Below are 72089 nucleotides of genomic sequence, written 5' to 3'. Positions count from 1 at the left end.
TACAGACAACCTGAGGCCCAATACAAAACTAATCATCCTAATTAACATTACATGGTGTAAATATGTAATTAGGGAGATAGAGCAAGGGGGGTGGAGAAAGAAATGGGAGGAGAGAGAGAGAGAGATAGGGGGTGGGGGTGCAGAGGAAGTCAGAGGGGTAGAGAGAGATAACATTATGTACAGTTTTGTTGAAAGGTATGATTTCGATTGGCTAAATAATTTGAGTGCATTAATATTGAGTACAGTAATTTTGTGAATTATTGGACAGGTCTGATCATATCGTGCTGTTGCTGCTGCCGTGCTGCTTCTCTCTCAGGTGACTCTCCAGCTCCTTCACTGGCGCAGGTTCCTGGCTACTGGTGTCTGGTGGCCATGATGCCCCTCCAGCACTGTGATGTGCCGACTCTGTGTGGAGGCTGTGAGCTCTGGACGGGTCACAGCACCTCAACAACAACACGGTTGGTGACTCAGAAAATTGGGGAGGACAGGAGGAAAACCAACCCACTGCATCATGTTATTTTACTCTATACTTTCTTATGTTCAAGTTATGTTATGTTCTTATGTTCAAATGTAGCAATAATCCAACCAGCAACCTAATGAAAACTTACTATACAACTAAGGTAACCCAAAGTTTATCCCCATCTTCCATAAGGAACTAATATCATATTATCATATATCATATTACAACACAAAGGATGAATATAAAAAAGGGGCCAGGTGAACGAGAGGGAAAGACAGTGCGGCTCTGGATGGGAATGAGCCTCGTGTGTGTAATGCGTCACTAGAAGCCTGTCAGTCCAATAGGGGTGACGCAACATCCAGTACGTCATAGTGGGAATTTTACACAACACGCTCTGATTTAAAATTGAAAAACAAAAACCATGAATATCTAGAATTATTAAAAAAGGGAAATATTAATGTGAAAAATCAATAAGTAGTTCGCAATTTGCAATTCTAATTTCTCTTTTCTAATATGGTACTGTATCTATCGCTATAGCGCCAGTCACACTCGCGTACATACAGTGGTAGAGAGTCTCTCTTAAGACTGTGAGATCGCTGCTCCCTTGTGGAATTGAATGAAAGTGCAACCGAATTATATAGTCAGGCAAATTCATAATTTTCAACAATACTGGACCTCCCTCTCTCCATCACCCTCTCAAATTTAAATGGTGGTTTGTAATTTAAATTTCTTTGCCCCAATGTTCCAGAGAGGAGATGTTGATGTGTACTGCAGTTTGCTAACCAGCCTCCACTGTGCAGTGAGCTTCAGGGCCAGCTGGCTGAGGGGACTCTTTTCTGGGCTGAGCTCTTGGGTTGGCAGGACCTTGTGCTGGAGCAGGTCTGGGTCACTGTTCTTCAGATGTGTCCAGAGTGCTCTTTTCTGTATGTTGATGGGCCGTGGATCGTGGTGTAATTCTGACCTGCATGCCTGGTTTGGGCTTTTGTATAGTTTAGCTTGCAGGGTTTCCATTGAGTGTTTATCCCATTTCCTGTAGTCCTGTTGACTGACTGAGCCCCATACCTCAGTCCCATACAGCTCGATGGGCTGGAAAATGCAGTATGTTATTTTTAACCTGATTTATGTTGTGTAAAAATCAATCAATTTTTATTTGTATAGCACCCTTCGCAGGGTAGCCACAGAGCACTTTACAGACTGGAAAACATACAAAGTACAGCAAAATAAAATACATGAATTCAATAAAGTAAAATAAATCTAAACCTGTAAACAGTTTACATGATTTAAAATAAAGTAAGTGAACATTTAAGTAAATAAACCATTTAGGCACGGAGGAGAGAAAAACAAAAAAACTCCTATGGATGGCATGTAGGAGAAAATGAATCTCTGGGGGTCCACGGCTTAGGGCCTAGGCCTAATGGTTGCCTCCCCTCCAGGCAGTGTAGTTATTACAGCAGCAAGGAGATCAGAACGCTCTTGCTCGGTGCTGCTGGCTGTGCTCTTCCCTCTGGAGGATGCCTCTCGCCGGCCATCGGGGGTGGGGGGGTTGGACCATCAACAGCCTTTGGGTGGCGATGGCTCGTCAGACCTTGGGTGTGGATGCCTCGTTGGCCCTCCATGGTGAGGTGCCTTGGAGGAGGGTTGTGCCTCATCAGACTTCCATGGTGGGGGACGAGGTGCCTCATTGGACCCTCAGAGGAGGCTGTTGCTAGAAGACAAGAAGGCAGTCGTGCTCAGATACTGGTCATGCAGTGCAGGACATTTCCAAAGACAGCTGTGCAATTGCATGTCCATGGCACACCGGCGGCACTATGGGCTAGAAAAACAGAGACTAAACAGACTAAAGGCTAAGACAGAGGGGGCATCTCTTACTTTGACTGGAAGATCATTCATCAGCTTCGGGGCCCTATAACTGAATGCTCTACCACCTGTGGTTTTCTTGTGTATTTTAGGGACCACTAAGTAACTGGCTTCTTGTGATCTCAATGGCTGACCTGGAGTGTTTTGAATAAGGAGATATTTTAAGTAGGGAGGTGCCAATCCCTTTAGTGCTTTAAATGTTAGTAAGAGAACTTTAAAGTCTATCCTGTAGTGCACGGGCAGCCAGTGAAGAGAAGCCAATACTGGAGTGATGTGATCATGTTTTTTTGTTTTAGTAAGAATTCCTGCAGCAGCATTTTGGACTGAAGTGCAGAAATAGCTGTTTGTGCTGCCTGACAGAATGGCATTACAGTAATCCAATCCAGATGTGACAAATGCGTGTATCAATTTCTCAGTGTCCTGTAACGAGAGGAATTGTCTCAGTCTAGTGATGTTTCTAAGCTGGAGAAATGAAGATCGACACATTCTGGATATGTGGTTCAAAGGATTTAGATCACAGATGACACCCAGGTTTTGTGCTATTTCCTTTGGGGAGAAATTAAAGTTATCAGTACTTAGATTTGTCAGTGCATGATGAACAGTTCGATTTTTGTCCCCTAAAATGAGGACTTCTATTATGTCAGAATTAAGCATAAGAACTTTTTTTGTCATCCATGTTTTAATCTCGGACAGACAGCAGATTAGTGTTTCTAGGTCTATGGTGTTGTTAGGATTTACTGACAGATATAATTTTGTGTCATCTGCGTAACTGTGAAAGTTACGATTATGTCGTTGAATTATATCACCAAAAGGGAGTACATGTACAATGAAAAAAGTATAGGTCCAAGGACTGAACCTTGTGGCACTCCATACTTAACCTCAGTTAAATCTGAGTGGTTCTCATTAATCTGTACATATTGGAGTCCATTTGACAGATATGATTTAAACCATGACAGCACATTGTGAGACAAAGCGGTTTGTGTTTATTCTTTTAATGGTTAAATCTCCCTGCTCATGATCCGTCTTTCAAAATGTCACACTTCTTCTGAGGGTTCCTCTCTCAACCAAAACATCTGCATTACTGTCACCGCCTACGGGGTGCTTATGACATGTCATGACCACAACACCTCTTATTTGACGAGAGAGGACCTGGTTCACCCCCTCAAGTCTCTCCCCGGGCGGCTCGACTGGACCCCAGAATACCACCACACACAAGGCAAGTTTACAAAAAGTAAACTGATTTTATTTAGCTAGAACAGGGCATGAAGACTGTACTAGCATACATTAATTGCAATATTTACATCTAAAACCTATAATAAAATTGCCTTTAATAAAACCGCACACTAAAACTACTAACAACCCTACCCAAAACAAAGAAAATTAGAAAGAGCTAATTAAAATAGATAAAACCCAGTTTCCTCGTCTAAAATAGAAATAGCCACAACCAAGTTTTACAGTGTCATCTACAGGAAAGAAATCTCCCTTCTGCTCAGAGGACATAACCAAGTCTGTTCAGTAGTGCTGGGACCAGTCAGCCAACTGGGACCCCAGTGACTGCAGGGAAGAGCAAATCTCAAGTCTCAAATCGCACAGACTCCACTGCAGTGGTTCAATGATCCTCCTAGTCCAGCAGCACAGCAGGCAACAGCCTCTAGCACCCCGCAGAGGGACCCTTTCCACCAGGTGAACAGACAGATGAAACCCTGACAAAGTCTCAATAAACAATGTCCTGCTTCTCTTAACTATTCCCTTCCCACGGAAGAAAGCAGAGGACTTGTCGCTCCGTGGGGATTTGTGTTAAAAACAGACAGAAACACTGCGAGCGACTCACCTGTCTGTTTTATTATTTGTGCTTTACAGGACTGGAAACAGCGAATAAATACACGTTTCTGTTAGAGATACTAGAAGAGCTGGACGTGTAGAGACAACATTATATTCACACAAGCATGTTCCCATAAGAATACGTTTCATGTGCAACAATAATACTACATAGCGAATATGTATTGATATTATTATCGTCATCATTTGTGCTGGTATATATGTATTTTAAACGCACAGTGACTCCCTTCACTTATTACTCTTACTACAGATCTGTAACTGCAAACGATACTATTTGCCGTATTATTTATAATGTACTTATCAGATCCTTAACCAGGGCAAGTTACACTTGAAACACAATACACACGTTTCACATTAATCATCCAGAGACAATATAGCAGCTTTAATTGAACTAAAGTGCGCGTCTCAGTCATGGCGTTTATGGACGCATTTATTAAACCAGTCCTTATGTTTTAGAGGAAACCCAGATCTGCTGTATGTATTTATTCATTAATTTAATTGTAAATGGACACGTTAATGACTCGTGTTCTTCACACTGACTGTGTCTGGATTGTCCTGCACACATTCACACACACAGCCTGAACACCGGCCAGCTGTCATACAGTTTAATACATTATTATCCTTCAGTTTATTGTCACTAGTCTGTGAATCACAGTGTTTAATGCACTGATATGAACTGTATCAGTCATTGTCTCTGTACTGGATTTCACTCCATGCTGCTAATACAACTGTAATTTCTTCGTGATCGCTCGGCTCTTGAGATTATATTTCCGACACAATGTGTCTGCTGTCCTCCTGTGTCTCAGTCAGACTCACTCCTCTGATAGAGACTCGTGTCCTCAGTGGACGGACGTGTCCAGCAGCGGCCCGTTAACCGGCTCTGACCAGCGGAACCGGGGCATCGGCTCGGACCCTGTCCTGCTCCGTGGGAGGTTGCAGGCCGGCTGAGCGTCTCTCTGGGTTTAAATAATAGCAGGACAGGTTGTACAGGTGAAGACAATCACTGGGATGACGTGCAGGTAAGTCCAGGGGAATGCGCTTAACAACCAAAGCAATCAATCTACCAATTAACCCAACACTATACACAATAAGAAAGTAAAGGAGCATACTTTATAAATAAACAATCGTGAAAACCAAATCAGTGCACGGCAACAGTAATGAAGTGAAAATAAATCATAATAAATAAGTAAAAAAAGTGATAAATTAACTGCTAATGGCTTGTCAGGCCCCACCCGTGACACCAGCAAAGCAGGCGTGTTAACCGTGTGAACAACCTTCCCCGGAGAAGGTAGTGAACCAACTGTAGCGACAAGAACAGGACCACACTGTCGCTGGCTTGAAACTGAGACGTTTTAATAAAAACTAAAGTGCAAATGATTAAAGTCGCTGTGGGGGAATCTTTGACTGCAAGTGTTTTTTTTCCCCCATATGATTGTAACAAGGAAACATAAGGGATCGTGACAAACTATTTAAAAGCTCAGGTTTCCCCTTTTTCAAGGCTTCTTCTGCTCTTTCTGCGACTCGGATTGGAGAAAAATGATTGGAAACCAGCTGAACTCTTCAATAGTTGGTCTCGATGCCTTATGGTTTTTTTGGCAGTGTATTTGGCTTCTGGGACTAGTGGAGCTCAAGTTCTGAGGTGCCAATGATTGTGTAAATATACCAAAGCAGGGTGTGACGCTCCACGGGCCACAGGAACAGGGGACCCAGTTGGGGTGCGTGGCAGAGTTGGTCAGGACAGGGCAATCAAGGGCAAGGCAAAGACGTGGTCGTGGTCACTAGCAAGGGTCTGTCGATCAGGCAAACAGAGAATCAAGGGAAGTCCAAGGTCGTGGTCAAGGATATAACGGTTTTTGTCGGGCACAAGGAGACTGCTTGGAAATGTAGTAAGTACTGACAAAACTTTGCAAAGACTGAGGATTAGTGAGGGGTTTATATGTGGAACAGAAATCCAAGTTGGGAGGTGCAGGGCGAATGGGAGCAGAGGGTGATTGAACAAGTGCACAAGGGTTCAGGAATGTTGATTGATTGATTGCTGGACTGTAGCCGTGACACAGAGGACTTGTGACTGTGTAAATATGAGACAACATTGCGTTAATACAAGATAACTTTGACCAGAGATGTATATTAGAAATCCCATGTGTTTGTGCACTGGGCCGAGTATTAGTGATCATAACCTCACACCTGAACACGAACCCCCTGCTTTTTGTCCTACTCATAGATTAGGATATAGCTTTTGGGGAGCCAAATGTCAAGGGTTTGCAAGCTTTTATACAATAGTTAGGACTCAAAATGTCGACTATTTTCCCGAGCGTGAACTGAATATCTAGTGCCCCGCCAGGCCCTGTGTGATATACAGTCCTCTGTTACACAATACTCTCCCACAACACCAGCTGCTCTGCAAAATACTTTATTTTATATATTTTATACTTTCTGTGATGGAGGACAGAGACAGCGGGGGGGTGTCAGAGTGAGAGACGCAGCTCTCAGGAGACTGACACACCCAGCGCGTCACACAGCAGAGAGACAGTGTAAAGGCAGAGATACAGATACAGTTTTAAAATCATAAGATCTCACAGGAAATCATCGATCATTATTGCTGGTTATTGTGGGGAAACAGAAAACTAAATCACAATAATACACGTGTGATGTTAGAATCACTGGCAGCGTCCGTTCGCCCCATTGGGCCGGTGGTTGGTGGTCTGGAAGTGGTCGGGCCGGCAGAGGTTGTCGATGTTGTCACAGGCCAGCGTGATGAAGCTCTGGGCACGAATGACACTAGTGACACACTAGTGCTCACACACAGGTTCCTCTGATTGTTCTGCGAGTATCTCCTGCCTCCTGCCCTGCAAACGTTGACGACATTCACCCGAGACGAGTCAATGAAGGTATGGGAAACAGAAAGCCATACAGAGAGAGAAAGAGACAGAATGACAGACAGAGAGAAATACATGCTCTTACAGATATATCATACATGTTCTAATGGAGACACTTCACCTGGACAGAAACGCAGAGAGAGTTCGCTGGTCTGGTCTGAAGCGGTTGAGTGTGAGTGCCGCACTGAGGGTCTGTGTGCTTATATACTGCCCCTCTGAGCTCAGAGTAAGGACTGAGTGTGAACACAACACATACATTGTCTCTCTCACACACACACACACACTCTCAGACTCACACTAACACCCAAGTACCCACAGCTGAATGACTTCACTTCACTTTAGGCCGCATTGGTAAATGTGTTGCTCCCTGCCAGCTCTGCAGAACTGTCGCCCACACAAACAGAAACCGACACAAAGACGCGCTGACATGGAAGGGAGATGCTCATGTGTATTTATTGACCCCCTGCAACAGAAGCGATGTCGGAGGGCTGTGCTCCTCTGCTGTGTGATCACAGATGACGCGGGTGTGCATCTGTCAGTCAAGCAGGAGTCATATAAGAAACACAAAATGCACACTGTACTTCAAGCAGGTGCTGTGTGAGTAGTATCGAGCTGACCTCGTTAGTCTGAGCCTCTCTCATCTGCACACACAGCAAGTCCCAGAGCTCAGCCATGCGTTTGCAGATGAAAATAAGGGCAGCGGATATTCCAGGGAACTGATGTTTAGTCTCCCTGGAAAGCAATCATATTTGACATGGTACACTGTACTTTGCCATATGATTACATTTTTTACCACGCTTTTACCATCACGTTACCATGAATTTACCATTATTCTCTCACATTTTGACCATGTTTTTACTATGCTACACCATAATTGTATGTTGATCACAGGGTTGTTTAATGCCCTCCCCTTACCATGCACACATACTACTACATTTTACAACAGTCAATGTTACATGTACATGTATGTATGGATTTATTGCGCTGGAGCCCCCAGTCAGGGACAGTGCAGTGTGCGACCGGTAGGAACTGCTGTGTCATCGTCTCCTTTCTCTTCATCTCAGTGGCTTGTCTACAGACTTTCCATGTCTGCTGTTGCTTAATCATTGAGGGTTAATAGGATGTTGAACATGGCAGTATGTAAGGTTGTATAAAGGGCTTTGAGCTTCCTGTGGTGCTCAGAGACACGCCGGTTCATCCCAGTGATGTTTTGGAGGGAGAGGGAGAGGTGGCACCCAGTTCCCTCCGTGCGCAGTCTCAGATCAGGACCCCAGGACACCACATCAGACAGGTAAGTGTAACATTTATTTTTACACCAATACTCTGACCAAAGGCTGCACCCAGGCGCACGATTTGAAAGGGGGTTAGAAAAATACAACCTAAGTAAAAGCTTGGGCAATAAAAAACCCTAAACTTCCTAATAAGGAGAGCATCAGAAAAGATCCTACGTAAAGCTAGTAAAATTGACTATAAGAATTCCCCCCCTATACATCATGAAACAGCTGCACAATGAAGACTCTTTTCCCCTCTTTTTGAGCAGCGCATCACCACCACACTCATCACCGTTCACTGTTTGAACAGCAATAGCCAGTCTATACAGTCCACTGGCTCTCAATGCTGGTCCTGGGGACCCCGTGCCCTGGTGGTTTTCGTCCCACCGAGCTCTCAATGACTTAATTGAACCCTCAATTGAACCAATTTGCAATTTGCAATTTAACTTTTTAAATTGTGTGTCTTATAAAAAGTTGGAGATTTCAATTTCCGCAGTTTCATACTTAACATGAACTCTAAAACTGTTTAAAATAATTGAAGATCTCCTATTAGGCAAATGATTAGTTAAATTAGGTTCAGTTAACTACCCTACTAGTAATGAAGTAATTGAGGGCTCAGCTAGAACAAGAAGCAGCAGAGCAGGGGTCCCCAGGGCCAGCATTGAGGACCACTGAGAGTCTGTCTCTCAGGTCAGGGGCGCAGCTGAAGGCAATCAGTCTAGCAATGTGGTTTAGTCCAGCTGGGAATGTACATTCTGGGACTTCACTCAGCAAAGCAAGTAAGTGAAACACACGTACTAACAATAAAGCATAATTAAACAATCAATATCACTTCCACAGGAACACACACAAGGGTATAGAACAGTCAGGATGGCAAGTCCACATACAATAGTCCGTCATACAAGTGTTTTCAGGCGGCACTGACCGCTGCCTTCGACACACAGACCACCCATGAGCCCCTGCGCTGCACTGCTGCTGGGCTCCAGCCCTCACTGCTTGTTCACAACAGCAGAGGGCGATACAGTATTAAATGCTGGACTACTGGCACCGTCCATGACGTGTACATGTGTGTGTGTGCATGCCTGATGAGACAGATCTTGATAAAAACATATCATGTATTACAAAATGTCACACTTCTTATATATACAGATTAACAAATGAAAGGATAAACCTGAATAAATGAGTGGAGGAACATTAGGAATGCAGATGCCTCCAAACAGGTGTACTGCATGATACAATTAAGCAATTTACATCCTATCATGCTCTGTGGCAGGTATACAAATGCTGAGCAGGGCCAGCTGACCTCGATTTTGGATCAAGATGGCAAGAGGAAACGATCTAAGTGACTTTGAAAGAGGGGTCATTATTGGGGAATGAATGGCAGGAGCTTCAGTCACGAAGACGCTCAACTGGCTCGTGTTCTGGACAAGTGGGCGAGTGCATGTGAGGCGACACCAAGAGAACAGTACAGGCCTGACTGCTGGACCCCTACAGTGAGGGGGTCCGGAGGCTCTGTTATGCTGTGGGGGGCATTTTCCTGGCATGGTTTGGGTCCACTTGTCCCCTTAGAGGGAAGGGTCACTGCAAATCATTGCAGAGTTATTCTGAGTGATCACCTTTTTCCTATGGTGACACATTTCTATCCTGATGGGAGTGGACTCTTCCAGGATGACAATGCCCATCCACAGGGCACGAGGGTCACTGAATGGTGTGATGAGTATGAAAATGATGTGAATCATATGCTATGGCCTTCACAGTCACCAGATCTCAACCCAACTGAACACCTATGAACGTGTTAGACAGCGCTCTCCACCACCATCATCAAAACACAAATGAGGGAATATCTTTTGGGAGAATGGTGTTCATCCCTCCAGTAGAGTCCAGACACTCGTACAATCTGTGCCAAGAGCATTGAAGCTGTTCTGGCGGCTTGTGGAGACCAACACCTCACTGAGACACTTTATGTTGGGTTTTCTGTTAATTTGTCACCCATCTATATATATTTTCTGGTAGAAAAAATAATTTTAAATGGTTTTATCAGTTGAAATTCTGCTGGGGTTATCTATATGTGTCCTTGTGGATTAGTCTATGTGGGACAGACTAAAAGACCACTTAAGATTCGGATTGCTGAACACAAAGCAGCGATTAGAAATCAAATTGCCGAGTACTCTATAGCCAAACACTACATGAAGGCTGGATCTTCACCACACTCACTTCATTTTGTGGGTCTGGAGAAGATTAGACCTGAAAGAGGAGGGAATCTCGTAAATTTGCTACTGAGGAGAGAGGCATATAGGATATTGGCATTAAAGACATGAGAACCACTCTTAGAAGTAATGTGTTCAAATTCTACACAAAAACTGTTATTTTCTACACAATATGTGCAGGGTACAGTCTTTCTGCTAACACAATCGAAGTGTGTTATTTATTTCTAACCATAATACTCTGTGAAATGTATCTCAACCAACCGCTTCCACATGCCCTTCGCTGGAGGACAGCGCTGAGCGTTTGAACTTTCTACAAAACTTGTTCTGTGGCCTCAAAATTATGAGAGTTGAGTATCATTATTGTAATCCTTAGTTTGAGTTCTGTTTGAGTTAATTTTACAATTTACGTCACCACCTATGGGGTGGTTAGGGGTGACACGCTTCACGACCATGCCACCTCCTTCATTAATGAGAGAGGACCTCGTTCACCTCCGTCAATTCTCTCCCCGGGCAATTTCAATCTAAAATACAGATAGCAGCAACCAGAGAATGTACAGTATTTAATTCACAGGAAAGTCCAATAACACAGGAAAAAAAACCTTCCCCTCAGAGGATATAAACAAGTCTCTTGTCTGCCGCGCTGCTGTTAAGATGAATTCAGTGACCGCTAGGATTCATGTGAAGTTACCCAGCTGTATAAATGTGTACAAATGTATTTTACTGGAGCAATGTAACCCTTGCTCAAGGGTACAACAGCATTGCATTGCACTGGTTATGAGTCCAGAGCCCTAACCACTACTCCACAGTTATGCCTACTTCCCTCCCCAGCCTACTTCCCTCCCCAGCCTACTTCCCTCTCCAGCCCTGCGCCTTGGTTTGGCTGTGGGTCATGTGGGCTGTGAGTGTCCTGCTCCGTGTGCTCAGTAGTAGGTTGCGCTGCTGACTGACCGTGTCTCTGGGTTTAACCAATTAGTAAGTGAAAATAAGTCATAATACATAAATAAATAAAAGTGATCAATCAACTGTTAATTGCCCGTCACGCCCCGCCCCTGACATTAACTGAAGTAATTCATTATCGTATTAGTACGGAAGAGCCCTGGGGGCATTGAAACAAAACCCCTCCGAAATTCAACTCAAAATTTTAACTTGAAATCTCTAAAGTCTGGGTTTAACATGAATTCTTGTTTAGATTTTTCTTTCACATGGCCCCAGGGCTCTTCCGTACATTAGATATGAAGACGACTATTATTAGTATTTTTTAATGTTTTTATTAAGGACACCTTATAGTAGTAGTATATAATAGTTATATACCCACCATTACAAAATAATATTAAAGTGCAATATGCCGGTAATGTAATGTTGTGGGGATTGTGAAGCCAGTCCTCAGTGACGCGGCGGGTCGCTCAGTGTTTATTTATGTATTATTTATGTATTCATTCGTGTTATTTAAACCTAAAATATCCAGATTTAGATGCTTAACAGATGTTAACTTCATTTATAAAGTGGATTATTCCACAGATGTTTAATGCATAATATGTTGTATATAAAAAAATTGTATATATATGTATATATATATTATTTGACATTACTCATTTTCAGAAAAGTTAAAAAGTACAATTAATTCAGATTATTGCATTTTTTTCTACTGTACTATGTCTTACAGTCTTACATAAATCGTCTGTGATTGTAATTTAGTTTTGTACTGAATAAAGAAGGTTTCTCTGTTTACATTAAACAACTACCACATAGTTTCCTTTGTTAAATTAATATTTTGTTTAGCTTAAATAAGCCAACGTGTTGAGTAAAACTAACATATTACAGTGTTCATGAAATAACACATTATTTGTGCTAATATTCCTACACAAAACCAACACATCTTCTGAGTAAAACTAACCCATAACTGTGTTCATAAAATAACACATTATTTGTGCTAATATTCCTACACACAACCTGTGTTAACTTTAACACAACATGTGTTGTCCGTAATCACACTCAGTAATGTGTTAAAAAACAGCACATCATGTGTTGTTTTTAACACATTTGTTCTAAGAGTGCACCGGGACTTAATGAGGATCTTCATTTTTGTCCTTTTATTTGAAAATGTATGTCTAACATGCTGGAATTAATTGCCAATTGTCTAATAATTGATTGAAAGAGTTACAAATTAATTTTAATGATTGTACTATATATATATTTTTTAAATGTAATTGCATGTAGAATTTGTCTTGCTTATAATGAAATGTTCACACTTTGTTGAAATAATTGTGAGTTTGCATGATTGTTAATTGAATATAGAATGATGGTGCTAATGATTCATTTATATCAGATGTATTGAAGAGATTCAGGAAGATAAGTCGAAACAAATAAGCATCATGATAAATTAAGTATTTTTTTGTGACATCGGTGAATGTGGCCTGTTTTTAGCCGGGAGCTGCTGTCCATCCTTCCTTGAATGGTTTTCCATTAGAGGACAATCTGTTTCATATATATACAGCTCTGGAAAAAATTAAGAGACCACTCCCAGTTCAGGACTCAGTGTTAAGTGGTCTCTGTATATGGTTGGTGCACTGGAAGTGGTCGGGCAGGCAGAGGTTGTTGATGTTTGCAACAGCGTGCTACTGTACTGTGTGTACACTGTGTTAGAGAGTGTGCTCAAGTGTACACACAACACACACAAAACTGAATTCGATAGCAGGCAAAAAAAGTTGTGGAAACAAAAGTAGCCCAAGTAAAAATACTTGAACTAAAGTAAGAGAATATAAACTCATTGTAGGTAATGAAAGAAAACACAATAGTTCATTCGGCCTCAGCATCCTATCTTTCTCATGCATGTTTTCCCTGCGCAGACAATGGGGTAAAAACCCCTGATGTGTCTTATCTACCCCTGGCAGGACTCCATAGCTCTGTCCCCACAAGCCTGGAGACGGTTTTCCCGTTCATAGGGATTTCTGTCATAGACCTTCCACTGCCATGCTGAGAAAAACTCCTCTATGTGGTACATGTTCTAATGGACACATAATGAGATTATAGTCTCTTACTTTAGTGTAAGTATTTTTACTTGGGCTACATTTGTTTCCCCAACTTTTCTTGTCTGCTGTCAAATTCTGAAAATAAAATAAAATGTAGGAAAATCAGTTTTGTGTGTGTTGTGTGTTCACTCGAGCCCACTGTCTAACACAATTGACACACAGTACAGTAACACACTGTTGCAAAGTGCAAGATTTATTCTGGAAATACAGAGGAAGCATGTTTTATGATCTCAGCTGTGTGAAATGGGTATTCGGTAGGGTCTGTTTATTTGAAGGCTTTTGAGTGACATTTAAAGGCGCATTTAGATGGAACAGAATATGTTTTTGAATAGAGTCTCATTTTGTCTGAGGTTTGGCCAGTATGGTCTGGGGTTTTTGTTTTGCGTTTATAGTTTTGAGAAAATAATTTCAGGAAATGTATGTAAAGGGTTGTGAAAAACTGTAATAGTGTTGAGTCTTAGTGACTGGAGTTTGGTATATTGAATGGCAGTGGTTTCTACCTGCACTGAAAAAAATGAATTGTAGGTCAAGCAAATTACACATAAGAACATTAAGAACATAAGAAAGTGTACAAACGAGAGGAGGCCATTCGCCCCATCGTGCTCGTTTGGTGTCCATTAATATCTAAGTGATCCAAGGATCCTATCCTGTCTATTTTTAAATGTTCACAAAGTTTCAGCTTCAGCCACATCGCTGGGGAGTTTGTTCAGATTGTGACGACTCTCTGTGTGAAGAAGCGTCTCCTGTTTTCTGTCTTGAATGCCTTGAAGTCCAATTTCCATTTGTGTCCCGGGTGCGTGTGTCCCTGCTGATCTGGAAAAGCTCCTCTAGTTTGATGTAGTTGATGCCTTTCATGATTTTGAAGACTTGGATCAAGTCCCCACGTAGTCTCCTCTGTTCCAGGGTGAAAAGGTTCAGTTCCTCAGTCTCTCAGTAGGACTTTCCCTTCAGACCTGGAATAAGTCTGGTTGCTCTCCTCTGAACTGCCTCTAGAGCAGCGATATCTTTCTTGAAGTGTGGAGCCCAGAACTGTACACAGTATCCAGATGAGGTCTAACTAGCGCATTGTACAGTCTGAACATCACTGCCCTTGTTCTCAATTCTACACTTTTGACAATATACCCTAACATCCTGTTTGCCTTTTTTATTGCTTCCCCACATTGTTTGGATGGAGAAAGTGAGGAGTCCACATAGACTCCTAGGTCTTTCTCATGCGTTACTTCATCTAGTTCTGTTCCTCCCATACTGTAATTATAGTGGACATTTTTGTTACCTGCGTGTATTACCTTGCACTTGTCCACATTGAATTTCATCTGCCAGGTGTCGGCCCACAACTGAATATTATCTAAGTCCCTCTGAATAGCCTGTGCTGCCGAGATTGTATCTGCTGAGCCACCTATTTTAGTATCATCTACATATTTAATATTCTTAAATATTACTTTAAACATAGTTTTTTCTGCTTTTACTAAAATCACTTAAGTAAGACAAACTTAAATTGTGACAGATCAGAATTACTTAAAATATTTGAACAAAACAAGAAAAGTAAGTAAAATGAATAATAATTATAAACAAGTAATGTTTAATTCATTTATTTTAGTTTACCCAACTAAGTTAATGTTATTTGAGCCACGTAAATTGCTTGGTTTGATATCCACTATGTTCATGAATGTTGAATACATGAGGATTTGTTGAAATGTAAGAGTAGGGTGGGAGAAACAGATTAAACACTGTTGGTTGTCGTTGTATCAGTTACAGACCAGAGCAGACAAGGTAACTCAGGGGACTCAGGGGACTTTCCAGCCCCTTCACTGGCGCAGTTTCATGGCAATTCTGGTTTCATCCCAGTGCCAGACGCGGGCAGGAGAGAGGCTCTGAGTCTCCAGGACCTCTTTATACAGGTTTACTAGCAGGGGTCAGGGCTGTCCCTTGTGCTTCTGTAATGCATTGATAATGGGAAGAGACGCCAGAGAGCCGGCCTTTGTCCAGCAATCTGACAGCAGCATTGACTCTTCAATGGTGGCTTTAGCTCCAACACAGCCCAGCAGCCCTGTGGACGTCTGGACATGCATGTACAAGAACTGTACACTTGTAAAACTATTTAATTTTGTTCTTTCATTTTATTAATGTATTTATTTACTTTGGTTTGGCAACACTTGTGTAAACTTGTCATGTCAATAATGATTGTTTTGAATTTGAGTGTGTCTGTATGTATATGTGTGTGTGTGTGTGTGTGTGAGCGAGTGTTAGAGAGAGAGAGGGTCAGTATGTGTGATAGAGATTGTGTTGAGTTGTGAAATTTGCGGTCAGTCCTTACTGGCTGAGCTCAGAGGGGCAGTATATAAGCACACAGACCCTCAGTGCTGCACTCACACTCGACCGCTTCAGACCAGACCCACCGCCAGCGAACTCTCTCTGCGTTTCTCTCCAGGTGAAGTGTCTCCATCTGAGCTTGTATCTTATCTCTGTTAAAACATGGATTGCTTGCTCTCTGTCTGTCATTCTGTCTCTTTCTCTCTCTGTGTGACTTTCTGTTTCCCTCTCTTCCTCTCTGAGTTTGTTAAAGCACACTTCACATGCACAGTAACCCTCTCTCTCCATCTCTCCTTCCCTCTGTCTCTCTCTCTCTCAATTTTCAATTCAAGGGTGCTTTATTGGCATGGCAAACAGTTTCGTAGTGTTGCCAAAGCAGTTGATATTATATACATACATTGAAAAATAATAAAAGGTAAGAAAAAATAAATAAAAAATGAAACAGTAACATTATAATTTATAAATAAAATCTTAATAGACATGTACATTTACTTTATTTATAGTTATCAGGTTACAGCTGGTGCTCATGTATGTTTTCACAGTGAGCCCCTCAGGCTGTGGCAGGCAGCTACATATTGGGCAGCCAGGGGGGCTGTGTGTCCCTCCCCCATGAGGATAGCTATTTTTTTTTCATTTATCAATTCAGAGAATGATTTTGTAATATTTATGAATTTATTAAAGAATGTGTCCCTTAATTTGGCATATTTATTGCAGTGGAGGAGGAAGTGCATCTCTGTCTCGACCTCTCCTGTCTCGCAGTGACCACAGCGCCGCTCCTCTCTGGGCAGCCAGCTCTGCCTGTGTCGGCCCGTCTCTATGGCCAGGCTGTGGTCACTGAGCCTGTACTTGGTCAGGATCCGTCTCTGCTTCGTATCTCTGACAGTGAAGAGAGACTCTGCCAGGGTGTATTCTCTGTTTAGGGCCCGATAGCAATCCAGTTGACTTTGGGATTTGGTTTCATTGTTCCTATGTTCCAGATAGGAGGTTTTGGTTATCTTTATGATTTGGTTGACTCTAATTGGGGGCAGGTAAGCAGTGCTGACCTGAAGCTGGTCTCTGTTCGCAGTATTAGCGGGGGTCAGTGCCGTGAGCTTCAGGGCCAGCTGACTCAGGGGACTCTTTTCAGGGCTGAGCTCTTGGCTCTCTTGTACTGGAGTGAGTCTGACTCACTTTTCTTCAGGTGCATCCAGAATTTCAGTGCTCTTTTCTTTATATTAATGAGGGTTGGGAAGCGGCCTAATTCTGCCCTGCATGCGTGGTTTGGTGTGTTCCTGTGCACCTGCAGTATGTTTTTATAGAGTTCAGCATGCAGGGTCTCTATTGGATGTTTGTCCCACCTAGTGTAGTCCTGTTGACTGAGTGGACCCCATACTTCACTACCATACAGCGCAATGGGCTGGATCACACTGTCAATTAGTTTGAGCCAGATTTTGACTGGAATAGTAATTTTATAGAATCTTCTTCTGATTGCATAGAATGCTCTTCTTGCTTTGTCTTTGAGCGTCTTCACTGCCAGGTTAAAGCCCCCTGACGCACTAATAGTCAGGCCCAGGTAGGTGTAGTGTGAGGTGTGTTCTAGGGTAGTGTTATCTAGCGTGAAGTGGTATTTGTTTCCCTGAGGTCTGGCCTTTTTTTTGGAAAATCATGATCTTTGTCTTCTTCATGTTTACTGCCAGGGCCCAGGACTGACAGTACTGCTCTAGTAGTGCCAGGTTTTGCTGAAGCCCTTGCTCTGTGGGCGACAGCAAGACTAGGTCATCTGCATAGAGCAGGAATTTGACTTCTGTGTCATTTAGGGTGAGGCCAGGGGCATCAGACTGCTTGATGTAGATGATGAACAGTGTTGGGCTCAGACTGCAGCCCTGCCTCACTCCCCACCCCTGAGTGAAGAATTCTGTTCTTTTGTTGCCAATTTTTACTGCACATTTGTTTTCGGTGTACATTGATTTTATAATATCATAGACTTTACCCCCTACACCGCTTTGAAGAATTCTGTAATAAAGTCCCTCGTGCCAAATGGAGTCGAATGCCTTTTTGAAATCAATGAAACAGGCAAAGATTTTGCCTTTACTTTTTTGGTGGACGTGTTTGTCTATGAGGGTGTGCAGGGTGTAAATATGATCTGTAGTGCGGTGATTTGGGAGGAAGCCAATCTGACTCTTACTCAGGACACTGTGCTCGGTAAGGAAGGCCAGTATCCGGGCGTTGATGATACTGCAGAACACCTTCCCCAGGTGACTGCTCACACAGATGCCCCGGTAGTTGTTAGGGTCGAATTTGTCTCCACTCTTATAGATTGGGGTGATCAGCCCCTGCTTCCAGATGTCAGGGAAGTAACCAGTACTGAGGACCATGTTGAACAATTTAAGCACAGCCTCCTGCAGTTGTGCGCTGCTGTGTTTGAGCATCTCAGTGCTGATGCTGTCCGGGCCGCAGGCTTTTCTGAGTGGAAGTGCCTGTAGCTTTTTAGATAGTTCCTGTAGGGTGATTGGAGGGTCAATTGGGTTTTGATTATCTTTAATTGATTGTTCGAGTAATTTCAGTTTTTCCCTGGTTTCAATTTGTTTGTGTGTCAGATCATTTTGTTGGATATCTTTATAAAGGTTTTCAAAGTATTTTTTCCAAATGGTTCTGTTTTGTATTGCCAATTCTTGTTGGTTTGTTGAATTTAAATTGTTCCACATTTCCCAGAACTGGTTTTGGTCAACAGATTTCTATATGTCTGTCAGTGTTTTGTTTGTGTGTTTCTGTTTTTTATTTTTAAGGGTGTGTTTGTAGTGTTTTAGGGTCTCACAGTACTGCTGGCATAGTTCTGTGTCTTGTGGTTGATGATGTTTTTGATTGGATAGGTGCCTTAAATTTGTTCGTATTGATTTACACTCATCATCAAACCATGTCTGTGTGTGTGTGTGATTCTGGTTGGTCTTTTTCTTTGTCTTTTTAAGATTTGCCATTGTGGCTGCAATTTGATATATTTGATTGATATCATTTATGGCCAGCTTTAGTCCTGTCACGTCAGGCTGGTACTGTGAGCTGAGGAAAGTGTTGATGATGTCTGTTATTTCTGTAGAACTGATTGCTTTGTTAAATTCCTCTGTGCTGTTTGGAGCCCATCTGTATGTTTGATTAAGGTTGTACAGCTTACTGGGCTGTGTCTGTGTGTTGCTGGCCTGACTTCTTCTTTTCAGGAACACTGTGATTTGGTTGTGGTCTGACGGGGGGTTTGCTGCCTGACAGTGAATGCACTGATGAAGGAGGGGTTCATGTCAGTGAGGGCGTAGTCGACTACACTAGTCCCAAGAGCTGAGCAATACGTGAACCTCCCTAAAGAGTCCCCTCTGATCCTGCCATTAAGGATGTACAGGCCCATGGGTTGGCAGAGATGCACTAACTCTCTCCCGTTCTTGTTCACCGCCCCGTCGGGGTTGTTCCTCTGGGTTGTGGTGGGGGTGAGGTACAGAGGGGCCTGGCCGAACACGTGGCTGTTTCCCTGTGTGTCGATGCAGTCGGGCTCGGTGCCTGTCCGGGCATTGAAGTCCCCACAGAGCAGCACATTCCCCTGGGCCTGGAAATGGCTGATCTCTGTGTGGAGGGTGTTAAAAAATTACTCATTGTAATAGGGGGATTCAGAGGGGGGGGTATACGCTGCACACAGGTATATATAGTTCTCACACTGGGCTATTCCCTTCTTAATTTGAAGCCATATGTGCGTTGGGCCCTGTTTGACTGGGCTGATGTGGTTGGCCAGCTCCTCTTTGTACCACACTATGATCCCCCCAGAGTCCCTGCCACGCCGCACTGTGCTCAGTTTAATTGAGGGCACAATAACCTCCCTGTAGCCCAGGGGGCAGTGTGTGGGCACCTCTGCACGGCACCATGTCTCCAACAGAACTATGATATCTAATTTCTTAATGCTTTTAATGAATTCAGGGTCTGTGCTCTTTAGCCCGAAAGCCGAGGAGTTCAGACCCTGAATGTTCCAGCAGCTGACTGTAAATGAGCTCATTTTAGCTAACATATAATAATTATTAGTTTTATGTAAAGTATGGTTACATTGTATGTACACAGGTATTTATTTTTAATTATTTACAAGTGGGGTTGTCCGTCCCTACCCGAGTGCTCTGGCTCAGCTCAGCAGTCTGGAGCAGATGAGGCTGAGCAGCTGCTTGATCTCCCCCAGCTCGGTGGGGCTCATACTTTCAGTGACACTCTCTCTCTCTCTCTCTCTCTCTCTCTCTCTCTCTGTCTTGTCTCCCCAGGTGAAGATGTTGATGTCAGTGCTGTGTGTGTTGGCTGTGCTGGCGATCGGCCCCGGCCAGAGCCAGCCCTGCGTCAACCGAGTATCTATAGGTCGATACAATACATTCCTCACCAGGCACGTTCCGTCAGGCATGCCCAAGACCAACAACATACAGCGATGGAGACGCTTCTTAATTTCCAGGGGACTCTGTGGCCGAGTCCCAACCCAGACCTTCATTGACTCGTCTCGGGCGAACGTCGACAACGTTTGCAGGGCAGGAGGCAGGAGATTCTCGCAGAACAACCAGGGGAACCTGTGTGTGAGCGCTAACATGTTCACAGTGTACAGCGTGCGGAGCAGCAACATACGCAGGAGGTGTAGTGTCACTAGAGTCAGTCGTACCCAGAGCTTCATCACGCTGGCCTGCGACAACATCAACAACCTCTGCCGGCCCGACCACTTCCAGACCACCAACAACCGGCCCAATGCAGCGAATGGACGCTGCCAGTGATTCTAACATCATGCATGTGTATTATTGTGATTTAGTTTTCTGTTTCCCCACAATAACCAGCAATAATGATCGATGATTTCCTGTGAGATCTTATGCTTTTAAAACTGTTTCTGTGATTTTAACTATCTCTGCCTTTACACGGTCTCTCTGCTGTGTGACGCGCTGGGTGTGTCAGTCTCCTGAGAGCTGCGTCTCTCACTCTGACACCCCCCGCTGTCTCTGTACTGCATCACAAAAAGTATAAAAAAAATATAAAATAAAGTATTTTGCAGAGCAGCTGGAGTTGTGGAGAGTGTTGTGTAACAGAGGACTGGGCTGTATAGCACACAGGGCCTGGGGGGGGCACTAGAGTGGACACAGAGGTCAGCAATAATACAGTCAGTGCTACTCACAAGATCACTGGAAAATTATGTATGAATACAAATATTTAATTCATTGTCGGGAAAAGATTCAACATTTTGATTCCTAACTATATAAGCTTGCAAAGCCTTGAAATTTGCTTCAGTAAAAGTCTGTACCTGAATCTTTGAGTTGGACAGATAGCAGGGGGGTCAAGTTCAGGTGTGAGGTTATAAATTCACACAGACGTGGGATATACAGCTCTGGAAAAAAAACATTCCAGAGCTGTATACACTCACCTAAAGGATTATTAGGAACACCATACTAATACTGTGTTTGACCCCCTTTCGCCTTCAGAACTGCCTTAATTCTACGTGGCATTGATTCAACAAGGTGCTGAAAGCATTCTTTACAAATGTTGGCCCATATTGATAGGATGGCATCTTGCAGTTGATGGAGATTTGTGGGATGCACATCCAGGGCACGAAGCTCCCGTTCCACCACATCCCAAAGATGCTCTATTGGGTTGAGATCTGGTGACTGTGGGGGCCAGTTTAGTACAGTGAACTCATTGTCATGTTCAAGAAACCAATTTGAAATGATTCGACCTTTGTGACATGGTGCATTATCCTGCTGGAAGTAGCCATCAGAGGATGGGTACATGGTGGTCATAAAGGGATGGACATGGTCAGAAACAATGCTCAGGTAGGCCGTGGCATTTAAACGATGCCCAATTGGCACTAAGGGGCCTAAAGTGTGCCAAGAAAACATCCCCCACACCATTACACCACCACCACCAGCCTGCACAGTGGTAACAAGGCATGATGGATCCATGTTCTCATTCTGTTTACGCCAAATTCTGACTCTACCATCTGAATGTCTCAACAGAAATCGAGACTCATCAGACCAGGCAACATTTTTCCAGTCTTCAACTGTCCAATTTTGCTGAGCTTGTGCAAATTGTAGCCTCTTTTTCCTATTTGTAGTGGAGATGAGTGGTACCTGGGGTCTTCTGCTGTTGTAGCCCATCCGCCTCAAGGTTGAACGTGTTGTGGCTTCACAAATGCTTTGCTGCATACCTCGAGTGGTTATTTCAGTCAAAGTTGCTCTTCTATCAGCTTGAATCAGTCGGCCCATTCTCCTCTGACCTCTAGCATAAACAAGGCATTTTCGCCCACAGGACTGCCGCATACTGGATGTTTTTCCCTTTTCACACCATTCTTTGTAAACCCTAGAAATGGTTGTGCGTGAAAATCCCAGTAACTGAGCAGATTGTGAAATACTCAGACCGGCCCGTCTGGCACCAACAACCATGCCACGCTCAAACTTGCTTAAATCACCTTTCTTTCCCATTCAGACATTCAGTTTGGAGTTCAGGAGATTGTCTTGACCAGGACCACAACCCTAAATGCATTGAAGCAACTGCCATGTGATTGGTTGGTTAGATAATTGCATTAATGAGAAATTGAACAGGTGTTCCTAATAATGCTTTAGGTGAGTGTATATATGAAACAGATTGTCCTCTAATGGAAAACCATTCAAGGAAGCATGGACAGCAGCTCCCGGCTAAAAACAGGCCACATTCACCGATGTCACAAAAAAATACTTAATTTATCATGATGCTTATTTGTTTCGACTTATCTTCCTGAATCTCTTCAATACATCTGATATAAATGAATCATTAGCACCATCATTCTATATTCAATGAACATGCAAACTCACAATTATTTCGACAAAGTGTGAACATTTCATTATAAGCAAGACAAATTCTACATACAATTACATTTTATAAAAGTATATGGTACAATCCTTAATATTAATTTGTAACTCTTTCAATCAATTATTAGACAATTGGCAATTAATTCCAGCATGTTAGACATACATTTTCAAATATAAGGACAAAAATGAAGATCCTCATTAAGTCCCAGTGCACTCTTAGAACAAATGTGTTAAAAACAACACATGATGTGCTGTTTTTTAACACATTACTGAGTGTGATTACGGACAACACATGTTGTGTTAAAGTTAACACAGGTTGTGTGTAGGAATATTAGCACAAATAATGTGTTATTTCATGAACACTGTAATATGTTAGTTTTACTCAACACGTTGGCTTATTTAAGCTAAACAAAATATTAATTTAACAAAGGAAACTATGTGGTAGTTGTTTAATGTAAACAGAGAAACCTTCTTTATTCAGTACAAAACAAAATTACAATCACAAACAATTTATGTAAGACTGTAAGACATAGTACAGTAGAAAAAAATGCAATCATTTGAATTAATTGTACTTTTTAACCTTAAAGATGCTATTCTGAAAATGAGTAATGTCAAATAATATATATATACATATATATACAATTTTTTGTATATACAGCATATTATGCATTAAACATCTGTGGAATAATCCACTTTATAAATGAAGCTAACATCTGTTAAGCATCTAAATCTGGATATTTTAGGTTTAAATAACACGAATGAATACATAAATAATACATAAATAAACACTGAGCGACCCGCCGCGTCACTGAGGACTGGCTTCACAATCCCCACAACATTACATTACCGGCATATTGCACTTTAATATTATTTTGTAATGGTGGGTATATAAGTATTACATACTACTACTATAAGGGGTCCTTAATAAAAACATTAAAAAATACTAATAATAGTCGTCTTCATATCTAATGTACGGAAGAGCCCTGGGGCCATGTGAAAGAAAAATCTAAACAAGAATTCATGTTAAACCCAGACTTTAGAGATTTCAAGTTAAAATTTTGAGTTGAATTTCGGAGGGGTTTTGTTTCAATGCCCCCAGGGCTCTTCCGTACTAATACGATAATGAATTACTTCAGTTAATGTCAGGGGCGGGGCGTGACGGGCAATTAACAGTTGATTGATCACTTTTATTTATTTATGTATTATGACTTATTTTCACTTACTAATTGGTTAAACCCAGAGACACGGTCAGTCAGCAGCGCAACCTACTACTGAGCACACGGAGCAGGACACTCACAGCCCACATGACCCACAGCCAAACCAAGGCGCAGGGCTGGAGAGGGAAGTAGGCTGGGGAGGGAAGTAGGCTGGGGAGGGAAGTAGGCATAACTGTGGAGTAGTGGTTAGGGCTCTGGACTCATAACCAGTGCAATGCAATGCTGTTGTACCCTTGAGCAAGGGTTACATTGCTCCAGTAAAATACATTTGTACACATTTATACAGCTGGGTAACTTCACATGAATCCGAGCGGTCACTGAATTCGTCTTAACAGCAGCGCGGCAGACAAGAGACTTGTTTATATCCTCTGAGGGGACGGGGGGTTTCTGGTTGCTGCTATCTGTACTTTAGATGAGGAAATTGGGTTTTATTGATTCTTAGTTGGCTCTTTTTTCCTACTATTTGGTGTCATTGTTGAGTAGGGTTTTTAGTAGTTTTAGTGCCTGGTTTTATTAAAGGCAATGTTATGGTAGGTTATATTTCAAATCCCAATTCCTTATTGTATTCGTGCTGGTACAGTCTTCATGCCCTGTCTTTGTTACTTTCCTTTGTGTGGTGGTGCTGTAGGGTCCAGTCAGGGGTGAACGAGGTCCTCTCTCATTAATGAAGGAGGTGGCATGGTCGTGAAGCGTGTCACCCCTAACCACCCCATAGGCGGTGACGTAAATTGTAAAATTAACTCAAACAGAACTCAAACTAAAGATTACAATAATGATACTCAACTCTCACAATTTTGTGGCCACAGAACAAGTTTTGTAGAAAGTTCAAACGCTCAGCGCTGTCCTCCAGCGAAGGGCATGTGGAAGTGGTTGGTTGAGATACATTTCACAGAGTATTATGGTTAGAAATAAATAACACACTTCGATTGTGTTAGCAGAAAGACTGTACCCTGCACATATTGTGTAGAAAATAACAGTTTTTGTGTAGAATTTGAACACATTACTTCTAAGAGTGGTTCTCATGTCTTTAAAGCCAATATCCTATATGCCTCTCTCCTCAGTAGCAAATTTACCAGATTCCCTCCTCTTTCAGGTCTAATCTTCTCCAGACCCACAAAATGAGTGTGGTGAAGATCCATGCCCAGCCTTCTGCTATAGAGTACTCTGCATTTTGATTTCTAATTGCTGCATTGTGTTCAGCAATCCGAATCTAAAGTGCTGTTTTAGTCTGTCCCACAAGGACATGTCAACATATAGATAATCCCAGCAGAATTTCAATTGACAAAGTAACGGAAAACCCAACATAAAGTGTCTCAGTGAGGTGTTGGTCTCCACAAGCCACCAGAACAGCTTCAATGCTCTTGGCACAGATTGTACAAGTGTCTGGACTCTACTGGAGGGATGAACACCATTCTCCCAAAAGATATTCCCTCATTTGGTGTTTTGGTGATGGTGGTGGAGAGCGCTGTCTAACACGTTCATAGGTGTTCAATTGGGTTGAGATCTGTTGATTGCGAAGGCCATAGCATATGAGTCACATCATTTTCATACTCATCACACCATTCAGTGAGCCCTCGTGCCCTGTGGATGTGCATTGTCATCCTGGAAGAGACCACTCCCATCAGGATAGAAATGTGTCACCATAGGATAAAGGTGATCACTCAGAATAACTCTGCAATGATTTGCAACGACCCTTCCCTCTGAGGGGACAAGTGGACCCAAACCATGCCAGGAAAATGCCCCCACAGCATAACAGAGCCTCCGGACCCCCTCACTGTAGGGGTCCAGCAGTCAGGCCTGTACTGTTCTCTTGGTGTTGCCTCACATGCACTCGCCCACTTGTCCAGAACACGAGCCAGTTGAGCGTCTTTGTGACTGAAGCTCCTGCCATTCGTTCCCCAATAATGACCCCTCTTTCAAAGTCACTTAGATCCTTTCGTCTTGCCATTTTGATCCAAAATCGAGGTCAACTGGGTATGCTCAGCATTTGTATACCTGCCACAGAGCATGATAGGATGTAAATTGCTTAATTGTATCATGCAGTACACCTGTTTGTTATGTTCCTCCACTCATTTATTCAGGTTTATCCTTTAATTTGTTAATCTGTATATATACATATGACATTTTGTAAGACAGCTTTTGATAAGTTCAAGATTTGTCTTATCACGCACACACACACACGCACATGTACACGTCACGGATGGTGCCAGTTGTCCAGCATTTAATACTGTATCGCCTCTGCTGTTGTGAACAAGCAGTGAGGGCTGCAGCCCAGCAGCAGTGCAGCGCAGGGGCTCATGGGTGGCCTGTGTGTCGAAGACAGCGGCCAGCGCCGCCTGAAAACAATTGTATTACGGACTATTGTATGTGGACTTGCCATCCTGACTGTTAAGACATTTCAATCCAGCGACAGTCGGTCACTGCTCCCGTGTGTTCCTGTTCTTGTCGCTACAGTTGGTTCACTACCTTATTTGGGGGAAGGTTTTTCACACTGTGTGAAGAAGCCTGCTTTGCTATTACACTGACTACTTCTTTTCAGATGTTTTGGTTGAGAGAGGAACTCTCAAAAGAAGTGTGACATTTTGAAAGACAGATCATGAGAAGGACACACACACACACTCAGAGTGTTCGTCAGTGAGCGTTAACGTGGCAGTGAATGTATGAAAAGGAGAAGCAAAAAGAGCTTTTAACACAATATAACGGAAGCTACACAGAATAGTATACCTGTCAAAATCAGGTTGAAAATAATAGACTGTGTTATCCAGCCCATCGAGCTGTATGTGAGTGAGGTATGGGGCCCAGTCAGTCAACAGGACTACAGGAAATTGGATCAACACCCAATGGAAACCCTGCAAGCTAAACTGTACAAAAGAAGATCACAAGTACAACAGAAAAGCCCAAAGCAGGCATGCAGGTCAGAATCTGGACACATCTGAAGAACAGTGACCCAGACCTGCTCCAGCACAAGGTCCTGCCAACCCAAGAGCTCAGCCCAGAAAAGAGTCCCCTCAGCCAGCTGGCCCTGAAGCTCACTGCACTCACCCCACTAACACTAAGCAGCTTCAGCTCAGCAGTGCTAACCAGCCTCCAATCAGAGTCAGACAAACTGCAGAACACATCAAGAACTCCTCTCTGGAACATTGGGGCAAAGAAATTAAATTACAAAACAACCTTGCAAAGAGAGAATACACCCAGCAGAGTATCTCTCCACTGTCAGAGATATGAAGCAGAGACACATCTGGTGGACAGGAGAGGTGGACACAGAGAGGACCGGCGCTGCGGTCACTGTGAGACAGGAGAGGTGGACACAGAGAGGACCGGCGCTGCGGTCACTGTGAGACAGGAGAGGTGGACACAGAGAGGACCGGCGCTGCGGTCACTGTGAGACAGGAGAGGTGGACACAGAGAGGACCGGCGCTGCGGTCACTGTGAGACAGGAGAGGTGGACACAGAGAGGACCGGCGCTGCGGTCACTGTGAGACAGGAGAGGTGGACACAGAGAGGACCGGCGCTGCGGTCACTGTGAGACAGGAGAGGTGGACACAGAGAGGACCGGCGCTGCGGTCACTGTGAGACAGGAGAGGTGGACACACAATTTCCCTCCCACAATTCTCACACATGACAGACCCAGAGAAAATGTCAGTCCTGTTAGAGCCTCTCACAGCCTGAGAGACACACAGGGGCGCTGCTGGGACAGAGGAGGAGAGTTCAGCATTGCTCTGCACTTACTTGCTGTCATGCTGTCGGCCTGATCTTTCTGACCCTTTGCCTGTATACTGTATGTATAGTTGAGCATGGGCACATTTCAATCAAACAATCCATTTTTATTTGTATAGCGCCCTTCGCAGGGTAGCCACAGAGTGCTTTACAGACTGGTAAACATACAACAAACATACAGCAAAATAAAATACATAAATACAATACAATAAAATATAGACCTGTATACATTTGACATGATCTATAATAAAGTGAGTGAACATTTAAGTAAATAAACCATTTAGGTGCCTCGTTGGACCCTTGGAGGGGGCTGTTGCTAGAAGACAAGAAGGCAGTCGTGCTCAGATACTGGTCATGCAGTGCAGGACATTTCCAAAGACAGCTGTGCAATTGCATGTCCATGGCACACCGGCGGCACTATGGGCTAGAAAAACAGAGACTAAACAGACTAAAGGCTAAGACAGAGGGGGCATCTCTTACTTTGTCTGGAAGATCATTCCACAGCTTCGGGCCCTATAACTGAATGCTCACCTTGGAGACCCCCCCCCCCCAATAATACTGTACAATCAGCTGATATTTCTGACTGTATTATGGCCAATAATATGGACGAGCTGCGCGCACGGACGAGTGCTTTCTGCATCACACGTCCATGCACGCAGCACGGCACAATTGTTTTCAAAGAATCTTGAGAATTGAGAATCTTTTAAACTAGTGACCAGGGGGGCAGGGAGCTCTGACAATGGGAGATGTTCCACTAAGGAAAGACACCAAGGGAAACTGCTAGTAGGAAAGTCCTGAAGTGTTTGTACCTCAATGCCAGGAGTATAAGGAACAAGATGTTAGACCTAGAAGCCACAGTGCTGGCGTGTGACTATGATGTTGTAGGAGTGACAGAAACATGGCTTAATGATGGGGATAAATACAAGTTGGAAGGATACACACAGTTTAGGAGAAACAGGCAAAATCGAAGAGGGGGTGGGGTAGCATTATATGTGAAAAATGACATTGAGGCAGAAGAACTCAAATTAGTTCCCAGTAACGGAACAGAATCTTAGTGGGTGAAACTTTTGAGCAAGAGATCTGGAGGATTAGTGGTAGGAATGTGTTACAGGCCACCAAACTCAGATATTCAGAAAGATGCTGCATTGTACAGTGTAATCAGGACTGCATGTAGCAAGGATGTGGCTGTTATAATGGGGGATTTCAATTTCCCAAACTTAGACTGGGAAAGCCCAGCTGGGACTACAGAAGCAGAAATAGAAATGGCTGAGATGGTAAATGACTGCTTTCTAACTCAATCTGTCAGGGAACCAACCAGAGAGAGCGCAAGTATTGACTTGATTTTTGTAAATGACCAAGATAGAGTCAGAGGGACACTAGTTAGAGAACCAATGGCAAACTGTTTTTTTTTTCTTCCTCATTTTGTTTGAAGCACTTTTCTTGTGTTATTGGTTTATTGGGTTTTATTTGGTTGTTTAGTTTTACCGAGGGCACGCCACCAGCCGCTCTCACCTGGACTTACCTGCACATTCTCTCTTAATCACCATCACCTGCACCGCTGGACATTCGGGAGAGACAGACGGGAGAAAGAGAGACAGGAACTGAATGCCCGTGTTGGAGGGAAGGAGGAAGAGCCAGTGCTGGAGAGGTGGAAGAAGGAGATCTTTGGAGCTACATTGTTCATTGTCTTCTAGCGGATTACAAATAATAACGCGGAGCTGCAACCTGGGGGCGGCGACGATATCCACAGAAGACTTGGCAGCTAAATGGGTTTGGTGTCTGGGGTTGAGTAGCGAGGGTGCAGTAGCGGTTATGCATTAAAAGGAACTGGAAGAGACGTTAAACCGGCAATCAAGAGATCTAGACAGTGGTATTTTTGAGAACGGCTTTTATCGAATTTGGCACCTCGATCTCCTGGTCTCCACCTTCTCTTTTGGGGATTGTTCGGTGCGAAACTGTCTGTGGAGAAAGAAAGCACAAGACATTTAGTATGGCAGGATGTTGACATTGAGTTACTTTATCTTCATGACTGCCGTTGTGGCAGGTTGATTCGGGAGTTTAACTATTTGCTCACCTTAACTTTCCTTTGCTTCCAGTCTGTCGGTGCCTGTTTGGCCAACGAAGCGCCGGCTGGGTTCCTGGGGGAAAAAGGACTTATGGGAAGAACTGTGTACTTACTGTACCTGGGAGGGTTGAGTGATGCCGGTATCTGTGGGGGTAAAGAGAGAAGTAGGATTAGTATTTTTAGTATATTGTAATTAGTATTTCTATCAAATGAATCATTTTATTCTGTTTTAGTAGTCTTTTTGCTTTTTCCTTTTTTGTTAGTAGTTTGGGTGGGGGGGGGTTCTATTTTAGCGCCGGGGATTAAAGGTGATTTTAGTTGTGTTATTTGTAATTCAAATTGTACTCTTTTGTGAATCTCCAGAACAGTCTTCGTGCCCTGACTGGACTTGTATTAATAAATATAGTAGCCACCCCCGTCCTGAATGCTCTTTCCGAGTCACCTGTTCGGCGGGAGGAGAGCGGACGGGCGGGGTCAGTCAGAGTTCAAGATTGATTTCCCCACATTGATGCAAGAAGGAGGGGTGTTCCAGAAGGAGGGGGGCTGTTGATTGGACCTGCCGGGTCAGATGGGTCGGACCGGCAGTCTATTTAGTCGTCGGGGTTTGGCTGCTCGGCGGACTTTTACAACTGCAGCGGGAGCCCTTGTCCCCCCTCTATACGGACTCCAGTAGAAAGCCGTGTTTTCCTTTTATTTCTTGGGCTGTGTTCACTGGCCGGAATAGGTGAACTGTGTTTAAATAAACCGGTTATTCGTAACTTTATTATTGGTACAGACAATTTTCTTTATTGTTTCTAACTTATTTCTCATTAACGAGTGTCGTTACAATATTGTTATTGTTACCAGTTTGTGTGGAATTTGTCTTGGGATTCTGTCGAGCCTGCTCGGGGAGAAAGCGCGGGTAACACGAGCTCCTCCCTCGTTAATCAAAGGAGGTGGCGTGGTCTTGCGTAGACGCCCCCTAATTACCCACTAGGCGGTGACATATTTTAAGAATATACTATTGTTACTGTTGATATACACCGATCAGCCATATCATTATGACCACTGACAGGTGAAGAGAATAACACTGATAATCTCGTTATCATGGCACCTGTCAGTGGGTGGGATATATTAGGCAGCAAGTGAAGATTTTGTCCTCAAAGTTGATGTGTTAGAAGCAGGAAAAATGGGCAAGTGTAAGGATCTGAGCGACTCTGACAAGGGCCACATTGTGATGGCTAGACGACTGGGTCAGAGCATCTCCAAAACTGCAGCTCTTGTGGGGTGTTCCCGGTCTGCAGTGGTCAGTACCTATCAGAAGTGGTCAAAGCGGTGAACCGCTGAAAGCGCCTACAATGGGCACGCGAGCATCAGAACTGGACCTTGGAGCAATGGAAGAAGGTGGCCTGGTCTGATGAATCACGAGTTCAAGGTGTTGACTTGGCCTCCAAATTCCCCAGATCTCAATCCAATCGAGCATCTGTGGGATGTGCTGAACAAACAAGTCCGATCCATGGAGGCCCCACCTTGCAACTCATAGGACATCTGCTGTTAATGTCTTGGTGCCAGATACCACAGCACACCTTCAGAGGTCTAGTGGAGTCCATGCCTCGACGGGTCAGGGCTGTTTTGGCAGCTAAAGAGTACGGGCAGCTACACAATATTATGCAGGTGGTCATAATGTTATGGCTGATCGGTGTATGTATGTACTTGCTTCGGCAAAGCTTCAAGTGGTTGTGATGAGAAACCACCATTTGAATTTGAGAGGGAGATGGAGAGAGGGTGAGAAATAGGAAGACAGAGGGAGGTAGCATTATGTAAAGTCCAGTACTGATGAAAGTTATGGTATTCCAAGACTACATTTTCCGTTGCAATTTCATTCAATTCCAAGGGGGCAGCGATCTCATAATCTTACTCTTTGTCTATTGCTTGAGCACATTTCTCCAAACATTTCAAAACAATGAGCACCGGCTCCAAACTGAAACACGTTTGGCCAAAATGACACAAATCCTTTACAAAATGCACGCAGACTCTCAAAACAGCAAATACACGTCACAAAATCAAATCAGTCCATCAAAACAGTATAATTTGTCATCTAATGAGAAATTATTTCCATCAGCCACTTCACAATGGCACAATACACACCAACCATGAGCATCAATATGACATGGTCAGCCCTGTACTGCTCTCTTTGTCGTCCTCTGCTTGCTTGTAAAATAAGCGTTAATGGTCCGTAAACATTTCACCCCAACATGAGCTGCACTCATGTTCTCTGAGTGACTCATGAAGATCATGAAGACCAAAGCAGAAAGAATTTCACTCAACAGCAAAACATGTAATCGCTTCATCCACGTGTATGAATTCATGTGGCAACACGTGTGCCTCAAGAGAAACACAACATGAACATGGGTAGCCATTGTAACTGTCTGCATCTAAACAGTGTATGGAAATGCATTACTGTGACGAGCCCTGACCTGCACAGACTGGAACCCGATCTCCTTCACTCTGCCACTGCTCCTGTCACAGGTACCTGTACAGCCGTTTCATCCTTAACTGGTGTCGATTCAAGACCTGGTCAGCAGCTGCCAGACTGACACTCTGTACATTGTGAGATATTTGATGTTCTTGTATATTTGTAGTCTGGATCTCCCTCAAACAGACTGAGTTGTTTGAAGACACTGTATCTATGGCCGCCTCCTGTTCAGTGTTTGACTCTTCCTTGGCCACCATGGGGTTGTGATTATGGGCTGATGGCTGATTGAACAATTGAGCAATGAGGATTTGCACATGTGCAGTAGAGATTCACACTTGTGGGAGTGTGAGTTACGGACTCTGAACACATGTTCTAATTTTGTTTGACAAGACTTACCTAATTGATGTTTGTGTCTTGTGTAGAGAGTTGTGTTTAGCTGTTTTGCAGAAATGTATCCTTTTCTGCTCATTTCGGTTATGGTGTTGGTCATGTGGACCACAGTTTCATTCACATTGACTTGAAAAACTGTAACCTGCATACTGCCATAAAAATTATATATCCAATATTATATCATGCCAAAAGTAGTGTCGCATGCAGACAAAGTATCTTGTTAGTTTTAAATTCATCATTACATACAGAAAAATAGAGGTAGCGAGGGAGAGAGAGACTGAGAGAGGTATTGAACATTTGATCAATACGACAAACGACAAGAACAGGAACTCACGGGAGCAGTGGCCAACAACTGCCACTGGATTGAAACTAAATCGGCCCTCTAGTGCCCCCCCAGGCCCTGTGTGCTATACAGCCCAGTCCTCTGTTACACAACTCTCTCCACAACTCCAGCTGCTCTGCAAAATACTTTATTTTATATATTTTATACTTTCTGCGATGCAGGACAGAGACAGCGGGGGGTGTCAGAGTGAGAGACGCAGCTCTCAGGAGACTGACACACCCAGCGCGTCACACAGCAGAGAGACAGTGTAAAGGCAGAGATAGTTAAAATCACAGATACAGTTTTAAAAGCATAAGATCTCACAGGAAATCATCGATCATTATTGCTGGTTATTGTGGGGAAACAGAAAACTAAATCACAATAATACACGTGTGATGTTAGAATCACTGGCAGCGTCCGTTCGCTGCATTGGGCCGGTTGTTGGTGGTCTGGAAGTGGTCGGGCCGGCAGAGGTTGTCGATGTTGTCGCAGGCCAGCGTGATGAAGCTCTGGGTACGACTGACTCTAGTGACACTACACCTCCTGCGTATGTTGCTGCTCTGCACGCTGTACACTGTGAACATGTTAGCGCTCACACACAGGTTCCCCTGGTTGTTCTGCGAGAATCTCCTGCCTCCTGCCCTGCAAACGTTGTCGACGTTCGCCCGAGACGAGTCAATGAAGGTCTGGGTTGGGACTCGGCCGCAGAGTCCCCTGGAAATTAAGAAGCTTCTCCATCGCTGTATGTTGTTGGTCTTGGGGAAGCCTGATGGTACGTGCCTCCTGATGAATGTATTGTATCGACCTATAGGTACTCGGTTGATGCAGGGCTGGCTCTGGCCAGGGCCGATCGCCAGCACAGCCAACACACACAGCACTGACATCAACATCTTCACCTGGGGAGACAAGACAGAGAGAGTGAGACAGGGAGGGATGGACAGGGATGGAGAGAAAGAGACAGACAGGGAGAAGGAGAGATGGTGAGAGAGAGGGTTACTGTGCCTGTGAAGTGTACTTTAACACACTCAGAGAGCCATACAGAGAGAGAGAGACAGAATGACAGACAGAGAGAGAGAAATCCATGTTCTAACAGAGATTAAATACATGTTCTAATGGAGACACTTGACCTGGACAGAAACGCAGAGAGAGTTCGCTGGCGGTGGGTCTGGTCTGAAGCGGTCGAGTGTGAGTGCAGCACTGAGGGTCTGAGTGCTTATATACTGCCCCTCTGAGCTCACACTGCCAGTAAGGACTCAGTGTGAATTTCACAACTCAACACAATCTCTATCACACATACTGACCCTCTCTCTCTCTAACACTCACTCACACACACTCTCACTCACACACACACACACATACATACAGACACACTCAAATTCAAAACAAGCGTTATTGACATGACAAGTTTACACAAGTGTTGCCAAAGCATTTACAGATACAGCAAAGAGAAAATAAATACGTTAATGAAATAACAAAATGAAATAGCTTTACTGCTTTTACAAGTGTACAGTTCTTGTACATGCATGTCCAGAATAAATGTATTATGAATAAAATGTATGAATACAAATATACAGTTCCTGGTCAGATAAAGATTCAACATTTTGATTCCTCACTACATATATATATATATATATATATATATATATATATATATATATATATATATATAAGCTTGCAAGGCCTTGAAATTTGCGTCAGTAAAAGTCTGTACCCGAATCTTTGAGTGGGACAGATAGCAGGGGGGTCAAGTTCAGGTGTGATGTTATGAATAATTTTATTTTAAAGTTAACACAGACGTGGGATATACAGCTCTGGAAAAAAAAAAAAGAGAGACCACTTAACACTGAGTCCTGAACTGGGAGTGGTCTCTTAATTTTTTCCAGAGCTGTATATATATGAAACAGATTGTCCTCTAATGGAAAACCATTCAAGGAAGGATGGACAGCAGCTCCCGGCTAAAAACAGGCCACATTCACCGATGTCACAAAAAAATACTTAATTTATCATGATGCTTATTTGTTTCGACTTATCTTCCTGAATCTCTTCAATACATCTGATATAAATGAATCATTAGCACCATCATTCTATATTCAATTAACAATCATGCAAACTCACTATTATTTCAACAAAGTGTGAACATTTCATTATAAGCAAGACAAATTCTACATGCAATTACATTTAAAAATATATATATAGTACAATCATTAAAATTAATTTGTAACTCTTTCAATCAATTATTAGACAATTGGCAATTAATTCCAGCAGGTTAGACATACATTTTCAAATAAAAGGACAAAAATGAAGATCCTCATTAAGTCCCGGTGCACTCTTAGAACAAATGTGTTAAAAACAACACATGATGTGCTGTTTTTTAACACATTACTGAGTGTGATTACGGACAACACATGTTGTGTTAAAGTTAACACAGGTTTTGTGTAGGAATATTAGCACAAATAATGTGTTATTTCATGAACACTGTAATATGTTAGTTTTACTCAACACGTTGGCTTATTTAAGCTAAACAAAATATTAATTTAACAAAGGAAACTATGTGGTAGTTGTTTAATGTAAACAGAGAAACCTTCTTTATTCAGTACAAAACTAAATTACAATCACAGACAATGTATGTAAGACTGTAAGACATAGTACAGTAGAAAAAATGCAATAATTTGAATTAATTGTACTTTTTAACTTTTCTGAAAATGAGTAATGTCAAATAATATATATATACATATATATACAATTTTTTTATATACAGCATATTATGCATTAAACATCTGTGGAATAATCCACTTTATAAATGAAGTTAACATCTGTTAAGCATCTAAATCTGGATATTTTAGGTTTAAATAACACGAATGAATACATAAATAATACATAAATAAACACTGAGCGACCCGCCGCGTCACTGAGGACTGGCTTCACAATCCCCACAACATTACATTACCGGCATATTGCACTTTAATATTATTTTGTAATGGTGGGTATATAACTATTATATACTACTACTATAAGGTGTCCTTAATAAAAACATTAAAAAATACTAATAATAGTCGTCTTCATATCTAATGTACGGAAGAGCCCTGGGGCCATGTGAAAGAAAAATCTAAACAAGAATTCATGTTAAACCCAGACTTTAGAGATTTCAAGTTAAAATTTTGAGTTGAATTTCGGAGGGGTTTTGTTTCAATGCCCCCAGGGCTCTTCCGTACTAATACGATAATGAATTACTTCAGTTAATGTCAGGGGCGGGGCGTGACGGGCAATTAACAGTTGATTGATCACTTTTATTTATTTATGTATTATGACTTATTTTCACTTACTAATTGGTTAAACCCAGAGACACGGTCAGTCAGCAGCGCAACCTACTACTGAGCACACGGAGCAGGACACTCACAGCCCACATGACCCACAGCCAAACCAAGGCGCAGGGCTGGAGAGGGAAGTAGGCATAACTGTGGAGTAGTGGTTAGGGCTCTGGACTCATAACCAGTGCAATGCAATGCTGTTGTACCCTTGAGCAAGGGTTACATTGCTCCAGTAAAATACATTTGTACACATTTATACAGCTGGGTAACTTCACATGAATCCGAGCGGTCACTGAATTCGTCTTAACAGCAGCGCGGCAGACAAGAGACTTGTTTATATCCCCTGAGGGGACGGGGGGTTTCTGGTTGCTGCTATCTGTACTTTAGATGAGGAAATTGGGTTTTATTGATTCTTAGTTGGCTCTTTTTTCCTACTATTTGGTGTCATTGTTGAGTAGGGTTTTTAGTAGTTTTAGTGCCTGGTTTTATTAAAGGCAATGTTATGGTAGGTTATATTTCAAATCCCAATTCCTTATTGTATTCGTGCTGGTACAGTCTTCATGCCCTGTCTTTGTTACTTTCATTTGTGTGGTGGTGCTGTGGGGTCCAGTCAGGGCTAACCAGGTCCTCTCTCATTAATGAAGGAGGTGGCATGGTCGTGAAGCGTGTCACCCCTAACCACCCCATAGGTGGTGGCGTAAATTGTAAAATTAACCCAAACAGAACTCAAACTAAGGATTACAATAATGATACTCAACTCTCATAATTTTGAGGCCACAGAACAAGTTTTGTAGAAAGTTCAAACGCTCAGCGCTGTCCTCCAGCGAAGGGCATGTGGAAGTGGTTGGTTGAGATACATTTTACAGAGTATTATGGTTAGAAATAAATAACACACTTCGATTGTGTTAGCAGAAAGACTGTACCCTGCACATATTGTGTAGAAAATAACAGTTTTTGTGTAGAATTTGAACACATTACTTCTAAGAGTGGTTCTCATGTCTTTAATGCCAATATCCTATATGCCTCTCTCCTCAGTAGGAAATTTACGAGATTCCCTCCTCTTTCAGGTCTAATCTTCTCCAGACCCACAAAATGAGTGTGGTGAAGATCCATGCCCAGCCTTCTGCTATAGAGTACTCTGCATTTTGATTTCTAATTGCTGCATTGTGTTCAGCAATCCGAATCTAAAGTGCTGTTTTAGTCTGTCCCACAAGGACATGTCAACATATAGATAATCCCAGCAGAATTTCAATTGACAAAGTAACGGAAAACCCAACATAAAGTGTCTCAGTGAGGTGTTGGTCTCCACAAGCCACCAGAACAGCTTCAATGCTCTTGGCACAGATTGTACAAGTGTCTGGACTCTACTGGAGGGATGAACACCATTCTCCCAAAAGATATTCCCTCATTTGGTGTTTTGATGATGGTGGTGGAGAGCGCTGTCTAACACGTTCATAGGTGTTCAATTGGGTTGAGATCTGTTGATTGCGAAGGCCATAGCATATGAGTCACATCATTTTCATACTCATCACACCATTCAGTGAGCCCTCGTGCCCTGTGGATGGGCATTGTCATCCTGGAAGAGTCCACTCCCATCAGGATAGAAATGTGTCACCATAGGATAAAGGTGATCACTCAGAATAACTCTGCAATGATTTGCAACGACCCTTCCCTCTGAGGGGACAAGTGGACCCAAACCATGCCAGGAAAATGCCCCCCACAGCATAACAGATCCTCCGGACCCCCTCACTGTAGGGGTCCAGCAGTCAGGCCTGTACTGTTCTCTTGGTGTTGCCTCACATGCACTCGCCCACTTGTCCAGAACACGAGCCAGTTGAGCGTCTTTGTGACTGAAGCTCCTGCCATTCGTTCCCCAATAATGACCCCTCTTTCAAAGTCACTTAGATCCTTTCGTCTTGCCATTTTGATCCAAAATCGAGGTCAACTGGGTATGCTCAGCATTTGTATACCTGCCACAGAGCATGATAGGATGTAAATTGCTTAATTGTATCATGCAGTACACCTGTTTGTTATGTTCCTCCATTCATTTATTCAGGTTTATCCTTTAATTTGTTAATCTGTATATACACGCATGACATTTTGTAAGACAGCTTTTGATAAATTCAAGATTTGTCTTATCACGCACGCACACACACGCACATGTACACGTCACGGATGGTGCCAGTTGTCCAGCATTTAATACTGTATCGCCTTTGCTGATGTGAACAAGCAGTGAGGGCTGCAGGCCAGCAGCAGTGCAGCGCAGGGGCTCATGGGTGGTCTGTGTGTCGAAGACAGCTGCCAGCGCCGCCTGAAAACAATTGTATTACGGACTATTGTATGTGGACTTGCCATCCTGACTGTTAAGACATTTCAATCCAGCGACAGTCGGTCACTGCTCCCGTGTGTTCCTGTTCTTGTCGCTACAGTTGGTTCACTACCTTATTTGGGGGAAGGTTTTTCACACTGTGTGAAGATGCCTGCTTTGCTATTACACTGACTACTTCTTTTCAGATGTTTTGGTTGAGAGAGGAACTCTCAAAAGAAGTGTGACATTTTGAAAGACAGATCATGAGAAGGACACACACACACACTCAGCGTGTTCGTCAGTGAGCGTTAACGTGGCAGTGAATGTTGATTGGACCTGCCGGGTCAGATGGGTCGGACCGGCAGTCTATTTAGTCGTCGGGGTTTGGCTGCTCGGCGGACTTTTACAACTGCAGCGGGAGCCCTTTATACGGACTCCAGTAGAAAGCCATGTTTTCCTTTTATTTCTTGGGCTGTGTTCACTGGCCGGAATAGGTGAACTGTGTTTAAATAAACCGGTTATTCGTAACTTTATTATTGGTACAGACAATTTTCTTTATTGTTTCTAACTTATTTCTCATTAACGAGTGTCGTTACAATATTGTTATTGTTACCAGTTTGTGTGGAATTTGTCTTGGGATTCTGTCGAGCCTGCTCGGGGAGAAAGCGCGGGTAACACGAGCTCCTCCCTCGTTAATCAAAGGAGGTGGCGTGGTCTTGCGTAGACGCCCCCTAATTACCCACTAGGCGGTGACATATTTTAAGAATATACTATTGTTACTGTTGATATACACCGATCAGCCATATCATTATGACCACTGACAGGTGAAGTGAATGACACTAATATTCTCGTTATCATGGCACCTGTCAGTGGGTGGGATATATTAGGCAGCAAGTGAAGATTTTGTCCTCAAAGTTGATGTGTTAGAAGCAGGAAAAATGGGCAAGAGTAAGGATCTGAGCGACTCTGACAAGGGCCACATTGTGATGGCTAGACGACTGGGTCAGGGCATCTCCAAAACTGCAGCTCTTGTGGGGTGTTCCCGGTCTGCAGTGGTCAGTACCTATCAGAAGTGGTCAAAGCGGTGAACCGCTGAAAGCGCCTACAATGGGCACGCGAGCATCAGAACTGGACCTTGGAGCAATGGAAGAAGGTGGCCTGGTCTGATGAATCACGAGTTCAAGGTGTTGACTTGGCCTCCAAATTCCCCAGATCTCAATCCAATCGAGCATCTGTGGGATGTGCTGAACAAACAAGTCCGATCCATGGAGGCCCCACCTTGCAACTCATAGGACATCTGCTGTTAATGTCTTGGTGCCAGATACCACAGCACACCTTCAGAGGTCTAGTGGAGTCCATGCCTCGACGGGTCAGGGCTGTTTTGGCAGCTAAAGAGTACGGGCAGCTACACAATATTATGCAGGTGGTCATAATGTTATGGCTGATCGGTGTATGTATGTACTTGCTTCGGCAAAGCTTCAAGTGGTTGTGATGAGAAACCACCATTTGAATTTGAGAGGGAGATGGAGAGAGGGTGAGAAATAGGAAGACAGAGGGAGGTAGCATTATGTAAAGTCCAGTACTGATGAAAGTTATGGTATTCCAAGACTACATTTTCCGTTGCAATTTCATTCAATTCCAAGGGGGCAGCGATCTCATAATCTTACTCTTTGTCTATTGCTTGAGCACATTTCTCCAAACATTTCAAAACAATGAGCACCGGCTCCAAACTGAAACACGTTTGGCCAAAATGACACAAATCCTTTACAAAATGCACGCAGACTCTCAAAACAGCAAATACACGTCACAAAATCAAATCAGTCCATCAAAACAGTATAATTTGTCATCTAATGAGAAATTATTTCCATCAGCCACTTCACAATGGCACAATACACACCAACCATGAGCATCAATATGACATGGTCAGCCCTGTACTGCTCTCTTTGTCGTCCTCTGCTTGCTTGTAAAATAAGCGTTAATGGTCCGTAAACATTTCACCCCAACATGAGCTGCACTCATGTTCTCTGAGTGACTCATGAAGATCATGAAGACCAAAGCAGAAAGAATTTCACTCAACAGCAAAACATGTAATCGCTTCATCCACGTGTATGAATTCATGTGGCAACACGTGTGCCTCAAGAGAAACACAACATGAACATGGGTAGCCATTGTAACTGTCTGCATCTAAACAGTGTATGGAAATGCATTACTGTGACGAGCCCTGACCTGCACAGACTGGAACCCGATCTCCTTCACTCTGCCACTGCTCCTGTCACAGGTACCTGTACAGCCGTTTCATCCTTAACTGGTGTCGATTCAAGACCTGGTCAGCAGCTGCCAGACTGACACTCTGTACATTGTGAGATATTTGATGTTCTTGTATATTTGTAGTCTGGATCTCCCTCAAACAGACTGAGTTGTTTGAAGACACTGTATCTATGGCCGCCTCCTGTTCAGTGTTTGACTCTTCCTTGGCCACCATGGGGTTGTGATTATGGGCTGATGGCTGATTGAACAATTGAGCAATGAGGATTTGCACATGTGCAGTAGAGATTCACACTTGTGGGAGTGTGAGTTACGGACTCTGAACACATGTTCTAATTTTGTTTGACAAGACTTACCTAATTGATGTTTGTGTCTTGTGTAGAGAGTTGTGTTTAGCTGTTTTGCAGAAATGTATCCTTTTCTGCTCATTTCGGTTATGGTGTTGGTCATGTGGACCACAGTTTCATTCACATTGACTTGAAAAACTGTAACCTGCATACTGCCATAAAAATTATATATCCAATATTATATCATGCCAAAAGTAGTGTCGCATGCAGACAAAGTATCTTGTTAGTTTTAAATTCATCATTACATACAGAAAAATAGAGGTAGCGAGGGAGAGAGAGACTGAGAGAGGTATTGAACATTTGATCAATACGACAAACGACAAGAACAGGAACTCACGGGAGCAGTGGCCAACAACTGCCACTGGATTGAAACTAAATCGGCCCTCTAGTGCCCCCCCAGGCCCTGTGTGCTATACAGCCCAGTCCTCTGTTACACAACTCTCTCCACAACTCCAGCTGCTCTGCAAAATACTTTATTTTATATATTTTATACTTTCTGCGATGCAGTACAGAGACAGCGGGGGGGTGTCAGAGTGAGAGACGCAGCTCTCAGGAGACTGACACACCCAGCGCGTCACACAGCAGAGAGACAGTGTAAAGGCAGAGATAGTTAAAATCACAGATACAGTTTTAAAAGCATAAGATCTCACAGGAAATCATCGATCATTATTGCTGGTTATTGTGGGGAAACAGAAAACTAAATCACAATAATACACGTGTGATGTTAGAATCACTGGCAGCGTCCGTTCGCTGCATTGGGCCGGTTGTTGGTGGTCTGGAAGTGGTCGGGCCGGCAGAGGTTGTCGATGTTGTCGCAGGCCAGCGTGATGAAGCTCTGGGTACGACTGACTCTAGTGACACTACACCTCCTGCGTATGTTGCTGCTCTGCACGCTGTACACTGTGAACATGTTAGCGCTCACACACAGGTTCCCCTGGTTGTTCTGCGAGAATCTCCTGCCTCCTGCCCTGCAAACGTTGTCGACGTTCGCCCGAGACGAGTCAATGAAGGTCTGGGTTGGGACTCGGCCGCAGAGTCCCCTGGAAATTAAGAAGCTTCTCCATCGCTGTATGTTGTTGGTCTTGGGGAAGCCTGATGGTACGTGCCTCCTGATGAATGTATTGTATCGACCTATAGGTACTCGGTTGATGCAGGGCTGGCTCTGGCCAGGGCCGATCGCCAGCACAGCCAACACACACAGCACTGACATCAACATCTTCACCTGGGGAGACAAGACAGAGAGAGTGAGACAGGGAGGGATGGACAGGGATGGAGAGAAAGAGACAGACAGGGAGAAGGAGAGATGGTGAGAGAGAGGGTTACTGTGCCTGTGAAGTGTACTTTAACACACTCAGAGAGCCATACAGAGAGAGAGAGACAGAATGACAGACAGAGAGAGAGAAATCCATGTTCTAACAGAGATTAAATACATGTTCTAATGGAGACACTTGACCTGGACAGAAACGCAGAGAGAGTTCGCTGGCGGTGGGTCTGGTCTGAAGCGGTCGAGTGTGAGTGCAGCACTGAGGGTCTGTGTGCTTATATACTGCCCCTCTGAGCTCACACTGCCAGTAAGGACTCAGTGTGAATTTCACAACTCAACACAATCTCTATCACACATACTGACCCTCTCTCTCTCTAACACTCACTCACACACACTCTCACTCACACACACACACACATACATACAGACACACTCAAATTCAAAACAAGCGTTATTGACATGACAAGTTTACACAAGTGTTGCCAAAGCATTTACAGATACAGCAAAGAGAAAATAAATACGTTAATGAAATAACAAAATGAAATAGCTTTACTGCTTTTACAAGTGTACAGTTCTTGTACATGCATGTCCAGAATAAATGTATTATGAATAAAATGTATGAATACAAATATACAGTTCCTGGTCAGATAAAGATTCAACATTTTGATTCCTCACTACATATATATATATATATATATATATATATATATATATATAAGCTTGCAAGGCCTTGAAATTTGCGTCAGTAAAAGTCTGTACCCGAATCTTTGAGTGGGACAGATAGCAGGGGGGTCAAGTTCAGGTGTGATGTTATGAATAATTTTATTTTAAAGTTAACACAGACGTGGGATATACAGCTCTGGAAAAAAAAAAAAGAGACCACTTAACACTGAGTCCTGAACTGGGAGTGGTCTCTTAATTTTTTCCAGAGCTGTATATATATGAAACAGATTGTCCTCTAATGGAAAACCATTCAAGGAAGGATGGACAGCAGCTCCCGGCTAAAAACAGGCCACATTCACCGATGTCACAAAAAAATACTTAATTTATCATGATGCTTATTTGTTTCGACTTATCTTCCTGAATCTCTTCAATACATCTGATATAAATGAATCATTAGCACCATCATTCTATATTCAATTAACAATCATGCAAACTCACTATTATTTCAACAAAGTGTGAACATTTCATTATAAGCAAGACAAATTCTACATGCAATTACATTTAAAAATATATATATAGTACAATCATTAAAATTAATTTGTAACTCTTTCAATCAATTATTAGACAATTGGCAATTAATTCCAGCAGGTTAGACATACATTTTCAAATAAAAGGACAAAAATGAAGATCCTCATTAAGTCCCGGTGCACTCTTAGAACAAATGTGTTAAAAACAACACATGATGTGCTGTTTTTTAACACATTACTGAGTGTGATTACGGACAACACATGTTGTGTTAAAGTTAACACAGGTTTTGTGTAGGAATATTAGCACAAATAATGTGTTATTTCATGAACACTGTAATATGTTAGTTTTACTCAACACGTTGGCTTATTTAAGCTAAACAAAATATTAATTTAACAAAGGAAACTATGTGGTAGTTGTTTAATGTAAACAGAGAAACCTTCTTTATTCAGTACAAAACTAAATTACAATCACAGACAATGTATGTAAGACTGTAAGACATAGTACAGTAGAAAAAATGCAATAATTTGAATTAATTGTACTTTTTAACTTTTCTGAAAATGAGTAATGTCAAATAATATATATATACATATATATACAATTTTTTTATATACAGCATATTATGCATTAAACATCTGTGGAATAATCCACTTTATAAATGAAGTTAACATCTGTTAAGCATCTAAATCTGGATATTTTAGGTTTAAATAACACGAATGAATACATAAATAATACATAAATAAACACTGAGCGACCCGCCGCGTCACTGAGGACTGGCTTCACAATCCCCACAACATTACATTACCGGCATATTGCACTTTAATATTATTTTGTAATGGTGGGTATATAACTATTATATACTACTACTATAAGGTGTCCTTAATAAAAACATTAAAAAATACTAATAATAGTCGTCTTCATATCTAATGTACGGAAGAGCCCTGGGGCCATGTGAAAGAAAAATCTAAACAAGAATTCATGTTAAACCCAGACTTTAGAGATTTCAAGTTAAAATTTTGAGTTGAATTTCGGAGGGGTTTTGTTTCAATGCCCCCAGGGCTCTTCCGTACTAATACGATAATGAATTACTTCAGTTAATGTCAGGGGCGGGGCGTGACGGGCAATTAACAGTTGATTGATCACTTTTATTTATTTATGTATTATGACTTATTTTCACTTACTAATTGGTTAAACCCAGAGACACGGTCAGTCAGCAGCGCAACCTACTACTGAGCACACGGAGCAGGACACTCACAGCCCACATGACCCACAGCCAAACCAAGGCGCAGGGCTGGAGAGGGAAGTAGGCATAACTGTGGAGTAGTGGTTAGGGCTCTGGACTCATAACCAGTGCAATGCAATGCTGTTGTACCCTTGAGCAAGGGTTACATTGCTCCAGTAAAATACATTTGTACACATTTATACAGCTGGGTAACTTCACATGAATCCGAGCGGTCACTGAATTCGTCTTAACAGCAGCGCGGCAGACAAGAGACTTGTTTATATCCCCTGAGGGGACGGGGGGTTTCTGGTTGCTGCTATCTGTACTTTAGATGAGGAAATTGGGTTTTATTGATTCTTAGTTGGCTCTTTTTTCCTACTATTTGGTGTCATTGTTGAGTAGGGTTTTTAGTAGTTTTAGTGCCTGGTTTTATTAAAGGCAATGTTATGGTAGGTTATATTTCAAATCCCAATTCCTTATTGTATTCGTGCTGGTACAGTCTTCATGCCCTGTCTTTGTTACTTTCATTTGTGTGGTGGTGCTGTGGGGTCCAGTCAGGGCTAACCAGGTCCTCTCTCATTAATGAAGGAGGTGGCATGGTCGTGAAGCGTGTCACCCCTAACCACCCCATAGGTGGTGGCGTAAATTGTAAAATTAACCCAAACAGAACTCAAACTAAGGATTACAATAATGATACTCAACTCTCATAATTTTGAGGCCACAGAACAAGTTTTGTAGAAAGTTCAAACGCTCAGCGCTGTCCTCCAGCGAAGGGCATGTGGAAGTGGTTGGTTGAGATACATTTTACAGAGTATTATGGTTAGAAATAAATAACACACTTCGATTGTGTTAGCAGAAAGACTGTACCCTGCACATATTGTGTAGAAAATAACAGTTTTTGTGTAGAATTTGAACACATTACTTCTAAGAGTGGTTCTCATGTCTTTAATGCCAATATCCTATATGCCTCTCTCCTCAGTAGGAAATTTACGAGATTCCCTCCTCTTTCAGGTCTAATCTTCTCCAGACCCACAAAATGAGTGTGGTGAAGATCCATGCCCAGCCTTCTGCTATAGAGTACTCTGCATTTTGATTTCTAATTGCTGCATTGTGTTCAGCAATCCGAATCTAAAGTGCTGTTTTAGTCTGTCCCACAAGGACATGTCAACATATAGATAATCCCAGCAGAATTTCAATTGACAAAGTAACGGAAAACCCAACATAAAGTGTCTCAGTGAGGTGTTGGTCTCCACAAGCCACCAGAACAGCTTCAATGCTCTTGGCACAGATTGTACAAGTGTCTGGACTCTACTGGAGGGATGAACACCATTCTCCCAAAAGATATTCCCTCATTTGGTGTTTTGATGATGGTGGTGGAGAGCGCTGTCTAACACGTTCATAGGTGTTCAATTGGGTTGAGATCTGTTGATTGCGAAGGCCATAGCATATGAGTCACATCATTTTCATACTCATCACACCATTCAGTGAGCCCTCGTGCCCTGTGGATGGGCATTGTCATCCTGGAAGAGTCCACTCCCATCAGGATAGAAATGTGTCACCATAGGATAAAGGTGATCACTCAGAATAACTCTGCAATGATTTGCAACGACCCTTCCCTCTGAGGGGACAAGTGGACCCAAACCATGCCAGGAAAATGCCCCCCACAGCATAACAGATCCTCCGGACCCCCTCACTGTAGGGGTCCAGCAGTCAGGCCTGTACTGTTCTCTTGGTGTTGCCTCACATGCACTCGCCCACTTGTCCAGAACACGAGCCAGTTGAGCGTCTTTGTGACTGAAGCTCCTGCCATTCGTTCCCCAATAATGACCCCTCTTTCAAAGTCACTTAGATCCTTTCGTCTTGCCATTTTGATCCAAAATCGAGGTCAACTGGGTATGCTCAGCATTTGTATACCTGCCACAGAGCATGATAGGATGTAAATTGCTTAATTGTATCATGCAGTACACCTGTTTGTTATGTTCCTCCATTCATTTATTCAGGTTTATCCTTTAATTTGTTAATCTGTATATACACGCATGACATTTTGTAAGACAGCTTTTGATAAATTCAAGATTTGTCTTATCACGCACGCACACACACGCACATGTACACGTCACGGATGGTGCCAGTTGTCCAGCATTTAATACTGTATCGCCTTTGCTGATGTGAACAAGCAGTGAGGGCTGCAGCCCAGCAGCAGTGCAGCGCAGGGGCTCATGGGTGGTCTGTGTGTCGAAGACAGCTGCCAGCGCCGCCTGAAAACAATTGTATTACGGACTATTGTATGTGGACTTGCCATCCTGACTGTTAAGACATTTCAATCCAGCGACAGTCGGTCACTGCTCCCGTGTGTTCCTGTTCTTGTCGCTACAGTTGGTTCACTACCTTATTTGGGGGAAGGTTTTTCACACTGTGTGAAGATGCCTGCTTTGCTATTACACTGACTACTTCTTTTCAGATGTTTTGGTTGAGAGAGGAACTCTCAAAAGAAGTGTGACATTTTGAAAGACAGATCATGAGAAGGACACACACACACACTCAGCGTGTTCGTCAGTGAGCGTTAACGTGGCAGTGAATGTTGATTGGACCTGCCGGGTCAGATGGGTCGGACCGGCAGTCTATTTAGTCGTCGGGGTTTGGCTGCTCGGCGGACTTTTACAACTGCAGCGGGAGCCCTTTATACGGACTCCAGTAGAAAGCCATGTTTTCCTTTTATTTCTTGGGCTGTGTTCACTGGCCGGAATAGGTGAACTGTGTTTAAATAAACCGGTTATTCGTAACTTTATTATTGGTACAGACAATTTTCTTTATTGTTTCTAACTTATTTCTCATTAACGAGTGTCGTTACAATATTGTTATTGTTACCAGTTTGTGTGGAATTTGTCTTGGGATTCTGTCGAGCCTGCTCGGGGAGAAAGCGCGGGTAACACGAGCTCCTCCCTCGTTAATCAAAGGAGGTGGCGTGGTCTTGCGTAGACGCCCCCTAATTACCCACTAGGCGGTGACATATTTTAAGAATATACTATTGTTACTGTTGATATACACCGATCAGCCATATCATTATGACCACTGACAGGTGAAGTGAATGACACTAATATTCTCGTTATCATGGCACCTGTCAGTGGGTGGGATATATTAGGCAGCAAGTGAAGATTTTGTCCTCAAAGTTGATGTGTTAGAAGCAGGAAAAATGGGCAAGAGTAAGGATCTGAGCGACTCTGACAAGGGCCACATTGTGATGGCTAGACGACTGGGTCAGGGCATCTCCAAAACTGCAGCTCTTGTGGGGTGTTCCCGGTCTGCAGTGGTCAGTACCTATCAGAAGTGGTCAAAGCGGTGAACCGCTGAAAGCGCCTACAATGGGCACGCGAGCATCAGAACTGGACCTTGGAGCAATGGAAGAAGGTGGCCTGGTCTGATGAATCACGAGTTCAAGGTGTTGACTTGGCCTCCAAATTCCCCAGATCTCAATCCAATCGAGCATCTGTGGGATGTGCTGAACAAACAAGTCCGATCCATGGAGGCCCCACCTTGCAACTCATAGGACATCTGCTGTTAATGTCTTGGTGCCAGATACCACAGCACACCTTCAGAGGTCTAGTGGAGTCCATGCCTCGACGGGTCAGGGCTGTTTTGGCAGCTAAAGAGTACGGGCAGCTACACAATATTATGCAGGTGGTCATAATGTTATGGCTGATCGGTGTATGTATGTACTTGCTTCGGCAAAGCTTCAAGTGGTTGTGATGAGAAACCACCATTTGAATTTGAGAGGGAGATGGAGAGAGGGTGAGAAATAGGAAGACAGAGGGAGGTAGCATTATGTAAAGTCCAGTACTGATGAAAGTTATGGTATTCCAAGACTACATTTTCCATTGCAATTTCATTCAATTCCAAGGGGGCAGCGATCTCATAATCTTACTCTTTGTCTATTGCTTGAGCACATTTCTCCAAACATTTCAAAACAATGAGCACCGGCTCCAAACTGAAACACGTTTGGCCAAAATGACACAAATCCTTTACAAAATGCACGCAGACTCTCAAAACAGCAAATACACGTCACAAAATCAAATCAGTCCATCAAAACAGTATAATTTGTCATCTAATGAGAAATTATTTCCATCAGCCACTTCACAATGGCACAATACACACCAACCATGAGCATCAATATGACATGGTCAGCCCTGTACTGCTCTCTTTGTCGTCCTCTGCTTGCTTGTAAAATAAGCGTTAATGGTCCGTAAACATTTCACCCCAACATGAGCTGCACTCATGTTCTCTGAGTGACTCATGAAGATCATGAAGACCAAAGCAGAAAGAATTTCACTCAACAGCAAAACATGTAATCGCTTCATCCACGTGTATGAATTCATGTGGCAACACGTGTGCCTCAAGAGAAACACAACATGAACATGGGTAGCCATTGTAACTGTCTGCATCTAAACAGTGTATGGAAATGCATTACTGTGACGAGCCCTGACCTGCACAGACTGGAACCCGATCTCCTTCACTCTGCCACTGCTCCTGTCACAGGTACCTGTACAGCCGTTTCATCCTTAACTGGTGTCGATTCAAGACCTGGTCAGCAGCTGCCAGACTGACACTCTGTACATTGTGAGATATTTGATGTTCTTGTATATTTGTAGTCTGGATCTCCCTCAAACATACTGAGTTGTTTGAAGACACTGTATCTATGGCCGCCTCCTGTTCAGTGTTTGACTCTTCCTTGGCCACCATGGGGTTGTGATTATGGGCTGATGGCTGATTGAACAATTGAGCAATGAGGATTTGCACATGTGCAGTAGAGATTCACACTTGTGGGAGTGTGAGTTACGGACCCTGAACACATGTTCTAATTTTGTTTGACAAGACTTACCTAATTGATGTTTGTGTCTTGTGTAGAGAGTTGTGTTTAGCTGTTTTGCAGAAATGTATCCTTTTCTGCTCATTTCGGTTATGGTGTTGGTCATGTGGACCACAGTTTCATTCACATTGACTTGAAAAACTGTAACCTGCATACTGCCATAAAAATTATATATCCAATATTATATCATGCCAAAAGTAGTGTCGCATGCAGACAAAGTATCTTGTTAGTTTTAAATTCATCATTACATACAGAAAAATAGAGGTAGCGAGGGAGAGAGAGACTGAGAGAGGTATTGAACATTTGATCAATACGACAAACGACAAGAACAGGAACTCACGGGAGCAGTGGCCAACAACTGCCACTGGATTGAAACTAAATCGGCCCTCTAGTGCCCCCCCAGGCCCTGTGTGCTATACAGCCCAGTCCTCTGTTACACAACTCTCTCCACAACTCCAGCTGCTCTGCAAAATACTTTATTTTATATATTTTATACTTTCTGCGATGCAGGACAGAGACAGCGGGGGGGTGTCAGAGTGAGAGACGCAGCTCTCAGGAGACTGACACACCCAGCGCGTCACACAGCAGAGAGACAGTGTAAAGGCAGATATAGTTAAAATCACAGATACAGTTTTAAAAGCATAAGATCTCACAGGAAATCATCGATCATTATTGCTGGTTATTGTGGGGAAACAGAAAACTAAATCACAATAATACACGTGTGATGTTAGAATCACTGGCAGCGTCCGTTCGCTGCATTGGGCCGGTTGTTGGTGGTCTGGAAGTGGTCGGGCCGGCAGAGGTTGTCGATGTTGTCGCAGGCCAGCGTGATGAAGCTCTGGGTACGACTGACTCTAGTGACACTACACCTCCTGCGTATGTTGCTGCTCTGCACGCTGTACACTGTGAACATGTTAGCGCTCACACACAGGTTCCCCTGGTTGTTCTGCGAGAATCTCCTGCCTCCTGCCCTGCAAACGTTGTCGACGTTCGCCCGAGACGAGTCAATGAAGGTCTGGGTTGGGACTCGGCCGCAGAGTCCCCTGGAAATTAAGAAGCTTCTCCATCGCTGTATGTTGTTGGTCTTGGGGAAGCCTGATGGTACGTGCCTCCTGATGAATGTATTGTATCGACCTATAGGTACTCGGTTGATGCAGGGCTGGCTCTGGACGGGGCCGATCGCCAGCACAGCCAACACACACAGCACTGACATCAACATCTTCACCTGGGGAGACAAGACAGAGAGAGTGAGACAGGGAGGGATGGACAGGGATGGAGAGAAAGAGACAGACAGGGGGAAGGAGAGATGGTGAGAGAGAGGGTTACTGTGCCTGTGAAGTGTACTTTAACACACTCAGAGAGCCATACAGAGAGAGAGAGACAGAATGACAGACAGAGAGAGAGAAATCCATGTTCTAACAGAGATTAAATACATGCTCTAATGGAGACACTTGACCTGGACAGAAACGCAGAGAGAGTTCGCTGGCGGTGGGTCTGGTCTGAAGCGGTCGAGTGTGAGTGCAGCACTGAGGGTCTGTGTGCTTATATACTGCCCCTCTGAGCTCACACTGCCAGTAAGGACTCAGTGTGAATTTCACAACTCAACACAATCTCTATCACACATACTGACCCTCTCTCTCTCTAACACTCACTCACACACACTCTCACTCACACACACACACACATACATACAGACACACTCAAATTCAAAACAAGCGTTATTGACATGACAAGTTTACACAAGTGTTGCCAAAGCATTTACAGATACAGCAAAGAGAAAATAAATACGTTAATGAAATAACAAAATGAAATAGCTTTACTGCTTTTACAAGTGTACAGTTCTTGTACATGCATGTCCAGAATAAATGTATTATGAATAAAATGTATGAATACAAATATACAGTTCCTGGTCAGATAAAGATTCAACATTTTGATTCCTCACTACATATATATATATATATAAGCTTGCAAGGCCTTGAAATTTGCGTCAGTAAAAGTCTGTACCCGAATCTTTGAGTGGGACAGATAGCAGGGGGGTCAAGTTCAGGTGTGATGTTATGAATAATTTTATTTTAAAGTTAACACAGACGTGGGATATACAGCTCTGGAAAAAAAAAAAAAAGAGACCACTTAACACTGAGTCCTGAACTGGGAGTGGTCTCTTAATTTTTTCCAGAGCTGTATATATATGAAACAGATTGTCCTCTAATGGAAAACCATTCAAGGAAGGATGGACAGCAGCTCCCGGCTAAAAACAGGCCACATTCACCGATGTCACAAAAAAATACTTAATTTATCATGATGCTTATTTGTTTCGACTTATCTTCCTGAATCTCTTCAATACATCTGATATAAATGAATCATTAGCACCATCATTCTATATTCAATTAACAATCATGCAAACTCACAATTATTTCAACAAAGTGTGAACATTTCATTATAAGCAAGACAAATTCTACATGCAATTACATTTAAAAACTATATACACTCACCTAAAGGATTATTAGGAACACCATACTAATACTGTGTTTGACCCCCTTTCGCCTTCAGAACTGCCTTAATTCTACGTGGCATTGATTCAACAAGGTGCTGAAAGCATTCTTTAGAAATGTTGGCCCATATTGATAGGATAGCATCTTGCAGTTGATGGAGATTTGTGGGATGCACATCCAGGGCACGAAGCTCCCGTTCCACCACATCCCAAAGATGCTCTATTGGGTTGAGATCTGGTGACTGTGGGGGCCAGTTTAGTACAGTGAACTCATTGTCATGTTCAAGAAACCAATTTGAAATGATTCGACCTTTGTGACATGGTGCATTATCCTGCTGGAAGTAGCCATCAGAGGATGGGTACATGGTGGTCATAAAGGGATGGACATGGTCAGAAACAATGCTCAGGTAGGCCGTGGCATTTAAACGATGCCCAATTGGCACTAAGGGGCCTAAAGTGTGCCAAGAAAACATCCCCCACACCATTACACCACCACCACCAGCCTGCACAGTGGTAACAAGGCATGATGGATCCATGTTCTCATTCTGTTTACGCCAAATTCTGAGTCTACCATCTGAATGTCTCAACAGAAATCGAGACTCATCAGACCAGGCAACATTTTTCTAGTCTTCAACTGTCCAATTTTGGTGAGCTTGTGCAAATTGTTGCCTCTTTTTCCTATTTGTAGTGGAGATGAGTGGTACCCGGTGGGGTCTTCTGCTGTTGTAGCCCATCCGCCTCAAGGTTGTACGTGTTGTGGCTTCACAAATGCTTTGCTGCATACCTCGGTTGTAACGAGTGGTTATTTCAGTCAAAGTTGCTCTTCTATCAGCTTGAATCAGTCGGCCCATTCTCCTCTGACCTCTAGCATCAACAAGGCATTTTCGCCCACAGGACTGCCGCATACTGGATGTTTTTCCCTTTTCACCCCATTCTTTGTAAACCCTAGAAATGGTTGTGCGTGAAAATCCCAGTAACTGAGCAGATTGTGAAATACTCAGACCGGCCCGTCTGGCACCAACAACCATGCCACGCTCAAAATTGCTTAAATCACCTTTCTTTCCCATTCAGACATTCAGTTTGGAGTTCAGGAGATTGTCTTGACCAGGACCACACCCCTAAATGCATTGAAGCAACTGCCATGTGATTGGTTGGTTAGATAATTGCATTAATGAGAAATTGAACAGGTGTTCCTAATAATCCTTTAGGTGAGTGTATATAGTACAATCATTAATATTAATTTGTAACTCTTTCAATCAATTATTAGACAATTGGCAATTAATTCCAGCATGTTAGACATACATTTTCAAATAAAAGGACAAAAATGAAGATCCTCATTAAGTCCCAGTGCACTCTTAGAACAAATGTGTTAAAAACAACACATGATGTGCTGTTTTTTAACACATTACTGAGTGTGATTACGGACAACACATGTTGTGTTAAAGTTAACACAGATTTTATGAACACTGTAATATGTTAGTTATTATGAGAGTTGAGTATCATTATTGTAATCTTTAGTTTGAGTTCTGTTTGAGTTAATTTTACAATTTACGTCACCGCCTATGGGGTGGTTAGGGGTGACACGCTTCACGACCATGCCACCTCCTTCATTAATGAGAGAGGACCTGGTTAGCCCTGACTGGACCCCACAGCACCACCACACAAAGGAAAGTTTTGCAAAAAGTAACAAAGACAGGGCATGAAGACTGTACCAGCACGAATACAATAAGGAATTGGGATTTGAAATATAACCTACCATAACATTGCCTTTAATAAAACCAGGGACTAAAACTACTAAAAACCCTACTCAACAATGACACCAAATAGTAGGAAAAAAGAGCCAACTAAGAATCAATAAAACCCAATTTCCTCATCTAAAGTACAGATAGCAGCAACCAGAAACCCCCCGTCCCCTCAGAGGATATAAACAAGTCTCTTGTCTGCCGCGCTGCTGTTAAGATGAATTCAGTGACCGCTCGGATTCATGTGAAGTTACCCAGCTGTATAAATGTGTACAAATGTATTTTACTGGAGCAATGTAACCCTTGCTCAAGGGTACAACAGCATTGCATTGCACTGGTTATGAGTCCAGAGCCCTAACCACTACTCCACAGTTATGCCTACTTCCCTCCCCAGCCTACTTCCCTCCCCAGCCTACTTCCCTCTCCAGCCCTGCGCCTTGGTTTGGCTGTGGGTCATGTGGGCTGTGAGTGTCCTGCTCCGTGTGCTCAGTAGTAGGTTGCGCTGCTGACTGACCGTGTCTCTGGGTTTAACCAATTAGTAAGTGAAAATAAGTCATAATACATAAATAAATAAAAGTGATCAATCAACTGTTAATTGCCCGTCACGCCCCGCCCCTGACATTAACTGAAGTAATTCATTATCGTATTAGTACGGAAGAGCCCTGGGGGCATTGAAACAAAACCCCTCCGAAATTCAACTCAAAATTTTAACTTGAAATCTCTAAAGTCTGGGTTTAACATGAATTCTTGTTTAGATTTTTCTTTCACATGGCCCCAGGGCTCTTCCGTACATTAGATATGAAGACGACTATTATTAGTATTTTTAATGTTTTTATTAAGGACACCTTATAGTAGTAGTATGTAATACTTATATACCCACCATTACAAAATAATATTAAAGTGCAATATGCCGGTAATGTAATGTTGTGGGGATTGTGAAGCCAGTCCTCAGTGACGCGGCGGGTCGCTCAGTGTTTATTTATGTATTATTTATGTATTCATTCGTGTTATTTAAACCTAAAATATCCAGATTTAGATGCTTAACAGATGTTAACTTCATTTATAAAGTGGATTATTCCACAGATGTTTAATGCATAATATGCTGTATATAAAAAAATTGTATATATATGTATATATATATTATTTGACATTACTCATTTTCAGAAAAGTTAAAAAGTACAATTAATTCAAATTATTGCATTTTTTCTACTGTACTATGTCTTACAGTCTTACATAAATTGTCTGTGATTGTAATTTAGTTTTGTACTGAATAAAGAAGGTTTCTCTGTTTACATTAAACAACTACCACATAGTTTCCTTTGTTAAATTAATATTTTGTTTAGCTTTAATAAGCCAACATGTTGAGTAAAACTAACATATTACAGTGTTCATAAAATCTGTGTTAACTTTAACACAACATGTGTTGTCCGTAATCACACTCAGTAATGTGTTAAAAAACAGCACATCATGTGTTGTTTTTAACACATTTGTTCTAAGAGTGCACCGGGACTTAATGAGGATCTTCATTTTTGTCCTTTTATTTGAAAATGTATGTCTAACATGCTGGAATTAATTGCCAATTGTCTAATAATTGATTGAAAGAGTTACAAATTAATATTAATGATTGTACTATATATATAGTTTTTAAATGTAATTGCATGTAGAATTTGTCTTGCTTATAATGAAATGTTCACACTTTGTTGAAATAATAGTGAGTTTGCATGATTGTTAGTTGAATATAGAATGATGGTGCTAATGATTCATTTATATCAGATGTATTGAAGAGATTCAGGAAGATAAGTCGAAACAAATAAGCATCATGATAAATTAAGTATTTTTTTGTGACATCGGTGAATGTGGCCTGTTTTTAGCCGGGAGCTGCTGTCCATCCTTCCTTGAATGGTTTTCCATTAGAGGACAATCTGTTTCATATATACACTCACCTAAAGCATTATTAGGAACACCTGTTCAATTTCTCATTAATGCAATTATCTAACCAACCAATCACATGGCAGTTGCTTCAATGCATTTAGGGGTGTGGTCCTGGTCAAGACAATCTCCTGAACTCCAAACTGAATGTCTGAATGGGAAAGAAAGGTGATTTAAGCAATTTTGAGCGTGGCATGGTTGTTGGTGCCAGACGGGCCGGTCTGAGTATTTCACAATCTGCTCAGTTACTGGGATTTTCACGCACAACCATTTCTAGGGTTTACAAAGAATGGTGTGAAAAGGGAAAAACATCCAGTATGCGGCAGTCCTGTGGGCGAAAATGCCTTGTTGATGCTAGAGGTCAGAGGAGAATGGGCCGACTGATTCAAGATGATAGAAGAGCAACTTTGACTGAAATAACCACTCGTTACAACCGAGGTATGCAGCAAAGCATTTGTGAAGCCACAACCCGTACAACCTTGAGGCGGATGGGCTACAACAGCAGAAGACCCCACCGGGTACCACTCATCTCCACTACAAATAGGAAAAAGAGGCTACAATTTGCACAAGCTCACCAAAATTGGAAAGTTGAAGACTGGAAAAATGTTGCCTGGTCTGATGAGTCTCGATTTCTGTTGAGACATTCAGATGGTAGAGTCAGAATTTGGCGTAAACAGAATGAGAACATGGATCCATCATGCCTTGTTACCACTTTGCAGGCTGGTGGTGGTGGTGTAATGGTGTGGGGGATGTTTTCTTGGCACACTTTAGGCCCCTTAGTGCCAATTGGGCATCGTTTAAATGCCACGGCCTACCTGAGCATTGTTTCTGACCATGTCCATCCCTTTATGACCACCATGTACCCATCCTCTGATGGCTACTTCCAGCAGGATAATGCACCATGTCACAAAGGTCGAATCATTTCAACTTGGTTTCTTGAACATGACAATGAGTTCACTGTACTAAACTGGCCCCCACAGTCACCAGATCTCAACCCAATAGAGCATCTTTGGGATGTGGTGGAACGGGAGCTTCGTGCCCTGGATGTGCATCCCACAAATCTCCATCAACTGCAAGATGCTATCCTATCAATATGGGCCAACATTTCTAAAGAATGCTTTCAGCACCTTGTTGAATCAATGCCACGTAGAATTAAGGCAGTTCTGAAGGCGAAAGGGGGTCAAACACAGTATTAGTATGGTGTTCCTAATAATCCTTTAGGTGAGTGTATACAGCTCTGGAATGTTTTTTTTCCAGAGCTGTATATCCCACGTCTGTGTGAATTTATAACCTCACACCTGAACTTGACCCCCCTGCTATCTGTCCAACTCAAAGATTCAGGTACAGACTTTTACTGAAGCAAATTTCAAGGCTTTGCAAGCTTATATAGTTAGGAATCAAAATGTTGAATCTTTTCCCGACAATGAATTAAATATTTGTATTCATACATAATTTTCCAGTGATCTTGTGAGTAGCACTGACTGTATTATTGCTGACCTCTGTGTCCACTCTAGTGCCCCCCCAGGCCCTGTGTGCTATACAGCCCAGTCCTCTGTTACACAACACTCTCCACAACTCCAGCTGCTCTGCAAAATACTTTATTTTATATATTTTATACTTTCTGTGATGCAGGACAGAGACAGCGGGGGGTGTCAGAGTGAGAGACGCAGCTCTCAGGAGACTGACACACCCAGCGCGTCACACAGCAGAGAGACAGTGTAAAGGCAGAGATAGTTAAAATCACAGAAACAGTTTTAAAAGCATAAGATCTCACAGGAAATCATCGATCATTATTGCTGGTTATTGTGGGGAAACAGAAAACTAAATCACAATAATACACATGCATGATGTTAGAATCACTGGCAGCGTCCGTTCGCTGCATTGGGCCGGTTGTTGGTGGTCTGGAAGTGGTCGGGCCGGCAGAGGTTGTTGATGTTGTCGCAGGCCAGCGTGATGAAGCTCTGGGTACGACTGACTCTAGTGACACTACACCTCCTGCGTATGTTGCTGCTCCGCACGCTGTACACTGTGAACATGTTAGCGCTCACACACAGGTTCCCCTGGTTGTTCTGCGAGAATCTCCTGCCTCCTGCCCTGCAAACGTTGTCGACGTTCGCCCGAGACGAGTCAATGAAGGTCTGGGTTGGGACTCGGCCACAGAGTCCCCTGGAAATTAAGAAGCGTCTCCATCGCTGTATGTTGTTGGTCTTGGGCATGCCTGACGGAACGTGCCTGGTGAGGAATGTATTGTATCGACCTATAGGTACTCGGTTGACGCAGGGCTGGCTCTGGCCGGGGCCGATCGCCAGCACAGCCAACACACACAGCACTGACATCAACATCTTCACCTGGGGAGACAAGACAGAGAGAGAGAGAGAGAGAGAGAGAGAGAGAGAGAGAGAGTGTCACTGAAAGTATGAGCCCCACCGAGCTGGGGGAGATCAAGCAGCTGCTCAGCCTCATCTGCTCCAGACTGCTGAGCTGAGCCAGAGCACTCGGGTAGGGACGGACAACCCCACTTGTAAATAATTAAAAATAAATACCTGTGTACATACAATGTAACCATACTTTACATAAAACTAATAATTATTATATGTTAGCTAAAATGAGCTCATTTACAGTCAGCTGCTGGAACATTCAGGGTCTGAACTCCTCGGCTTTCGGGCTAAAGAGCACAGACCCTGAATTCATTAAAAGCATTAAGAAATTAGATATCATAGTTCTGTTGGAGACATGGTGCCGTGCAGAGGTGCCCACACACTGCCCCCTGGGCTACAGGGAGGTTATTGTGCCCTCAATTAAACTGAGCACAGTGCGGCGTGGCAGGGACTCTGGGGGGATCATAGTGTGGTACAAAGAGGAGCTGGCCAACCACATCAGCCCAGTCAAACAGGGCCCAACGCACACATGGCTTCAAATTAAGAAGGGAATAGCCCAGTGTGAGAACTATATATACCTGTGTGCAGCGTATACCCCCCCCTCTGAATCCCCCTATTACAATGAGTAATTTTTTAACACCCTCCACACAGAGATCAGCCATTTCCAGGCCCAGGGGAATGTGCTGCTCTGTGGGGACTTCAATGCCCGGACAGGCACCGAGCCCGACTGCATCGACACACAGGGAAACAGCCACGTGTTCGGCCAGGCCCCTCTGTACCTCACCCCCACCACAACCCAGAGGAACAACCCCGACGGGGCGGTGAACAAGAACGGGAGAGAGTTAGTGCATCTCTGCCAACCCATGGGCCTGTACATCCTTAATGGCAGGATCAGAGGGGACTCTTTAGGGAGGTTCACGTATTGCTCAGCTCTTGGGACTAATGTAGTCGACTACGCCCTCACTGACATGAACCCCTCCTTCATCAGTGCATTCACTGTCAGGCAGCAAACCCCCCGTCAGACCACAACCAAATCACAGTGTTCCTGAAAAGAAGAAGTCAGGCCAGCAACACACAGACACAGCCCAGTAAGCTGTACAACCTTAATCAAACATACAGATGGGCTCCAAACAGCACAGAGGAATTTAACAAAGCAATCAGTTCTACAGAAATAACAGACATCATCAACACTTTCCTCAGCTCACAGTACCAGCCTGACGTGACAGGACTAAATCTGGCCATAAATGATATCAATCAAATATATCAAATTGCAGCCACAATGGCAAATCTTAAAAAGACAAAGAAAAAGACTAACCAGAATCACACACACACACAGACATGGTTTGATGATGAGTGTAAATCAATACGAACAAATTTAAGGCACCTATCCAATCAAAAACATCATCAACCACAAGACACAGAACTACGCCAGCAGTACTGTGAGACCCTAAAACACTACAAACACACCCTTAAAAATAAAAAACAGAAACACACAAACAAAACACTCACAGACATAGAGAAATCTGTTGACCAAAACCAGTTCTGGGAAATGTGGAACAATTTAAATTCAACAAACCAACAAGAATTGTCAATACAAAACAGAACCATTTGGAAAAAATACTTTGAAAACCTTTATAAAGATATCCAACAAAATGATCTGACACACAAACAAATTGAAACCAGGGAAAAACTGAAATTACTCGAACAATCAATTAAAGATAATCAAAACCCAATTGACCCTCCAATCACCCTACAGGAACTATCTAAAAAGCTACAGGCACTTCCACTCAGAAAAGCCTGCGGCCCGGACAGCATCAGCACTGAGATGCTCAAACACAGCAGCGCACAACTGCAGGAGGCTGTGCTTAAATTGTTCAACATGGTCCTCAGTACTGGTTACTTCCCTGACATCTGGAAGCAGGGGCTGATCACCCCAATCTATAAGAGTGGAGACAAATTCGACCCTAACAACTACCGGGGCATCTGTGTGAGCAGTCACCTGGGGAAGGTGTTCTGCAGTCATCAACGCCCGGATACTGGCCTTCCTTACCGAGCACAGTGTCCTGAGTAAGAGTCAGATTGGCTTCCTCCCAAATCACCGCACTACAGATCATATTTACACCCTGCACACCCTCATAGACAAACACGTCCACCAAAAAAGTAAAGGCAAAATCTTTGCCTGTTTCATTGATTTCAAAAAGGCATTCGACTCCATTTGGCACGAGGGACTTTATTACAAAATTCTTCAAAGCGGTGTAGGGGGTAAAGTCTATGATATTATAAAATCAATGTACACCGAAAACAAATGTGCAGTAAAAATTGGCAACAAAAGAACAGAATTCTTCACTCAGAGGCGGGGAGTGAGGCAGGGCTGCAGTCTGAGCCCAACACTGTTCATCATCTACATCAATGAGTTGGCAACGGTGTTGGAGCAGTCTGATGCCCCTGGCCTCACCCTAAATGACACAGAAGTCAAATTCCTGCTCTATGCAGATGACCTAGTCTTGCTGTCGCCCACAGAGCAAGGGCTTCAGCAAAACCTGGCACTGCTAGAGCAGTACTGTCAGTCCTGGGCCCTGGCAGTAAACATGAAGAAGACAAAGATCATGATTTTCCAAAAAAAAGGCCAGACCTCAGGGAAACAAATACCACTTCACGCTAGATAACACTACCCTAGAACACACCTCACACTACACCTACCTGGGCCTGACTATTAGTGCGTCAGGGGGCTTTAACCTGGCAGTGAAGACGCTCAAAGACAAAGCAAGAAGAGCATTCTATGCAATCAGAAGAAGATTCTATAAAATTACTATTCCAGTCAAAATCTGGTTCAAACTAATTGACAGTGTGATCCAGCCCATTGCGCTGTACGGTAGTGAAGTATGGGGTCCACTCAGTCAACAGGACTACACTAGGTGGGACAAACACCCAATAGAGACCCTGCATGCTGAACTGTATAAAAACATACTGCAGGTGCACAGGAACACACCAAACCACGCATGCAGGGCAGAATTAGGCCGCTTCCCAACCCTCATTAATATAAAGAAAAGAGCACTGAAATTCTGGATGCACCTGAAGAAAAGTGAGTCAGACTCACTCCAGTACAAGAGAGCCAAGAGCTCAGCCCTGAAAAGAGTCCCCTGAGTCAGCTGGCCCTGAAGCTCACGGCACTGACCCCCGCTAATACTGCGAACAGAGACCAGCTTCAGGTCAGCACTGCTTACCTGCCCCCAATTAGAGTCAACCAAATCATAAAAATAACCAAAACCTCCTATCTGGAACATAGGAACAATGAAACCAAATCCCAAAGTCAACTGGATTGCTATCGGGCCCTAAACAGAGAATACACCCTGGCAGAGTCTCTCTTCACTGTCAGAGATACGAAGCAGAGACGGATCCTGACCAAGTACAGGCTCAGTGACCACAGCCTGGCCAGAGAGACGGGCCGACACAGGCAGAGCTGGCTGCCCAGAGAGGAGCGGCGCTGTGGTCACTGCGAGACAGGAGAGGTCGAGACAGAGATGCACTTCCTCCTCCACTGCAATAAATATGCCAAATTAAGGGAAACATTCTTTAATAAATTCATAAATATTACAAAATCATTCTCTGAATTGATAAATGAAAAAAAAATAGCTATCCTCCTAGGGGAGGGACATACAGCCCCCCTGGCCGCCCCAATATGTAGCCGCCTGCCACAGCCTGAGGGGCTCACTGTGAAAACATACATGAGCACCAGCTGTAACCTGATAACTATAAATAAAGGAAATGTACATGTCGATTAAGATTTTATTTTTTTAAATTATAATGTTACTGTTTCATTTTTTATTTTTTTTTTCTTACCTTTTATTATTTTTCAATGTATGTATATAATATCAACTGCTTTGGCAACACTACGAAACTGTTTGCCATGCCAATAAAGCACCCTTGAATTGAAAATTGAGAGAGAGAGAGACAGAGGGAAGGAGAGATGGAGAGAGAGGGTTACTGTGCATGTGAAGTGTGCTTTAACAAACTCAGAGAGGAAGAGAGGGAAACAGAAAGTCACACAGAGAGAGAAAGAGACAGAATGACAGACAGAGAGCAAGCAATCCATGTTTTAACAGAGATAAGATACAAGCTCAGATGGAGACACTTCACCTGGAGAGAAACGCAGAGAGAGGTCGCTGGCGGTGGGTCTGGTCTGAAGCGGTCGAGTGTGAGTGCAGCACTGAGGGTCTGTGTGCTTATATACTGCCCCTCTGAGCTCAGCCAGTAAGGACTGACCGCAAATTTCACAACTCAACACAATCTCTATAACACATACTGACCCTCTCTCTCTCTAACACTCGCTCACACACACACACACACACACACACACACATATACATACAGACACACTCAAATTCAAAACAATCATTATTGACATGACAAGTTTACACAAGTGTTGCCAAACCAAAGTAAATAAATACATTAATAAAATGAAAGAACAAAATTAAATAGTTTTACAAGTGTACAGTTCTTGTACATGCATGTCCAGACGTCCACAGGGCTGCTGGGCTGTGTTGGAGCTAAAGCCACCATTGAAGAGTCAATGCTGCTGTCAGATTGCTGGACAAAGGCCGGCTCTCTGGCGTCTCTTCCCATTATCAATGCATTACAGAAGCACAAGGGACAGCCCTGACCCCTGCTAGTAAACCTGTATAAAGAGGTCCTGGAGACTCAGAGTCTCTCTCCTGCCCGCGTCTGGCACTGGGATGAAACCAGAATTGCCATGAAACTGCGCCAGTGAAGGGGCTGGAAAGTCCCCTGAGTCCCCTGAGTTACCTTGTCTGCTCTGGTCTGTAACTGATACAACGACAACCCAACAGTGTTTAATCTGTTTCTTCCACCTTACTCTTACATTTCAACAAATCCTCATGGATTCAACATTCATGAACATAGTGGGTATCAAACCAAGCAATTTACGTGGCTCAAATAACATTAACTTAGTTGGGTAAACTAAAATAAATGAATTAAACATTACTTGTTTATAATTATTATTCATTTTACTTACTTTTCTTGTTTTGTTCAAATATTTTAAGTAATTCTGATCTGTCACAATTTAAGTTTGTCTTACTTAAGTGATTTTAGTAAAAGCAGAAAAAACTATGTTTAAAGTAATATTTAAGAATATTAAATATGTAGATGATACTAAAATAGGTGGCTCAGCAGATACAATCTCGGCAGCACAGGCTATTCAGAGGGACTTAGATAATATTCAGTTGTGGGCCGACACCTGGCAGATGAAATTCAATGTGGACAAGTGCAAGGTAATACATGCAGGTAACAAAAAAATCCACTATAATTACAGTATGGGAGGAACAGAACTAGATGAAGTAACGCATGAGAAAGACCTAGGAGTCTATGTGGACTCCTCACTTTCTCCATCCAAACAATGTGGGGAAGCAATAAAAAAGTCAAACAGAGTGTTAGGGTATATTGTCAAAAGTGCAGAATTGAGAACAAGGGCAGTGATGTTCAGACTGTACAATGCACTAGTTAGAGCTCATCTGGATACTGTGTGCAGTTCTGGGCTCCACACTTCAAGAAAGATATCGCTGCTCTAGAGGCAGTTCAGAGGAGAGCAACCAGACTTATTCCAGGTCTGAAGGGAATGTCCTACTGAGAGACTGAGGAACTGAACCTTTTCACCCTGGAACAGAGGAGACTACGTGGGGACTTGATCCAAGTCTTCAAGATCATGAAAGGCATCGACCACATCAAACCAGAGGAGCTTTTCCAGATCAGCAGGGACACATGCACCCGGGGACACAAATGGAAATTGGACTTCAAGGCATTCAAGACAGAAAACAGGAGACGCTTCTTCACACAGAGAGTCGTCACAATCTGAACAAACTCCCCAGCGATGTGGCTGAAGCTGAAACTTTGTGAACATTTAAAATCAGACTGGATAGGATCCTTGGATCACTTAGATATTAATGGACACCAAACGAGCACGATGGGGCGAATGGCCTCCTCTCGTTTGTACACTTTCTTATGTTCTTAATGTTCTTATGTATAATTTGCTTGACCCACAATTCATTTTTTTCAGTGCAGGTAGAAACCACTGCCATTCAATATACCAAACTCCAGTCACTAAGACTCAACACTATTACAGTTTTTCACAACCCTTTACATACATTTCCTGAAATTATTTTCTCAAAACTATAAACGCAAAACAAAAACCCCAGACCATACTGGCCAAACCTCAGACAAAATGAGACTCTATTCAAAAACATATTCTGTTCCATCTAAATGCGCCTTTAAATGTCACTCAAAAGCCTTCAAATAAACAGACCCTACCGAATACCCATTTCACACAGCTGAGATCATAAAACATGCTTCCTCTGTATTTCCAGAATAAATCTTGCACTTTGCAACAGTGTGTTACTGTACTGTGTGTCAATTGTGTTAGACAGTGGGCTCGAGTGAACACACAACACACACAAAACTGAATTTCCTACATTTTATTTTATTTTCAGAATTTGACAGCAGACAAGAAAAGTTGGGGAAACAAATGTAGCCCAAGTAAAAATACTTACACTAAAGTAAGAGACTATAATCTCATTATGTGTCCATTAGAACATGTACCACATAGAGGAGTTTTTCTCAGCATGGCAGTGGAAGGTCTATGACAGAAATCCCTATGAACGGGAAAACCGTCTCCAGGCTTGTGGGGACAGAGCTATGGAGTCCTGCCAGGGGTAGATAAGACACATCAGGGGTTTTTACCCCATTGTCTGCGCAGGGAAAACATGCATGAGAAAGATAGGATGCTGAGGCCGAATGAACTATTGTGTTTTCTTTCATTACCTACAATGAGTTTATATTCTCTTACTTTAGTTCAAGTATTTTTACTTGGGCTACTTTTGTTTCCACAACTTTTTTTGCCTGCTATCGAATTCAGTTTTGTGTGTGTTGTGTGTACACTTGAGCACACTCTCTAACACAGTGTACACACAGTACAGTAGCACGCTGTTGCAAACATCAACAACCTCTGCCTGCCCGACCACTTCCAGTGCACCAACCATATACAGAGACCACTTAACACTGAGTCCTGAACTGGGAGTGGTCTCTTAATTTTTTCCAGAGCTGTATATATATGAAACAGATTGTCCTCTAATGGAAAACCATTCAAGGAAGGATGGACAGCAGCTCCCGGCTAAAAACAGGCCACATTCACCGATGTCACAAAAAAATACTTAATTTATCATGATGCTTATTTGTTTCGACTTATCTTCCTGAATCTCTTCAATACATCTGATATAAATGAATCATTAGCACCATCATTCTATATTCAATTAACAATCATGCAAACTCACAATTATTTCAACAAAGTGTGAACATTTCATTATAAACAAGACAAATTCTACATGCAATTACATTTAAAAAATATATATATAGTACAATCATTAAAATTAATTTGTAACTCTTTCAATCAATTATTAGACAATTGGCAATTCATTCCAGCATGTTAGACATACATTTTCAAATAAAAGGACAAAAATGAAGATCCTCATTAAGTCCCAGTGCACTCTTAGAACAAATGTGTTAAAAACAACACATGATGTGCTGTTTTTTAACACATTACTGAGTGTGATTACGGACAACACATGTTGTGTTAAAGTTAACACAGGTTGTGTGTAGGAATATTAGCACAAATAATGTGTTATTTTATGAACACAGTTATGGGTTAGTTTTACTCAGAAGATGTGTTGGTTTTGTGTAGGAATATTAGCACAAATAATGTGTTATTTCATGAACACTGTAATATGTTAGTTTTACTCAACACGTTGGCTTATTTAAGCTAAACAAAATATTAATTTAACAAAGGAAACTATGTGGTAGTTGTTTAATGTAAACAGAGAAACCTTCTTTATTCAGTACAAAACAAAATTACAATCACAAACAATTTATGTAAGACTGTAAGACATAGTACAGTAGAAAAAAATGCAATCATTTGAATTAATTGTACTTTTTAACTTTTCTGAAAATGAGTAATGTCAAATAATATATATATACATATATATACAATTTTTTTATATACAACATATTATGCATTAAACATCTGTGGAATAATCCACTTTATAAATGAAGTTAACATCTGTTAAGCATCTAAATCTGGATATTTTAGGTTTAAATAACACGAATGAATACATAAATAATACATAAATAAACACTGAGCGACCCGCCGCGTCACTGAGGACTGGCTTCACAATCCCCACAACATTACATTACCGGCATATTGCACTTGAATATTATTTTGTAATGGTGGGTATATAACTATTATATACTACTACTATAAGGTGTCCTTAATAAAAACATTAAAAAATACTAATAATAGTCGTCTTCATATCTAATGTACGGAAGAGCCCTGGGGCCATGTGAAAGAAAAATCTAAACAAGAATTCATGTTAAACCCAGACTTTAGAGATTTCAAGTTAAAATTTTGAGTTGAATTTCGGAGGGGTTTTGTTTCAATGCCCCCAGGGCTCTTCCGTACTAATACGATAATGAATTACTTCAGTTAATGTCAGGGGCGGGGCGTGACGGGCAATTAACAGTTGATTGATCACTTTTATTTATTTATGTATTATGACTTATTTTCACTTACTAATTGGTTAAACCCAGAGACACGGTCAGTCAGCAGCGCAACCTACTACTGAGCACACGGAGCAGGACACTCACAGCCCACATGACCCACAGCCAAACCAAGGCGCAGGGCTGGAGAGGGAAGTAGGCTTGGGAGGGAAGTAGGCTGGGGAGGGAAGTAGGCATAACTGTGGAGTAGTGGTTAGGGCTCTGGACTCATAACCAGTGCAATGCAATGCTGTTGTACCCTTGAGCAAGGGTTACATTGCTCCAGTAAAATACATTTGTACACATTTATACAGCTGGGTAACTTCACATGAATCCTAGCGGTCACTGAATTCGTCTTAACAGCAGCGCGGCAGACAAGAGACTTGTTTATATCCTCTGAGGGGAAGGTTTTTTTTCCTGTGTTATTGGACTTTCCTGTGAATTAAATACTGTACATTCTCTGGTTGCTGCTATCTGTATTTTAGATTGAAATTGCCCGGGGAGAGAATTGACGGAGGTGAACGAGGTCCTCTCTCATTAATGAAGGAGGTGGCATGGTCGTGAAGCGTGTCACCCCTAACCACCCCATAGGTGGTGACGTAAATTGTAAAATTAACTCAAACAGAACTCAAACTAAGGATTACAATAATGATACTCAACTCTCATAATTTTGAGGCCACAGAACAAGTTTTGTAGAAAGTTCAAACGCTCAGCGCTGTCCTCCAGCGAAGGGCATGTGGAAGTGATTGGTTGAGATACATTTCACAGAGTATTATGGTTAGAAATAAATAACACACTTCGATTGTGTTAGCAGAAAGACTGTACCCTGCACATATTGTGTAGAAAATAACAGTTTTTGTGTAGAATTTGAACACATTACTTCTAAGAGTGGTTCTCATGTCTTTAATGCCAATATCCTATATGCCTCTCTCCTCAGTAGCAAATTTACGAGATTCCCTCCTCTTTCAGGTCTAATCTTCTCCAGACCCACAAAATGAAGTGAGTGTGGTGAAGATCCAGCCTTCATGTAGTGTTTGGCTATAGAGTACTCTGCAATTTGATTTCTAATTGCTGCTTTGTGTTCAGCAATCCGAATCTTAAGTGGTCTTTTAGTCTGTCCCACATAGACTAATCCACAAGGACACATATAGATAACCCCAGCAGAATTTCAACTGATAAAACCATTTAAAATTATTTTTTCTACCAGAAAATATATATAGATGGGTGACAAATTAACAGAAAACCCAACATAAAGTGTCTCAGTGAGGTGTTGGTCTCCACAAGCCGCCAGAACAGCTTCAATGCTCTCGGCACAGATTGTACAAGTGTCTGGACTCTACTGGAGGGATGAACACCATTCCCTCATTTGTGTTTTGATGATGGTGGTGGAGAGTGCTGTCTAACACGTTCATAGGTGTTCAGTTGGGTTGAGATCTGGTGACTGTGAAGGCCATAGCATATGAGTCACATCATTTTCATACTCATCACACCATTCAGTGAGTACGTCCAATACGTTTTGCCGTGTTTATAATTTACTTAGCAGACGTCCTTAACCAGGGCAAGTTACATTTGAAATAAAATACACACGTTTCACGATTAATCATCCAGATACAATATAGCAGGTTTAATTGAACTAAAGTGTGCGCGTCTCAGTCATGGCGTTTATGGATGCATTTATTAAACCAGTCCTTATGTTTTAGAGGCAAACCCAGATCTGCTGTATTTATGTATTAATTAATTTAACTTGTAAATGGATGCATGTTAACTGAATCGTGTTCCTTCACACTGACTGTCTCTGCGGATTGTTGGTGTGAACAAGCAGTGAGAGCTGCAGGCCAGCAGCAGTGCAGCGCAGGGGCTCATGGGTGGTCTGTGTGTCGAAGGCAGCGGTCAGCGCCGCCTGAAAACACTTGTATTACGGACTATTGTATGTGGACTTGCCATCCTGACTGTTAAAACATTTCAGTTTCAATCCAGCGACAGTCGGTCACTGCTCCCGTGTGTTCCTGTTCTTGTCACTACAGTTGGTTCACTACCTTATTTGGGGGAAGGTTTTTCACACTGTGTGAAGATGCCTGCTTTGCTATTACACTGACTATTGCTTTTCAGATGTTTTGGTTGAGAGAGGAACTCTCAAAAGAAGTGTGACATTTTGAAAGACATCATGAGAAGGACACACACACACACTCAGAGTGTTCGTCAGTGAGCGTTAACGTGGCAGTGAATGTATGAATAGAAGAACCACAAAGAGCTTGAAGAGGCCCCAAATACCTCACCCGTACATGAGGTAACCAAAGATTACATAATGAGACCAGCTTCTACCGGTCTGTATCAGATGCATCTCTCTGCAGACACATAGTACAATTTTAGTACAGAACGTACGTTCTGTAAAACCACAAGAAGATGGGGAAGTGGGCACACGACCCCCCTTTGCCTATCTAGACATGCGTTAGATACGTGTGGAATATAAATATAGCGAAATGGCTACATATGTCTCCATATTTGGGCATAAAATAGAAAACATTGTGTTTAAGCTTAATCAGGAAGATAGTGAGGATATCATAAGATAGGGAGTTGTCTCCCCCTTATTGGTTCAAACGCACCCTGTCCAGGATATCGCAATATGTATATAACATCATGTAATCTCTATGATTTTAGGGAAGTAAGGACAGAGACCTGCGTGTCTGTGTGTATTACTTTTCTCCAAGCGGCTTGAATAAAGACTCTGTTTGATTCAATCTACTCTACAGTCTGATTTTTCTGAGAGCAATTAAAAGGGGATTCTTCAGAGCTTTTAACACAATATAAAGGAAGCTACATACCTGTCAGAATCTGGTTCAAAATTATAGACTGCGACATCCAGCCGATCAAGCTGTATGTGAGTGAGGTATGGGGCTCAGTCAGTCAACAGGACTACAGTAAATTGGATCAACACCCAATGGAAACCCTGCAAGCTAAACTGTACAAAAGAAGATCACAAGTACAACAGAAAAGCCCAAAGCAGGCATGCAGGTCAGAATCTGGACACATCTGAAGAACAGTGACCCAGACCTGCTCCAGCACAAGGTCCTGCCAACCCAAGAGCTCAGCCCAGAAAAGAGTCCCCTCAGCCAGCTGGCCCTGAAGCTCACTGCACTCACCCCACTAACACTAAGCAGCTTCAGCTCAGCAGTGCTAACCAGCCTCCAATCAGAGTCAGACAAACTGCAGAACACATCAAGAACTCCTCTCTGGAACATTGGGGCAAAGAAATTAAATTACAAAACAACCTTGCAAAGAGAGAATACACCCAGCAGAGTATCTCTCCACTGTCAGAGATATGAAGCAGAGACACATCTGGTTGACAGGAGAGGTGGACACAGAGAGGACCGGCGCTGCGGTCACTGTGAGACAGGAGAGGTGGACACAGAGAGGACCGGCGCTGCGGTCACTGTGAGACAGGAGAGGTGGACACAGAGAGGACTGGCGCTGCGGTCACTGTGAGACAGGAGAGGTGGACACAGAGAGGACCGGCGCTGCGGTCACTGTGAGACAGGAGAGGTGGACACAGAGAGGACCGGCGCTGCGGTCACTGTGAGACAGGAGAGGTTTACACAGAGAGGACCGGCGCTGTGGTCACTGTGAGACAGGAGAGGTGGACACAGAGAGGACTGGCGCTGCGGTCACTGTGAGACAGGAGAGGTGGACACAGAGAGGACCGGCGCTGCGGTCACTGTGAGACAGGAGAGGTGGACACAGAGAGGACCGGCGCTGCGGTCACTGTGAGACAGGAGAGGTGGACACAGAGAGGACCGGCGCTGCGGTCACTGTGAGACAGGAGAGGTGGACACAGAGAGGACCGGCGCTGCGGTCACTGTGAGACAGGAGAGGTTTACACAGAGAGGACCGGCGCTGTGGTCACTGTGAGACAGGAGAGGTGGACACAGAGAGGACCGGCGCTGCGGTCACTGTGAGACAGGAGAGGTTTACACAGAGATGCACTTTCTCTTGCACTTCAATAAATATGCTAAAATAAGGGACATATTCTTCCAAAAAATCGTTTCTTTTCCCTCCCACAATTCTCACACATGACAGACCCAGAGAAAATGTCAGTCCTGTTAGAGCCTCTCACAGCCTGAGAGACACACAGGGGCGCTGCTGGGACAGAGGAGGAGAGTTCAGCATTGCTCTGCACTTACTTGCTGTCATGCTGTCGGCCTGATCTTTCCTCAGTTCACCACCAGATGTCACCCATCACCTGTTTCATGGTATTCTAGTACTGCATTATTTAATTATCTCCGTCACCTGTTCCTGATTGCCCCACTCATCACTCAGTGTATTTAAACTTAGCCAAAGCCTGGATCATTGTGAAGTCATTGTTGTAATCTGTTTTCAAGTGGTGTGCTGATTGTGAAAGTGCCACTGTGTTTGACTTCTGCCTTCTCTTGACCACTGCTTTTCGGATATCTGACCCTTTGCCTGCCTGTTTTTGACCATGACCTCAGATTCCCTGTATGGCCCTGTTTGTCTGTGATTTGACCTCTGCTTGTTCTACTGACCTCGATTACTGAACTGCCTCTGTTATACCTGTCTGCCGGCTCTCGACCTCCCTGCCTGGATTGTGTTCTCTCCACACCTGGGTCCCCTTACGCCCAGTCTGTTCACCATGACAGACCTGACACTTGTGGTCATTCCTGCCATAGAAATCCTTTTGATTTGAGATATTTATTCCTCATTCTCTGGTTATAGCTATTATTTTCCTAAATATATTATTATAATTTAATTACACCGATCAGCCATATCATTGACCACTGACAGGTGAAGTGAATAACACTGATAATCTCGTTATCATGGCACCTGTCAGTGGGTGGGATATATTAGGCAGCAAGTGAACATTTTGTCCTCAAAGTTGATGAGTCAGGGCTGTTTTGGCGGCAAAAGGGGGACCTACACAATATTAGGCACGTGGTTATAATGTTATGGTTGATCGGTGTATAATCATGTGAGTATGTATGTATACATTATATATATATGCATGAGCATGTGTACATTTGTATAATTTAAGTATGTATATATGCATGTACAGTGAGGGGAAAAAAGTATTTGATCCCCTGCTGATTTTGTACGTTTGCCCACTGACAAAGAAATGATCAGTCTATAATTTTAATGGTAGGTGTATTTTAACAGAGAGAGACAGAATAACAACAAACAAATCCAGAAAAACGCATTTCAAAAAAGTTATAAATTGATTTGCATGTTAATGCGGGAAATAAGTATTTGACCCCTTCGACTTAGTACTTGGTGGCAAAACCCTTGTTGGCAATCACAGAGGTCAGACGTTTCTTGTAGTTGGCCACCAGGTTTGCACACATCTCAGGAGGGATT

General features: G+C 42.9%; 5 long non-coding RNA genes across 5 annotated transcripts; 1 reads left to right on the top strand and 4 right to left on the bottom strand.

Annotated features, from left to right (window-relative positions):
• The first annotated feature begins 15888 nt into the window (after window positions 1–15888).
• On the top strand, window positions 15889–20876 carry LOC136768609 (uncharacterized). Its single transcript, XR_010822004.1, has 2 exons — window positions 15889–15967; window positions 20109–20876. It is a non-coding gene; the product is annotated as an uncharacterized LOC136768609 (long non-coding RNA).
• A 12080-nt stretch (window positions 20877–32956) lies between these two features.
• On the bottom strand, window positions 32957–34034 carry LOC136768608 (uncharacterized). The gene is made up of 2 exons (XR_010822003.1): window positions 33952–34034; window positions 32957–33720 (listed from the first exon to the last, which is right to left on the bottom strand). It is a non-coding gene; the product is annotated as an uncharacterized LOC136768608 (long non-coding RNA).
• Window positions 34035–41509: 7475 nt separating this feature from the next.
• Window positions 41510–42664, bottom strand: LOC136768607 (uncharacterized). The gene is made up of 2 exons (XR_010822002.1): window positions 42506–42664; window positions 41510–42274 (listed from the first exon to the last, which is right to left on the bottom strand). It is a non-coding gene; the product is annotated as an uncharacterized LOC136768607 (long non-coding RNA).
• A 7383-nt stretch (window positions 42665–50047) lies between these two features.
• LOC136768606 (uncharacterized) lies at window positions 50048–51202 on the bottom strand. The gene is made up of 2 exons (XR_010822001.1): window positions 51044–51202; window positions 50048–50812 (listed from the first exon to the last, which is right to left on the bottom strand). It is a non-coding gene; the product is annotated as an uncharacterized LOC136768606 (long non-coding RNA).
• Window positions 51203–57627: 6425 nt separating this feature from the next.
• LOC136768605 (uncharacterized) lies at window positions 57628–62326 on the bottom strand. Its single transcript, XR_010822000.1, has 2 exons — window positions 62265–62326; window positions 57628–58097 (listed from the first exon to the last, which is right to left on the bottom strand). It is a non-coding gene; the product is annotated as an uncharacterized LOC136768605 (long non-coding RNA).
• Between the last annotated feature and the right edge of the window lie 9763 nt (window positions 62327–72089).

This window comes from Amia ocellicauda, chromosome 14 (assembly GCF_036373705.1).
Source record: "Amia ocellicauda isolate fAmiCal2 chromosome 14, fAmiCal2.hap1, whole genome shotgun sequence".
Classification (NCBI taxonomy): domain Eukaryota; kingdom Metazoa; phylum Chordata; class Actinopteri; order Amiiformes; family Amiidae; genus Amia; species Amia ocellicauda.
This window is presented reverse-complemented; position numbering and strand designations above follow the sequence as displayed.